This window comes from Lupinus angustifolius, chromosome LG08 (genome assembly GCF_001865875.1).
Source record: "Lupinus angustifolius cultivar Tanjil chromosome LG08, LupAngTanjil_v1.0, whole genome shotgun sequence".
Classification (NCBI taxonomy): domain Eukaryota; kingdom Viridiplantae; phylum Streptophyta; class Magnoliopsida; order Fabales; family Fabaceae; genus Lupinus; species Lupinus angustifolius.
In genome coordinates, this window is record NC_032016.1 from 21468540 (window position 1) to 21519406 (window position 50867).

General features: G+C 33.7%; 5 protein-coding genes across 10 annotated transcripts; 1 reads left to right on the top strand and 4 right to left on the bottom strand.

The window, feature by feature from the left end:
- LOC109355139 (autophagy-related protein 18f-like) lies at nucleotides 915-7569 on the bottom strand. Of its 4 annotated transcripts, none has more exons than XM_019598109.1 (8): nucleotides 6649-7569; nucleotides 4745-5209; nucleotides 3680-4111; nucleotides 3094-3327; nucleotides 2163-2984; nucleotides 1901-2070; nucleotides 1311-1679; nucleotides 915-1112 (listed from the first exon to the last, which is right to left on the bottom strand). In XM_019598109.1, exons 1-7 carry the CDS (start codon nucleotides 6979-6981, stop codon nucleotides 1313-1315), a joined length of 2823 nt encoding a protein of 940 aa, XP_019453654.1. In that variant the 5' UTR covers nucleotides 6982-7569; the 3' UTR covers nucleotides 915-1112; nucleotides 1311-1312. The 4 variants fall into 4 exon arrangements, with proteins under 4 accessions (XP_019453654.1, XP_019453653.1, XP_019453655.1 ...); XM_019598108.1 differs by having other exon boundaries at nucleotides 915-1276; nucleotides 1310-1679; nucleotides 6649-7568; XM_019598110.1 differs by lacking the exon at nucleotides 915-1112 and having other exon boundaries at nucleotides 1583-1691; nucleotides 1846-2070.
- Nucleotides 12515-22565, top strand: LOC109355138. Of its 3 annotated transcripts, XM_019598105.1 has the most exons (20): nucleotides 12515-12819; nucleotides 12908-12996; nucleotides 13157-13269; nucleotides 13390-13444; nucleotides 13899-13987; nucleotides 14257-14323; nucleotides 14411-14473; nucleotides 14670-14840; nucleotides 14945-15038; nucleotides 15137-15216; nucleotides 15342-15417; nucleotides 15519-15562; nucleotides 16467-16534; nucleotides 16935-17020; nucleotides 18210-18367; nucleotides 18468-19800; nucleotides 19910-20196; nucleotides 21371-21577; nucleotides 21657-21813; nucleotides 22026-22565. In XM_019598105.1, the coding sequence occupies exons 1-20, from the start codon at nucleotides 12708-12710 to the stop codon at nucleotides 22322-22324; spliced, it is 3648 nt and encodes a 1215-aa protein (XP_019453650.1). In that variant the 5' UTR covers nucleotides 12515-12707; the 3' UTR covers nucleotides 22325-22565. The 3 variants fall into 3 exon arrangements, with proteins under 3 accessions (XP_019453650.1, XP_019453651.1, XP_019453652.1); XM_019598106.1 differs by lacking the exons at nucleotides 12515-12819; nucleotides 12908-12996; nucleotides 13157-13269 and having other exon boundaries at nucleotides 13888-13987; XM_019598107.1 differs by lacking the exons at nucleotides 12515-12819; nucleotides 12908-12996; nucleotides 13157-13269; nucleotides 13390-13444; nucleotides 13899-13987 and having other exon boundaries at nucleotides 14411-14454.
- LOC109355141 (pentatricopeptide repeat-containing protein At4g04790, mitochondrial-like) lies at nucleotides 23185-36943 on the bottom strand. The gene is made up of 16 exons (XM_019598112.1): nucleotides 36627-36943; nucleotides 36179-36229; nucleotides 35211-35837; nucleotides 34505-34684; nucleotides 33854-33918; nucleotides 32214-32321; nucleotides 30480-30593; nucleotides 29270-29365; nucleotides 29062-29160; nucleotides 27739-27858; nucleotides 25780-25884; nucleotides 24869-25033; nucleotides 24664-24794; nucleotides 24492-24570; nucleotides 23697-23914; nucleotides 23185-23612 (listed from the first exon to the last, which is right to left on the bottom strand). The coding sequence occupies exons 1-16, from the start codon at nucleotides 36766-36768 to the stop codon at nucleotides 23423-23425; spliced, it is 2490 nt and encodes an 829-aa protein (XP_019453657.1). The 5' UTR covers nucleotides 36769-36943; the 3' UTR covers nucleotides 23185-23422.
- On the bottom strand, nucleotides 37893-43474 carry LOC109353788 (putative multidrug resistance protein). Its single transcript, XM_019596150.1, has 7 exons — nucleotides 43295-43474; nucleotides 43043-43097; nucleotides 42733-42920; nucleotides 42086-42543; nucleotides 41318-41858; nucleotides 38835-40813; nucleotides 37893-38265 (listed from the first exon to the last, which is right to left on the bottom strand). Exons 1-7 carry the CDS (start codon nucleotides 43472-43474, stop codon nucleotides 37893-37895), a joined length of 3774 nt encoding a protein of 1257 aa, XP_019451695.1.
- On the bottom strand, nucleotides 45489-47878 carry LOC109353332 (trafficking protein particle complex subunit 3-like). Its single transcript, XM_019595561.1, has 5 exons — nucleotides 47748-47878; nucleotides 47566-47663; nucleotides 47274-47373; nucleotides 46152-46334; nucleotides 45489-45783 (listed from the first exon to the last, which is right to left on the bottom strand). The coding sequence occupies exons 1-5, from the start codon at nucleotides 47802-47804 to the stop codon at nucleotides 45661-45663; spliced, it is 561 nt and encodes a 186-aa protein (XP_019451106.1). The 5' UTR covers nucleotides 47805-47878; the 3' UTR covers nucleotides 45489-45660.

Sequence of the window (50867 nt, forward strand, 5' to 3'; positions counted from 1 at the left end):
TATTGTTGATTCAATTGGTTTTTGAGGGAAGACTTACTAGTCTGCTCAGTCAAAAATATTTACCTTGGTATTATTTGCTCAATAAGCATGCCAATATTGGCACCTTAGTGGTAGTGCATCTTAAAGCCACTTGCAATGTAACTAGCTTACAGACTTCATTTTTCGGTCGGGTCCCAGTTTTATTGCTCAAAATATATACTAGACAAATATTTGGCCTGTTTTTCACTAACTAATTATCACATATTCAGAAACCTTGATATTGGGTTAAATAGGATAAAAGATAATTGTGTTGGTTCCGCATTGAAATATTCTAAAACCACTTTTAAATACTTAAATGTAATTTGAAGTTTCTCAACTTGTTTTAAAACTTTATAACAGTCAATTTTGCATCGAAGATATGGTTTGACCCGAAGGTAATGTAGCATAATTAAATTTATATTATGTTGAATTTTTTCCACCAAGTTTTTCCACAAACTTGACTTTGCAATAAAATATTTAGACATAAACCACTTCATTCTAAACTCAATTTTAACTAAAACTAATTTTAAATCAGATTACTTTTATACCCACAATATTTACGTGTTAAAAGTATTTTAAATTATTGGATTTATAAATTACTGTGACAAACCTCAAGGCAATGAGTGCAATTTCCCCTATAATTTAAAAGTTAATTTTTCTTGACCAATCAAAAGTACCACTATGGGACAACATATCCCCACATGATAGATGAATGAAAATTTCCCATAAAACAATTGCTATTTGGACAACAATCTTTGCAGATAGATACCTTATCTGAATTTAGCTGACCTAAGCCTTCAATTTAAAGTACATGCACAAATGTGCAACAAAAAGTTCCCTAAATGTTTGTCTATTTTCATGGTGTGTATAATATACTTAGGTGAGTATAAATCCGGGCAAAGTGGTTCTATTATTTACACATTATTACAACTAATAATTCATATACATTTGTCTGTTATTTACAAGGTTAACATAAAAGGAGTACTAACATAGTATCCATAGCCCCTGACATCCGAAGCTTCTCTGCCTCTTCAACCATTATATTAGCACTGTTAATAAAGCCTTCATGCTAAATGAATGAATAGTTCCATACCTTTATGAAAAGGAACAAAATTAAAATGCAAATATTAACAACCATAGCTTGAGCAGAAAATAGTAAATGCAATTATGAACAATCATATCTCAACTATAAATGTATAATTGTTCAGAAAATTAGATTTAGTAAGACAATTAGATTCTCTCAATATACTTACCATATGATAGTATCTAAGTCAGAAATTAAAATATTTTACCTTTAATCAGATTCATCTCCTTTTTCTTCAAAGGGATTCTTCATTTTCAGGCTTTCATTGTCACTATTTACAAACATGAGTTGAGCCTCCATGTTTAAGTGCTCTATTTTATTATCTACAATCTCATGAATAGTCTTTGGTTTAAGGGTGTCATTGTTATTCACAAAGCCCTTTGTTTCTGCTAGAATCAAATGATCATCCCACTCATTTCCTTCAAACCCACTTTTAAATTCATCAATAGCACCATTAGATGTAATCATATACTCAGGAGATCCAAAAATACTACTTGGTGAAGAGCTGCCCCTTTCGAACAATCCAGAACTTTGATGCAACATTTGCTCATCTAACTTGTTATCCACGGCAGGAGTCCTGTGAGAGAGCCATGAAAGTATATGAACTAAAGGGTAAATGCAGGAATATAAAGGTAGACCAATAACCAAAGAAATTTCTTCATCAAAAAATATGAAAACCATCAATTTTGGTATTCTCAGCCATTGAAAATTTTGGTACAACAATAAGTGCAAAAACCAATAACTATATTTAGACCAATCTAATAACTAATCAATAAATTACTTAACTAGTCATCAAACCTTGTATGCTGAAATTTTGGGGTCTGTATATAGTCAAAAATTGGAACCAAGTCTTTTGGTCTAGCTTCAATCATGCGAGTTGGAATCCTTTCAATCTCAGTTTCCCCTCCTGAAGCAGCTTCCTTATTCATCATCATGATAGCCTCTTTACCCATTGAATGAAAATATATCTGGTTGGCAAATAATCGTGTATTTAAATGCCAAAGCGAGGGGTATGATAATAAACATTAAAAGCACAATTCCCAGTTTTTAGATAATATACCTCGGCCTTCGCCCACAATGGAGTACCAGCTTCATGCATTTGCAGTTCCGCTTCTGAAATATACAAATTATGCTTTACCTTAGGACGGGAATTCACTTTCAGGACATTCTTGATTTTAGGGGTAGTGATATTATCACCCTTCTCTTCCTCTGGATATATTTTATTGCAGTCAGAAATTCCATTCTCTCCATATATGTCAATATTATCTGCTTGCTGTCTCCAACTATTTCTCTTACTTATATTCCATTTCTGGACAGCATCAACTATTACTCTTGGATCAGTTTGTGGAGCCGCTTCATAAGCAGGTGCTAATCCAGAAACTACAACTGAATCTAGACCATTAAAGGTCTGTAAATGCAGAGCATATTGTATCATAGAACCACTGGGTGAAAACACCAACAGGTAATACTTTTCCATGGAATGGTTTCCTTCAACATACAAGGCACTGCTACCTTTGAAATTATGGAAAGACGAAGCAACAGCCCCAGAAAGAGAACTCATCCTACCTGTCGCAGCTGCAGCAGCACCAGTTACAGTGCCTCTCCAGCCATTAGATCCACTCCTAATTCTGCTTACAACAGAAAGTGTGATCGGAGGGCCACCAGCACAGAGGCTTTGCTGTTTATAAGTTTGTACGGGGCAGTGAACTGCTTGATTAGTCATAACACCCGATCCACCATTGTTTGCAGTAAAACTATCATCATATGGCTGGATATTTACAGGTCCTCCTTGAGGATTTATAGCAAATAGATGATTAGTGCCCCTTGAGGAACTAATCATTATCCACTTGCTGTCAACACTAAAACTGATATCTTGTATAACCTTAAACATCAATAAAGATTTAAAAGTTTCAGTTGCCCACAGATGCATTTCGGGAGAAAATAACAATTGTATTAAACAAAAGGAAGAGAGGACAGGAAGATGAACTCACCGCATTAGTAAAACCGCGTTGCAGCCTGTAGAGATGAACATGAGAAGGGCTAGCATCAGATGCTGACAAAATATCACATCCAGGCATTATCTTAAAAACATTAATGTTATGCCCCTGAACAGAAGCAGTCACTAATATGGTGCCACTAGGATCAAAGCACAAGGCTGAAATAGGACTCTTGTGGGCCCTGAACTGGGAAACAATGTTTTTACTGATTATATCTTTTACAATGACCTGAAAAAGCAAACAATGACAACTTATTCTACATAACAGTATAACATAAGGGTAACAACATTGTTGTATTGTAGAAATGGAGTAACTGCAAAACTGTAATAGACTGCTATGTCATTATCCCGAAAGAATGAAATAAGTTTGAAAGTAGATTTAAGCCAATAAAGTGAGAAAACAGTGAATACAGTTTCAGGAAGAGCAAAATAATAAGTTCCATGTCAAAACAGCCAAGTTAAACCTAAGATAGAGAGGATGCTATTTTATCTACTTGAGCCAGAAGATAATTAAGCAACAGATACACAGTTCCAGTTACAAGCAAAAAACAAAATTACTAAATCAGGAAGAAAATATTTACCATTCCAATATCATCCACATCAGGTGAATGGCCATTACTGACCCCATTACTCCTCGAGGCAGAATTTACATGTTGTAAATAATCATTGCTGTCAGGGAGAAGCTCCGAGCAGTATCTAGAAAGTTTCTTATACCCCATATCACCGAGGGTAACAATCCTGCAAGCAAGATGCTTACTAGACTCTTTAGCATAGTGTGCAACCAAGCTCCCATTTGAAGAAAAACCAGGAAAGCTTGCAGAAGGTGTCAAATGTTGTGGGCTGACACGCCCAGAAGTGGAAACTGCAACTGGGCTGCCACTATAAGCCAGCCATCTAGGACCTACTGCAAGTGGTCCATAGCCAATGCCTCCAAAACTAGGACAACTCAAGACTATAGGATTGGTACATAAAATATATCCCCTCTCTAATGTTGTGGCATCAAAACAGTGTATCTGAAAAACAAAGACTCCATTAAACATTCAACGAAATCAATGGAATTTTGGTTCCAGTAAAGTTGGCAAAGTTCTATGGCAGTACTGTTCTGTTTTTGCGGTCCTTCGGTGTATTTGGTTGGAAAGGACCAATAGAATTTTCAATGGTTCCTTTTCAGTTTTCACCTCTGGATTATGTTTGGGATAGGGTTAACTTTTTGGCTTCGCTCTGGTGTAAATCTCATGGGGTTTTTAGTGGGATTAAAATGGTAGATATGCAGAGAGATTGGCATGCTTTGTTGCATGTCCCTTTTGAATAGTTTCTAGTTGTTTCTTTTTGTGTTTGGGAGGATTTCTTATCCTCTTGTAACTTTCTCCCTTCTTTTCAAATGATGTTTCTTTTCTTTTTCTTAAGGGTTGCTCAGTGCATGAGACTCTCACCTATTGGGGTTTGGAGAGGGTAGATGTATGTAATCTTGCCCTCACAAGCGGAGAGTTTGTTTCCAGGATTTGAACTCATGACCTCCAAGTCACAAGGAAAACAACCTTACCATGGCACCGAGACTCACCCTCTAATAATATTTATTTTCTCATAAAAAAACAACAAAAACAAATACAAAAGAAGAAGCTTGAGACAGATATGACAAAATATACCTGAGTGGTTTGAGAAACAGCAACTATTCGAGAACTGCATCTTACAGAATAGACAGCCGATCTAAACTTTAGTACATGAACATATGATTGGGTCCTCATAGAATAAAAGTGAACAGTAGTTGGTAGATAGTTTCCATTTACTTGTTCTTGGTAGTTTGCTGTACCCCCATTAGAAGGGGGAGTCACACCATCTTGAACATTGCCTCCTCCAGCAAAGAAACCATCTGTACAAACTACCAACAATGGGCGCCTGCCTGCAAACTTGTCTTCAGGTCTCTTTGATACAATTGGACTCGGTACCATTTGCATAAAAGAAACAGGACCATCCTGTCTGGAAACTAGGTCACGGACATTATTTGAGTCATCAAAATCCCAAACTTGGAAGCCAAACCGATATCCTAGAAGAAGGACTTGCCTAACGACTCCTCCTTCACCCTCTAATTTGTCAAACCCAGCCCATATAACCTATACACATTTAAAAGTAATTGAAATGGGTCATCTAAATCCTAACGCCAAAATTGAAAAGGTAAAAATAGAACAATCAATTATTCATTCGGGAGGAAGGAAACAACAAAAAATGACAGACGTCAAATAAATATCAAACCAAGAAGAATGAGGAATGCATAAATCCATAGGCATGAAAAGGTAGAGAAAAAATCATAAATAACATATATCTCCTAAGCCAATATCCATGTCAATAAGGAAAAAAAGACCAAATAAACATCCTTCACAGAATAATGTGCAAGACTAAATTGCCCAATATTTCCCAAAAGATAAAGTTATTTTGTCGAAATAACCAATAACATAGGAGTATTATAATTACCACATATAAAGACTCTCAGAGTCCAGCTTTGTTCAGACTCTAGAAACAGTTACATCAAACAGAAACATCTAGATTTGCAAAGCTCTCTCTCTCTTCTGGTTCTGTCTCTCTCTCTCTCTTTCTCTCAATAAAAAAGTATGCGAATCTCAACAAACAGAAACATCTAAAACTTCCCATAACGAACAATTGAAGACATGTGGCACAGAGATTACCGAGCTATTAATTAGGAACAGAAATGAACAACAGCCAAATTGTTCATATATAAATCATCAACACACATGTAAATATACAATGTGCAACAATACGCATTGCGCTACTTTCTTAAATACAGCCTGTGTCCAAATTTTTGCTTCAAAAATACTCGGTTCACATAGGACCATTGTGGGATAAAAAATGCATCAGTACTCAAGAACTTCACAAACTAGCATCATCAAACCCTAAAAAGTACACTCTGCAGGCCTACATGGGTAGATGATGATATCCCCGTCCCATAAGAAATTGAACATATATATTACCATTTTCATACAAGAAAATGTGCACCATACTTCCATAAATGGAAATTTGCATGCAACAAATTCAAGCATTTAATACCAATCACTAAAATAACTGAAAACCAATAATGGTCATCATACCTCAAATACAGATATGGATTCTATGAATTGCGAACAGTACACACTACTGAGAAAATCAAGAGAATGATTCTCGTATATCCATGACTAGTTATCCGTGTGCCTGTATTTTAAAATATCAAAATATGTAGTTTTTCCATATTAACTCCACATTTTACACTCAAAATTACGCCTTACACATGACATGAAAACCTTGATCATGGATGCATGAAATAACACAGAAACAACAAGTACACTTGAACTTGATTTGAATAAACTACTCTCTCAGCTACTCAGCTTAGCAGAAACCTAAACTAATAAGTGTGGCATAGAATCAAATTTCACCTCATCAATGAAAACAAACAGTTAATCTAACTTGTCTTAAATGAACAACCTACAGACATTACAAGTTGATTAAAATGAGCCAAATTTAGAAACCAATTTAGCACTCATACTATGATAGTCATCAATACCTGATTATGGTCAGCATCACCATCCCTATCCACAATGGCTGATGCAACCGAGGCAGCGGAGGCTGCTGCGGACCGAGCAACAGTGGAGGCACCAGAGGAAACCACCTTCAGGTAGTTGGAGAAAGCGCGGAAGGAGCCAGGAAGAAATCTGTTATTGTTGCTGTTGGCTCTGACACCATTACCAACACCTCCATGGAGGTGTTGCTGTTTATGGCCATCATTGTTGTTACTCATCCCAAGAATCAAAGAGATGAAAACAACAGCTACCCACAACAACAACAATAAAGGGTTCAACACCGAATATTCAAATACACAATCTTTGAATTCAAACATCACCTTCTAAGACACAAGCAACAACAACCCCTAAACAAAGCAATAACTCCCACAATTCTTCTCACACCTTATGTTACAAGTGTCTTCATCCCCTTTAATTTGATGAAAGCTTCCAAATTTCAACTACCCAAAACAAAATCCGCCTAAAATATTCAATCACTTTGCTTTTCTTGCTGAGAAACAAATACCCAAAAGATGGAACAACATAACGGAGAATCCGGGGAAAAAGTTCCAATTTTTTTCTTTCTGTTGATTGAATTTGAAACCCACGAGAATCAAAGAAAAATTCACAAGTGAAGTTTTAGATTAACAAATATTAACCTTACTAATAATGATTACAAATGAAATACCAATAATAATGAATAGTAATTGAATAAATTACAGAAAAAATAACGAACTTTTTCGTTTGGAATTTTGTAAATAAAGAGAGAATCTGGTTATTTAAGAATAAATTGTGTGGTGACAAAATTGATGATGAAGAAAAGAGTTTAGGGTTTTGGAACGGAAAACCACCGGAAAACAGGGAGAAAAGTGAGGAGTGAGATATAAAACAAAAAAAAAACGAAGGTAGAGAGAGAAAGAACAGGATAATGATGAAGCCTTAGAAGTGAGTGAAATTAATTATTCTATATTCTTTTTTTAAAAGAATATTCTATCTATATCATAAGTTTGAATATTTAAGATGATTTTAATTATCATCTTGGTATGGATAAACATGCACTTCCAAAAGAATTATCCAATAATGTGAAACAATATTCTTAATAGTACCAACAAAACCTACATGGTTATTCCTAAAGTTATATTTATGAGAATATATTGGGATGAAAGATAAATGCAAAATTGTGAAAGAAAATCTGATCATTTATGAACTCTCTTGTGCACATTTTCAATGATTTGACTAATGTTAGAGAAAATATGTTGTGGTGACAGTGGATGATTAGTGTTCTTAATTAATTGGGTTGGACTACTATTCATACAAAATATTAAGGTGCTCTGCTACACTATTTATTTTGATGATGCAATTGTCAAGTTTGTTTGTGTTCATTTATCATTCAGTCTGAAAATGCCACAATTTTCATTGTGTTATTAAATATAGACAATTTAAGTATCCTGATGATATCAAATATAAAGATTATGTAAAATTATCTTAACACTATACTTATTAATATATATGAGGCTGATTATTAGTATGACTGCAAAAAACAATTACTTGAGGTATTACTTTATGACTTTGCATTGTTAATTTACAAAGCAAGAAATTAATGTATGACTTATGTCGATACTCAGTAGGTAACATTAGTACACAATCACTGGAATACGCTATCAAAATTGCATGGGTTTGTCACCATTTCCCATATTTTCTTCCTTTTTAAGGAATGAAATGTGCAACTCGTAGAAGGATGAAATTGCCATAGTCACCATTTCCCATATTTTCTCCCCACGCATTAGCCTTGAGAACCCTAAATTATTTTTATATATAAAAGTCATTTTATCTAAGTGAAAGTATGTTATTGTTATTTCGTGTTTTTGATTATTATTGTATGCATAAATCTGCATAATATTTTTTATTGTGTTGATTATTATTATTTTATGTTAGCAAGCATTCATTATATAATTTAAATAAAAATCTCACATTAATTAAACGTTGGTCAAATGATATAAGATTTACTATATCTTTTAAGTATTGAACTAGACCAAAAGTCAATTGTTTGATTTATGGAAGCGGAACTTATTAAGAGTGTCAATTATGTACCTCAAAATGAATTAGTTTCTTACTCATGTAATATAGAAATATCATTAATCATACGGAAATAATAATCCTAAATTAGGTGAGCAAAGTATGAAAATGTTTATTGTTCGTGAGAAAGTTGATCTCAAACAAGTCTATTAGACTTGATCCAAAAGAAACTACATATTGTAATCTCACAATTTATATGAGATCTCTAAAATATGTTGTAGTATATAATTAAATTCTTTTGATATATAATGAATACTCATTTTATTTTATTTTGTCATCACAATTTACTTTGGGACATTATCTTTGACATTAAAATATGATAAAATGTTTTATAATTATGGGTCCGATTCTTTACCTAAGCGGGGCCTAAAAGATGTTAACACCGACATTGTTGGTCACTTTATTTTTTATTTAATCTTTTTGTAAATTTATTTAATTGCATTTTAAATTTTTTATCAACTTAATTTTACAGCAATGACATTTTAAAACTTTCAATAACTTTTCTATGTCAAATTTCTTTTGGATTAAAATTGGTGGTACACATGTCTTTGGATTATGGCTATGTTGGACCAGACTGCGACCGGAAAGTTCAATTTTTATGATACTGTTTGATTATATTTTTTATTTGAAAATTAAAGCTAATAAGTTTAGAGTTTAAAAGTGTTACCTAAAGAATTGTGAATGCTATCGGCTAAGCTAGAATGGAGGGAGGATATGAGAGAAAGATAAAATGAACTATTGTTGTACATTCAGATGAGTAATAGTCTATCTTATCCTATTTTTTGTTTATATATTTTTATTTAATTATGTATAAATTAATAATAGTAATGTATTATCTTTATTTCAGTAGAGACATAATAGAAAAAAGAAACAAAGGTTATAGATAGAGAAAGATAAAAAGAAAAAATGGTATGTGACTAACATAAAATTGTTTCCCATTCTCTTATACATTATCATTGCTTGCATCCAGTGTTTATATATATGTTGTGTTCTAGAAGGATGATCGCTCCCAAAAAGGAGTCTATTGATTCTCTCTCAATTGGTTGGACCGTAGGTATGATAATTTACTTCACGAGCGAGGTCTCTGGTTCAAGTTCAGGATGACCCAGTTGTGTCAAAGAAAGAGTAACAATTTTATACATTGTCATTACATTATCTACTAGCTAATAAGTTTAGAGTTCAAAAGTGTTACCTAAAGAATTGTGAATGTTACCGGCTAAGCTAGAATGAAGGGAGGATATGAGAGAAAGATAAAATGAATTATTGTTGATGAGTAATAGTATCTTATCCTATTTTTTTGTTTATATATTTTTATTTAATTATGTATAAATTAATAATAGTAATTGTATTATCTTTAAAAGAAAAAGATGTATGTACTGACAGTATACAAGATTTATATATTGTTATTGTATTATTCACCATTGATGTTAATTATTGTTGACTTTTCAAAAAAGTAATCCAAATGAAGGGGGATGATAGTGTGTATGTACATAAATATTTAATTATCAATGTATAGATTTTACACTATATCTTTAATTCATTAGAGACATAATAGAAAAAAGAAATAAAGATTATACTTGTAGAGAAACTAAAATTTTCTCTTCTTTGGTTTTATAGATAAAGAAAGATGAGAAGAAAAAATGGTATGTGAAACATAAAATTGTTTCCCATTTTCTTATTATATATATATATTGTATTCTGGAAGGATGAATCACTACAAAAAAGAAATCTATTGATTCTCTCTCAATTAGTTGGACCGTAGGTGTGATAATTTACTTCACGAGCGAGGTCTTTGGTTCAAGTCTAGGATGACCCAGTTTTATACATTATCATTACATCATCTACCGTCTATGTTTAATTATCATTGACTATTGAAGTAATACAAATAAATGATATATAATATATTAACTATATATTAATATTAATAATTTTTTTAAATAATTATGGAGATCACTTGATTATTATCTGTATGACCTGCATTGAATATAAAAATCAAAGTTACTCAAATGATTAAATTGTAAAAGACACATAATTTGTAGTCAAGTTTTAAATATTGAGAGACACTATATGTCTTGTTTCTCGTTTTATTAATTTTAAAAGTATTGAGATAAACTTACTTAATTATTGAAGTATTAAATTATTTGATCTATAGTTCAAAAAATTAGATGCCGAAATTTTATTTTGAAAGTTGTAGAATGGGGTGATGAAAAAGTGAGGGTTACTAGTTTTATTTCAATATAATTTTTGGAGGGGTGCAAAAATTAATTCCATGATTTAAAAATACAAAAACTTCGTGTGGCCCAATTACATTACCCGACTTATGGCTAAGAAGCCCAAATGTTAGAATCATCAAACTAGCATGCATACATTAAGATATGACAGGATAATTGTTAGTATCTCGCTCAAATCCTTGTATCCTTTTTTAGTAGAACGTGACCTTTGTCCTTGACAGATGCAATGATAATAAATCTATGAAAGTTTAAAATGAACATTACATTCAAATAACTCTCAATAGGAGTGAGGAGTGAGCATGACCCGGTCCTACCCGCTCACGATATGGCCCAATCATGATCGGTTCCAAATTGAATCGGGTTTGAGGGTTTAGGGTCAGGTTCGAGTTCAAAAAATAGACCCGATCAATATTTAGGGCGGATAGAGACCAAACATGATCCGATCCGTCCCGTCCCAGAGTCACTTGCTCATTATGTTTGTATGTGTTTCTACTCAAATATGTATAGAGTAATGATACCATTTTGGTCGAACGTATTATTTATTCTTTAATTTTTCATAATATATACATGATTAATAATATATATACATATATCAAACTTCATATAATAATAAATAATATTGAGAAGTCTTTATCTAAAATGAGTATGATTATATTTAATTGGGTCTAGGGTCGGGTCGGGTTTAAAGGCTGACTCGGTCGCTATTTAAGGTTGGGTTAGCTTCAGGTCTAGGGCCGGGTCCGAATCCAAAAAAGTGACCCAACTAATATTTAGGACCGGTAAGAACAAACCTTAACCCGTCATAACCCAGCTTATGCTCACCCCTAGAACTCTCCCCAATATAATAATGACCATTTAAAAAATTTCAAATCTACTTAAGGGTCATTTTCGTAAATAAATATCCCAATTTATTAAAATTTCATATATTTTCATAATGAATTTTCCACTATAAACACTATTATAATAAATAGATAAAAAAAATTGGACCAAAAGTTAATAATATACAGAATAATACATTGAAAAATGAAAAAAAAAAATAGAGTGTGTATTTCATCTTCCTCACACACGTGTGTTGAAAATAATTATTAATCAACAAGATGTTAGTCTCTGGTTGATTTAGTGAGGTAAGATTTTACTAAATTTTAAAAAAAATAGGTTAATTGTTTAATTTTTGTGAATAACACTTATTGAAAAGACAATTATACCCTAAAAGAGATTAGTTCATTACCTATTGGGTAATAAATATTCCCAATAGTACAAAAATTATTCAATAGATAATAATATATCAAAACATGAAGACAAAATTGAAAGAAAAGTAAAAGTGACTAATAAATTAGGTGTGAAAAATCCTTAATTAAATAAGGATTGATTTTAAAAATAATAATATAACTTAAATTGATTCTATAAAAGTATATAGAATAATATAAAAAAGTAAGATTCCATTTGTAAAAAACATGTTACATTGCAGGTAAATAAAATTGGAAGGGAGGGAATACATAATAATAATACCAGCAATCATTTGTTTAAGATTTGTATAATATGTAAGTAAATTAAATGATTTACCAATATGGATCCAAATGACAGTAAACTTAGATTCTGTTGAAATCTCAAATTCTACTCTCATAAATGAAACAAATTCTCTTAAGCATGATCTCAAGCTTTGATCTGATCAATAACAAAAAAACTTGTCTGATCTGATATACATAAATATAAATTGTGAGTAACTGTGATTGTTGTTTTTGGTTTTGGATCTAGAAATGGAATCGATTTTAGCAAGAGCTCTTGAGTACACACTCAAATATTGGCTCAAATCTTTCTCCAGAGATCAATTCAAGTTGCAGGGTCGCACCGCTCATCTCTCCAATTTAGGTCTTCAATTCAATTCAATCCATTTTTTATTATTATTGTTATTATTATTATTTTGGTTGGATTCATAGTTCATTCTTTTTGTGTTCAGATATTAATGGTGATGTATTGCATTCTAGTCTTGGTTTTCCACCTGCCCTTAATGTCTCTACTGCTAAAGTTGCCAAATTGGAGATTATGGTTTCTCACTCTTCTCATTCTTGTTCATAATTCATTTCTGCATTTACATGTCTATCTCTTTTTTGATGAGGAATATATTGTTTTATTATTGTAATTTATATATATTTTTTGTTTTTGAATCTGTTTTTGTGGTTTTTGGTTGATTCCATTGTGATTCTAGTTGCCATCATCAGTGAGCAATGTACAAATAGAGCCGATTATTGTGAAAATTGATAGACTTGATTTGGTTCTTGAAGAGAATTCTGATTTTGATCCTGCTGATTCTCCAACCAGGTTCTAAAGTTACTCTTTTTCCCTCATGATTATGTCTGAGGAATTATGTTGTAGAGTGATGCTTTTCATGTTTAGATATTAAGGTAATTTTCTTCCTCGTACTTGGACTGTTATATGCAGTTCGACTCCATCCAGTGCCTCCGCGAAGGGTAGCGGCTATGGTTTTGCTGATAAGGTTTGCCACTATCACTTTAAAACTAATTTGATTATGTAAAATTTCATATTCATATTCTACCAACTGTGCAATGCTTAGTAATATTCCACAACGGAAAGCATGGGAAGAAAAACAAAACTCGTATTTGTAAGACAGGTTGGGGATTTGAACTACTCACTCCACAGGATTTGTGATCTGTCATCTTTTCCCTTTTGAAGTTGTTGCCAGCGATTGTAGCAAGAATTTTAGGTGACATAAAAATAATGATGTAGACAGAGATGATTTGCTGACTTTAGAGAGAGGTCATTATCTCTTCAAAGATAAGGGTTGGTAAATCGTAGCAAATAGCCAGACACTAATCACTTGTTGATATATATAAAGAGGGATTTGCTCACATCGGTGTAACTGAATAGTAGAACATGTAAATATTTAATGTGAATGTTTCTTGTTGCTACTGACTGCAGTCAACCATCAGATTGCAGATGGAATGACTATACAAATTCATACAGTTAATCTATTACTTGAAACTCGAGGGAGTGGTCGTGGCCAAGGGGGAGCAACATGGTAAGTTATTCTTGCTGGTGTTGAGTTGGTTATGCTCTACAACCACTGTCAAGTGTTATGAAATTGATATTAGTATCTTGTTCTTTGCTGGGGTTGATGCAGCCTTTAAACTGCGTTTCCTGTAAAGGAGTTCCGGGTATAGTGGGTGGTTCTGATGGGTAGTTTTAAGAATTAATCTGATCAATTATACTTTTTTGTTTGACTCAAACCATGCAATAAGTTTTCCATAAATTATTTATAAGCATCCCTGTTCCCTTCTCTGGTTGTAGGGCACCACCTATGGCATCTATCACCATACGCAACCTTTTGCTGTATACCACAAATGAAAGCTGGCAGGTAATCATGTCAAGACTGATGCTTACAATAACTTTATGAACACTTCTTTAGTATAAAACTTATTGAAGATTTTCTTCTTCTTATCAGGTTGTAAATCTTAAGGAGGCGCGGGAATTTTCCACTAATATGAAGTATATATATGTCTTCAAAGTACTATACTACCTTTCAATTTTGTTATTCTCTGTTGTGTGTGTGTGAGTGTGTGTGTGAGAGAGAGAGAGACCAATACCGGGAGGGTTTGCTTGTCTTTCAGAAAATGTTTTCTGCTATATTTCTTGATATTGAAGCTGCTATGTTGGATATATTTGTATTGCATATAGTAATTCCAATTTTTCTGTCTCTTCAGAAACTGGAATGGGAATATTTGTCTATTGATCTTTTGCCTCATCCTGACATGTTCACGGATGCTACTTTAGGCCGTTCTCAAGAAGGAGGAAACCTGAGAGATGATGATGGTGCAAAACGAGTATTCTTTGGAGGAGAGCGGTTTATAGAAGGAATATCGGGAGAAGCATATGTAATTAATACATTTCCTCCAATTAATTTTAGAATATTCAGTTTTCTTCTAGAATTTTATGTTTCTTGGCTCATGAAATATTGATTAAACGTTATATTTACCAGATCACGATTCAGAGAACTGAATTAAATAGTCCACTTGGGCTTGAGGTTCAGTTACATGTCACGGAAGCTGTTTGCCCTGCATTAAGTGAACCAGGTTAGCAAAAGGACATGTTTACTTGCCTCTTGTGTCCATATTGAATTTATATAAATGGCTCGAATGTGACTTGAGGTTGTTTTAACATATATGAGCAGGACTACGAGCACTTCTCCGCTTTATGACAGGATTATATGTCTGTCTAAACAGGGGAGATGTAAATTCCAAGGCTCAGCAGGTTTCATATTGCCTTAACTTTTCCCTCCTTTGACCAAACCATTTTTCAGCAGTTTGTTATGGAAAAAACTCCAGTATCTTCCTAGCTTTTCTGACTTGTCTCTGTATTTGAATTAACCATGACAGCGATCGACTGAATCTGCTGGGCGTTCTCTTGTCTCAATTATCGTGGACCATATATTTCTGTGCATTAAAGATTCTGGTATGTCTTTAGACATGGTTTTTTATATAGGTAATAGAGCTAATAGTTTTAGGCATATACATAGCATGCAAAATGATTCAACAATTGTCATTAACATGCAGAATTCCAGCTTGAGCTTTTAATGCAGTCCCTCTTTTTTTCTCGGGTAATTTTCCTTGATAATATATCCTCATTTACTTCCTTCTTCATGCACTTGTACTTTCATTTGGGATACCTGTCCACATTACTTGCTTGAATTATGGGGTAGATAGGGGAAGGGGAGAGAGAGAAAAGAGTTTCTGAATAGTTTGATATTAGGTTTATATGAGTGTCCGTTTAAAGTAGAAAGTACTGACACTAATTTATACTAAGAATTAGGTCTAGCACTAGTGCACTGATACTAGTACAAGCTCAAAGGTCACTAATAAAGTAAGACTCCTAACACTAATCGAACACATAAAAAAATTAGGAATAACTACTGAGATTAATTCCTCAATTAGACATCTACTTGCATATGATTCTGAATATATTTGAACATATTTTGTAGATATTCTAACATTACTCTTCAATATTGGTGCTACCTAAGTTTGACATTAGTTGGTAGAAATATAAATGACTATACCTTAACCAATCATTAGAACTTAGTATAGAACCTTATATTTGACATTAGAACAGCAGTTGTTCTGCTTAATGTATGTGTGTGCACACATGTGTGTAAGGCACAATTGATATAAACCATTTACAAATGAGAGAAAAAAAAAATTCCACATGTTTCATCTATGTGGTGCATGTGAGTTTGACATAATAAGTTTAATTCCTTAATTTGCAGATAAATATTTAGAAAAAAAACCTTATAGATTGAAAGCTCCTTCTACCTATTTTCACCATGGATGGTTCATGCTATGGATGTGTATATTCTTCATTTTCTGTTTCAATATGCTAAATGGCATTTACAAATATGAACATCCTGTCCTCTCTTCATTGTCACGTTGCCATGTTTGTAGCCCCCTGGGCCATTTTATTATGTTTCCAGTGGGAAAGAATTACTGTTTGATAAATTGCATTTTCAGGCCAGTCTCTGTGAAGGAGATGATGACAGCAACTTGACCAAGATTGCAATTGCAGGACTATTTTTGAGGTTTGTCTTTTCTTTCTTTGCCTGAATAAAAACTACTGAAAGGACTAAGTGACCGGTCTGTGTTACTCATGTTTTTGGGTGTCTGTGCCACATCTGTGCCGATGACTTAAGTTGAGTGGGAAACAAAGAACCAACTAATCTGAAAATATTGATTGATGTGAGTTACCTATCTATACCCGTTACTTTTGTAGTATGTATCATCAATTGACTTTTAAGCAGTTAATTCAATCTGAAAGAGGGGAAAGGAAAAGAAAGAGACTCTAACATTCTTAAGGAAAAGCAGTATGCCCTACTTGATTAATTTGGTAGCTCTTGATTGTTGTAATCATGCAATCACTTTCAAACTTTATTGTAGTGATTATTATAGCTCAACTAAATTGTTATGTTTCTTGAAATGCAGGGATACCTTTTCACGCCCTCCATGTACCTTAGTGCAACCATCAATGCAATCTGTCACAGGAGATGCTTTCCAAGTGCCAAAATTTGGTATTAAGCTATGATTTTATTTTTGATCCACTTATAAGTGTACTTTCTTTATAGTGTCATCCACCTGCATGATGTAACTTAGTTAAACAAGTTTGACTATGACAATAAGTCACAAGGTAAACAAGTTATGATGACCACCCCTAAAACTGCATCACCGTGGTGTGACAAGGTGATGTGTTTACATCATTGAGCTGATGTGTATGTTTGAAAAACAACCATAACCAAAGATTAAAACGCAAATTATCTCATGACAATATTTTAACATTGTTGAAACTATAGGGTTGATAATATTGTGAATGGCGATTTGATGGTATTCTGATTATGTTGTGATACAAAAGACATAATATTAAGCTCTATTTATACTAATACTATACTCCTAATTAAATAAGGAAAAATCATAAAAGATAAAATAAAGTAATCTCAATCTTGAGAGATTTTCTAAGATACTATGAGTAAATCTAGATATAATAATTATAATATGAGACATTCTCTATATCTAAGTATCATCTAGATATTCTCTACAATACAATTTAAGATATTCTAAGATAATTTCTAAATTCTAATAAACATAATGGAGTCCAAATCGAAAATGCCAGAAAACAGCATGTAATAAAATGTACATCAAACCAAATGCAAACCAAGAGTCCAAGTGAGACCCACAATAAATATGGGGCTGTGAATAAGAGCACGGGAACTTTGGGCTTCTGGACTGTAAGACTAGGTTGTAGTGAGTTTAGATGGTTTTAATAGACTTAAATTTCCCTTTAAATTTCTCTTTACTTGAGGGTACATAGCAATAAGTCTTAGTCCCACTTTAGCATTTTAACTGAGAGTAGATAAGTAAATTGGCCAAAAGTGCACGATACAGCCATGCCATCAGCATTAGAACCACATCTCAAATCCACTTTGCTTTGGTCCATCTGGGGAGGCGGGGCTGTTTTCTGCCCTGCCTCAGCCTCTAGGTAGCTGCATCAGCTATTTTTGACACCACTCACCTATTACATTTTAAGTAACTCTTTTAGTGATGTGACAACCCATGATTGTATGATAAATTAAAAGGATTTTGCACAAAGACTGGATTAAATGTTAAACTCCTCAAGATATTAGGATGTATTCTTCAAGAGAATACATGACTTTAATGCCTATGTTGTTTGTTTAATTAATTTTTTACAATCTTTTCTTTGGGCAGCTAGAAGCTTTTGCCCCCCAATATATCCTCTTGGGGAACAGCAGTGGCAATTAATTGAGGGAACTCCTCTAATTTGCCTCCATTCCCTTCAGATCATGCCTTCTCCACTTCCACCATCCTTTGCTTCTCAAACAGTTATCGACTGTCAGCCTCTTATGGTAGCGATATGCTAGTTCTTTCATTAAACGGCCTGATAGGGCATTTTTTTTGTTTATTTTTGCCAATTATGTTATTTGATGATACTTCTTTATTTTCCAGATTCATCTCCAGGAAGAATCCTGCCTGAGGATATCTTCTTTCTTAGCTGATGGTATTGTTATAAATCCTCGTGACATTTTACCAGATTCTTCAGTAAAATCTTTTAGTTTCTCTCTCAAGGGTCTGGATTTGACAATTCCTTTGGATAAGGCCCAGTTGGATATTTCTAAAAGCAACATGGACAATACAGTCCAGACATCCTTTGCTGGTGCAAGGCTTCATATTGAAAACTTTTCCTTTTTGGATTCACCCTCTTCGAAACTAAGAATATTGAACCTGGAGAAGGATCCTGCTTGCTTCTGTCTGTGGGAAGATCAACCGGTTGATGCTAGCCAGAAGAAGTGGTCTGCCAGAGCATCCCAGCTTACTCTATCTCTTGAAGCATGTACTGGCACACTTGGGCGTCAGAGTTCCCTTGGATGGACTGCAGGATTGTGGAGATGTGTTGATCTAAAAGATACTTGCGTTGAAGTTGCAATGGTAACTGCTGATGGTAGTCCATTGTTAAAGGTTCCTCCTCCAGGGGGTATTGTAAGGGTTGGTGTTGCTTGTGAACAGTATCTATCCAACACATCTGTTGAACAGTTATTTTTTGTCTTGGATCTCTATTCTTATTTTGGTAGAGTTAGTGAGAAAATAATAATAGCAGGAAAAACGAAACAATTGAAGGATGTTAGGAACAAATCTTTTAGTGGAAACCTGATGGACAAGGTTCCTAGTGACACTTCTGTAAGTTTAGCAGTAAAAAACCTCCAACTTCGATTTCTTGAATCTTCCCCAGCCAGTGTCGAGGGAGCGCCTCTAGTACAGTTTGTTGGTGACGATCTGTTCATTAGTGCCACTCATAGAACCCTTGGTGGTGCTGTTGTCGTTTCATCTTCTATACACTGGGAGAGCATTCAGATTGATTGTGTGGATGCTGAGGGGCACTTGGCATGTGAAAATACCCCCTTGGGTTCTGGAGAAAATGTTCCCTCCTTGAATGGTGATGGATACCCACAACTGAGAGCTGTTTTCTGGGTGAATAAGAAGAACCATATATTGAATGGCAATGCTCATCCAGTCCCTTTTCTGGACGTAACCACGGTTCATGTCATACCATTTTGTGAACTAGATATGGAGTCACATAGTTTGGATGTCTCAGCTTCTATATCTGGTGTTCGTCTTGGTGGGGGGATGAACTATGCCGAAGCTCTCCTGCACCGATTTGGAATACTTGGGCCTGACGGTGGTCCCGGGAAGGATCTTTGTAAAGGGTTGGAAAACTTGAAAAGCGGACCATTGGCTAAACTTTTTAAGACAACACCTCTCATTGCTGATAGACCAGAAGATGGTATGGAATAGTCTGTAGCTGTGTATTTGCTTGATACGTGATAATTTTGTGTTCATGTTCCTTGTGTAATTATTTCTTTGTAGTTTTCTTACTTACTTTTTTACACCAGTTGGAAGTATGACAGAAGGGAAAGAAACCGGTTTTCCACACTTGAAGAAGCCAGATAATGTGGATGTAACTATAGAATTGAGAGACTGGTTATTTGCTCTTGAAGGTGCGCAAGAGATGGCTGAAAGTTGGTGGTTCTCCAGCCATGAAGATGTAAGAAGAGAAGAGAGGTTTTGGCACACAACTTTCCATAGTTTACAATTAAATGCAAAAAGTAGTCCAAAGAAAGTTCTAGGTGAAAAAATACAACCACGGAGAATACAACAACATGCTGTGGATCTGGTTACGGTAAACTGACACTTCTTTATGCTTTCTTGCTGTTTTCACTAATGAAATTAGATTTATTGATTAACACTAGAAAATAAGGAGAAAATGCCAACCAACTTAGCCTTAGTCCTAGTAGGTGGAGTTGGCTACATGGATCGAATCATCCCATAACAATCTATAAAAAACAATGTCCATTGACAAAGCATTGACCTCTAAATCTCTCCTAATTGTTTTGCCTATTATTTTTCTTCGCCTCCCTCTACCTCTAGAAATTGAACTAACCTCCATTTGATATACTCGCTTTAATGGATTTCTAATGTTGAGGATCCAAACCACCTAAGGTGTGATTCTACCATCTTTTCTATAATATGAACTACCCAAACTTTCTCCCTAAAGTATTCATTCCTAATCCTATTTTGTTTAGTGTATCCACTCATCTAACATAACATTCTCATCTCTGCTACATTGAATTTATTTTCTTATTGATATTTTACTACACAACATCCAATCACATTGCAATTCTTATAGTTGTGCGATAAAATAAGGAGAAAATCAATAAAACTTATTTAAAGAATAGTTTGGTATTGTACCAGAGGTAGTACATGTTGGAGATATTTTTAGTTGGTTAATTTTATTTTTCATTTTGTTATCTACAATATGATTACTTGATCTGTCAAGCGTGTATCTGGTAACCTATCAAACTAATCTATGTATTGCAATTTTTTCCTAATCAGTCAAAAACTACTAAAATTAGACCAATATGGTGAGAAGATATTCTTATTTTCCCAGTTCTTTTTAATTTAATTATTTCATTTCTTCTTTTTCTATCCTTCTATCACACATAGTCTAACTGGGTGAAAAATTTCATTCTTACATCATATGATTACTCCAGTGTATATTTGTAAACCTGACAAACTAATTTGCAAATTGCAACCTATGGCCTCTGTGGGGCTATACATGTTTATTTTGTGTTGTTGAAGTTATAATATGGAAGGCTTTTAAACTTGAATTAATTGTACAACCATAATGAACAAAATACATTAAGTGTACACTTACGCTGTAAATATATTAAACATTTGCTAAAACACAGATAGTTGTTGATTGATTTTATCTGTATATCTTGTCATTTCTGTGTCTTACTTGTTATCAAGACTTGTCCTGCCATACCCCTTGTGTATTGAGCCCACACTTGCAGGTTGGAGTTCAAGGGCTGCAGATCTTGAAGCCCCATACCCAAAAAGACGTTACTTCATCAATGTTAAATGAAACTGGGGTTAAAGAATTTTCCGACACAGTTGGAGGAATTGATCTTGAAGTGGGGTTGATAGTATCCGAGGATAACGTTGATGTTGAAATGGCTAACTGGGAAGTGGAAAACTTAAAATTTGCCATTAAGCAACCGGTAATCAGAATTTCATATTTAAAGATTGTGGTCACTGTCTCTTTATAGGAAGGTTGTGTAATGAGATTTTACTGTGCAGATTGAGGCTGTTGCAACCAAGGATGAGGTTCAACATCTTACTTTTCTATGCAAGTCTGAAGTTGATTCTGTAGGCCGGATAACAGCTGGAATTCTACGGCTGCTTAAGCTAGAAGGTTCTGTTGGCCAGTCTGTAATGGATCAGCTAGGTAACCTAGGTATGCTGTCAAATCTTCTTATATATCCAATGCTTTCCATTAGAAACAATTAATAAGTTCTAGGTTTATAAATTAAAGAAGGAAATTACAGTTCACTGTAATTAACTCTACAACCTAGGTCTGTTGTCAAATTTTCTTATGCAACATATTAATTATCTTCGTAGTTCATTCCGTCTATCATCTTTCTTTAATAATGGTATGGTGAGTTGCAGGAAGCGGTGGCATTGACAAGATTTTTACTCCTGAGAAGCTCAGAAGCGAAAGTAGTGTCCATAGTGGAGGACTTTCTCCCTTTTCAAACCTGATAAATGGAAGCCCACACAAAAGTTTGGAACCAACATTAACTTTGCTTGAGGAAGAAGTTGTGGATTCACAGGCTAAGGTTAAATCTTTAATCACTGATATTGGTACTTCTGAGTCTTCTATTCAGCACCTTACTGCTGTCAAACAACTCAATGAAAAGATTGAGTCAATGCAGAGTTTATTGATGCAGTTAAGGAACCAACTTTAAGTCCTTTTTGTCATTTTTTGTGTAATTAGAATTAAAGATTTTTGTTCACATAGGTTATAATTCTTTTTGTATATGGCATAAAAGCTTATATGTTGAGTGTTGTAGAAGTGAGGGAAGGTTAAGCCTCATTGTTGGTATAACAAAATTTTGTACCCTTTAAGCATTGTTTTATGAGAGAAAAAAGTGCATATGTATTTTTAGTCCAATATCATCTATCTATTCCATAACCTTTTGGTGTTGATTTCTTTTTTAATTCAATGCTTAGATAATATTTGATAAGAATTAGTAGTTCATAATTTGGCCGTTTGGGAACTTGCTGCATGAACTTGGTGCAATGAATTTGGATATACTAAGGTAATCAAAACATTAATTGGAGCAAGGAAGATTATTTATTAATCCCAAAAAAATGATAAAATTTTGAAAATCAAATAAAAGAACATGTTTTTATGGTTTGTCTAGCAAATCAATCATTAAATTGATAATTTAATGCATTTTTCATTGATTATTTAATCACATACTATAATATGTAAATTTCAAATATTTTTATCTATGATCATGATTTTAATCTGAGTCAATTTTCCATGGACAATGAAATGACTAGTTATTTCTTAATAATTTGATGATTCTTTAATACTTCATCTATTTCTTATATTTTGATGTTTGAGGTGCATATAAATTATTAAAAAGTTTTTTTTATGTGTGCCCTAAAGCACATTTTAAGAATCATACAACATGTAAGTCCACATTCTAAATTGATACATTATATAATTCAATAATTCATGTGTATTAATGAAATCAATTTTCAATTTCACTTGCCCATTATAAGTTTATTAAAATATACTAGAAGATTACAACAAAAGAAACCAAAACTAGTGTTTAGCTAGGTTAAGGGCTCTGACTCTAGAGCAAGTGAAACCTGGCCAGGGGCAGGACCAACCTTAAAATGAACTAAAACCAACTTCAATGAGGGCCATTGTAAATTATGACTAAATAAACATAACATGGATATAATGTCAAATGCACCACCCTTTCCAAAGCACATTTCTTGAGCTACAAAAAATTAGTTGGGCAAGTCTCTCCAACCAATGGAACTTGTATTCAAGTCTCCCTCTTTTCTTTCTTTGTCTTCCCTTTCTTTATCTTTGTTTCTACAGAGTTAGGATCTTCATGGTACTTATCTTGACATGCTTTGATCATACAACAAACATCGGTGTCATTTTTCGGAATTTTCTTGAGCATAATGTTAGCAGATCTATGATCTCCTGAAGCCAAAAGTGCATGATACATCCTACAACCATAGAAACAATTAATGGCCACAACTATGAGGCAGAGAAATACCATAGGAAACTCAAATAGCCTTACAACAACTTACCTCAAGTAACTTAATACATTGTAAGGATATCCAGCAACCTCATATTCTCTCCAAATCAAGCGAGCATTATTCAAATCTCCAGCATTGGCACAACTGGTTAGAAGAAAATCAAGACATTGCCGTGAAGGCACAAGGCTGAGTTCATCCTTGATTGCCCAAAGCAAGTCCAAGCCAATCTGTAAATGTGTGGACTGCGACTCGGCGATTAAGGAAAATACCTATACATAATGAACAAATTTCTTAGAGATCAATGCTTTATTGATAAACATGATTTATGATAGAGCATAATGACATCGTTCAACCCATGTAGCCGACCCCACCTAGTGTGATAAAGACTTAGTTGTTGCTATTGTTGTATAATGAACAAATTTGATATCAACAAGAGATTTGCCAGTGATAGCAAAAATCATGTTGAGGAGTCGGACACCGTCTAAATTTAGACAATCCCCCGTTTAACAAATTCCTGATCCATAACTGTTGAATTGGAGAATTTCAGGTAGAGAATAAGGAAAAAATAAATTTGACTCAATAATGAGTTTGATATTTATACCGTGATACAAAAGGCAAATGCAACAGTCCCATCTATACTAAATAGTTTACTTCTAATTTTAAGCAAATTAAGAAACAGATTAGGAAATGTGAATAAGAAATAAATCCAAAGGGATAATCTTGAACAATAACAAACAGCAGCCTGAAATAGCTTCAATCTTGCACAAACTATTAATAACCCAATATACCTTTTCTTACAATATTGAAAGCAAGTTTATATAGACTCAGTCAGGAACCAAAACTCACCGCGTCAAAGAGAGCTTCCATTACTAATTCATCACTTTCGAACATACTCTTGAGTTGCTTGAACAATTTAATAGCACCACTAACTCAAATACAATGAAGTACGGACATGAGCAAATGGAAGAATACAACTTCGATACAAACAAATTCAATATAGGAGAGATAAAAATCAAACCTTAAATTCTTGTTCTGAACACAATACATGATAATTCTGAAGCAACCTTCAACCCAATAGTTTCGATCACTCAATTCATTAAGTAGCACAAGCAAACCATCCAACTCTCCTTCAAATTGAGTGATTTCGTCCTAAGAATTTCCAATAATTAGTTATAAGAATGAAGGTAAAACATATACAGATTACTATTAATATAAAACCTTACAATGAGATTCATAATAGCTTTTGGATCCAAGTTGTGTCCAGCATTCTTAATCTCCTCATACACAAGAAGTGCCTCAGACAATTTCCCATGTGTTGCAAGAGCTGAGACAAGGACACTCTTGATTTCATTTAAAATCTTAACTGATATCTTTGGGTCTGCAACGATCTGCAATATTAAACAAAAGCTTTACACGACGATGTTCTGAATTTTACAAAGTATATTCAAAAGAATTCAGTAAGATATTACCGTAAACGAGAAAACATACTAAAGAAGAAAAGGAAAATGAATAAAAGAATAGCAAATTTGCACATTAAGGAAAAATTAATTTTAATGTTAGCTGTTTTTTTAGCATTCATGTATAAATTAAATTATGGGTGTATAACCTGCCCTAGCTCATGTCATGTTCACACTTCATAATACAACAGTTGAAGGTCTGAAGAGGAACAATTTCTTTGGCAAATAAAAATAGTTTTTTTTATGAATAAGTAAAGTAGTATTCCTGAGAATGGAGGCCATGGACAGCAGTTATTATCAAGAATCAAACAGAAAGAAAGAATATTTACAATAAGGAGGAGAAAGCTTTGTTGTACTGCTTACTTCAGTTGGCATTATAAAACTACAATAGAATATTACATCAGGCTAAATTAGCAGAGCTCACCTGAAGTCTACTAGTTCAAAAATTAACTAACTAACATCTATTTGGTGTGATAAAAATAAGCTAAGCTTATAACCAAGGTTAATAATTGTCTAAACATGGCAGTCTTCAATCTACATAACTACATGCACCTAATTATCAATATACAAGTTGAATCAGCAAGTAATTTAATGATAGTACAATGCACTTATGCTATATCCCTTCGGATGCAAGTAAATGTACTGCTAGTCAGCAGCCTTGCTGCCAGCACACATACCTGTTTTGCCTTCTCCAATTCGCCACAAGCTGCGTATGAATTAACAAGGGCCATATAAATATGCTTTGTCGGTTTGATTTCAGATTGCTTCATCTCTTCATAATACTACAAAAACATTCTGCTTAGTATCTAAAAAAATTGATATTTGAAATCTTAAGCTTTAAGAATTTCTGTTAATAGCAAACATGAGCTAAATCAGTTCATCACACCATATTATTTCAGCTACTAATATATGTGCACCAAATGATCAATTAAGGTTATTCATCTTGTTTATATATGTGGGCATCAATGGCTGAATGTTAAAAATGAAGATTGGATTCCTATAAAAAATCATATGTTTATATATAAGATAATAAGGTGCAGAAGTTCACTGATTTTAGCCCTTTCATTAGATCACAATATGGACATACACCATCACATACAAACTTGACCTACAGTCCTGTATGTGTACACATGCACGTTATAAGGAACTATTGCAAAATACTTGGTGAAACTGAAACCAGTTCTAGGCTATGAAACCTCGAAGGAGAATCCCTGGTTAAAACTTAAAAATGGTGCCTTTGACTGCGAAAGCTCATCACTGTATAACCTTGTTAGTTTCAAACATAAATAAAAGACAGCACCACAATCAAGGATGGAACTCTGTTGTACTTGTGGGGGCAGCCGCGCCCCAAGCCAACAAACTTTCCGAAATATTTGATTCAATATATTGTGAAACATTTGATTCGACTATCTGCACCCCAAATTTAAGATCTGGTTCTGCCTCTAACCACAATGTTAATAACTTAATATAAATGGACAAGGAGTTAATCACATTGTAGCTAAAGAAAAATACGTTAAACATGATAAACTGAAGTACTTAGCGAAGCTCAGAAACAGAAATATGGTACAAAAGTTCAAAAACGACCAGATTTTCCATCATGCTTTCTTTCTAGAGGTGGGCTATGGTTGAGTACTACTTTTTTTTCACAAAGCTAATACTCTTGAAGACCGTATCAACTATGGTTAGTAAAAGCGCGCTCCAAAGCGTTGAATCGTACGATTCAACGCTTTTCATGGTGGAAACCGTGTTGAAATGGGCAGAAAAGCGAACCAGAGGCGGAGCGACGTGTTGGAGCGTAGAATCGCAGAATCGCTGTACTTTTTCGAGTTGAGGAAGAAGACAGCCGTTTCAAATGCCTTCTGCAGTTTCAGGTTTGTTTTGACCCGGTTCTGCCCCAAACCCAATTTTAACCAATTTTGACCTAATTTTAAGCCCAACTTGTTTTTTAAAAAAAAAAAAAAAACCTAACCCTTTCATCTTCATCCACCAATTTCATAAACCTTTCATCTCAAAAACTTTGCATTTTATCAAAAAAATTCATTTACCCATTTCTATAAAAATCATGTGCACTATTTCTTCATCCATTCATCTCTTCTCAAATCACACAACAACAACAACAACAATAGGGCTGTGCTTTTTCACCCAAAATCTTTTTGTTTCTTCCCCAAAAACATTACTCCTTTCCAACCCACTCTTTTCTATCTTTTCCCTCTGTTTTTTTAAGTGGAGCTACGCTTCGTGTTACGCTCTACCGCTTCTACGATCCTACCCCCCTACCCGCTCCAACGTTGACTCTACACTTTAACAACCTTGGTATCAACATTAAAATTTACGATAGCCTTTGAACAGGAATACTGGATGGGAAATTACGAAGTGGACAAAAAACAAGAGTTCATGCACAATTTAGCAATAAGTATTACTATCATACTTACTAGAATTTGGTAATTGTATGATCAAGTCATACACCCCTGTACTTAAAATGTCATACACCCCTGTACTTATAATACTAAGAGTTGCAGGAATAATATGTAATAATTACAAGGATTGCAAATCAAATCCTAGCAATAATGCGTATCAAATTCTGATTTGCAAATGTGCTATTTCTAACAACTATGCTACTATTAAACTCAACTTACCTTGATTATATCCTCTTTTGTTTCAGAGTTGCCAATTAAATAGCCAAAAGTCTGTGAATCAGGTTTTACATTGGCACTTTGCATGTGCTTGAGGACCCTCAACCCGCCACTGATGTTTTTCTACAATGTTTCAGAAAATGGTTAGAAAAAATGGCACTATTTGAAACAAATTCCAACTTTTTATTAACATGTGTTTATTATATAACAATTAATTAGGAGACAGAAGATAAGAAAAGAAAAATAACATACAAAACCCTTCTAGACAAACCAAAATTGAGGGGGAGTTACAATCTCTGTAATAGGTCATCTTGGCATTTTAAAGATTATATAAACTGTTGATTAACAGCCAAATTGATCAATAGAAACCATTAGCATGATTTGAAGTGAATAATCCAATGGAAGCCAAGGGTCAGATGACCTTGCAGAGTCCCCATACATTCAAGGTGATAATGTCGACAAGTATCAACTAAATTGAACAATGGGCATGAACATACCAACAGCTACCAGCCAAGGTTTAGATGCAATCACCTAGACTATCTTTTTGTAATTTGCATCATGTTATTATAGAACCCATTCTTTCAAGTAGGAGGGTATATGAATTAAAATTAATTATATTCAATCAACTCTATGAAGATCTCAACTATCACTGCCTAAATAAATACAGCTAAATTGTCAGGCCTTCTCGGTTCTTCAAACAAGGATCAGGATCTATTCCCAGGACCTCACATGACATAATTAAGAATTTGGAGCCTTCGAACGACTCTGTCCTCGCTCAATAGTGCCATTGACTTGACTTTTTTGTTTGGGGAGGCGGGGGAACAAGTGTATCATCACAATTGAAATTCATCAAAATTTTGGCTTCAAATCAAGAATAATGGCTGGAATACTCTCTGTTAACAACAATAACAACCCTAGTAGGCTAGTATAACTACTACTCAAACACCAATGAGACCAGAAGAAGAAAATAAATTCAAGTCAGATTAAAGGCCTCATAAAAGATCAAGAGGATAACCCCTTTTCAACAATAGATATATCCAAAATTTAATTAGAAATCTGGTATTAAAATGGAAGCTCAGCTCATAAAACTTAATTGTACTACTTATATGTACATGCATATCTAGTGAGTATAAGATAAATGTTCATGCAATCTACTTATGAAGCTTATTGACATGCATGTCAAGAGGCTATTTGAACTTATTTGTTGGAATTTGGAAACGAATATTGCCACATTATAATTGAAATTGAGGCAAAGCATTCAAGTATGGTAGGAGAAATAGCAATTCAGACTGAGAATAGAGGTATCCTCAAACCCAAGAATGTCACCTCTCGAAAATATCCTGCCATTATAGCATTGTACATTGCCGTCGTAGGTTTGAAATTCATTTTCTCTAAGTCATCAACCATTTTGTATGCACCTTCAAACTGCATTCGAAAAAGTAAATAAAGTATAAGTTTGCTGCAGAGATGGATCAGATAGTATATAACTTATGTAAGTGAATGTAACCACGTAAACAAAATAGGTACAACTTACATCTTTCATCCTTACGCAAAAGTGTACCAAACACCTGCATATTTCGTCATTCATATCGAAATTGTAGCGGCATATGATGGAATATATTCGATAGACCTTGATTTTTGAGTGAAGCAAGGAAGAAAAGGTAAAAAAAAACAATATCAGTATAGTGCACTGAATAATAGAGAAAGCTTCAAACAATTATCGGAAGATTGGACCAATTATCGGAAGTTTGGGAGTTAAATAATAACCACCTGCATTCTCTACATACAACAACAATAACAGCCGCCAAGCATTGTTCCACCTGCATGTTCTTGGTCTACCTTCACCTCCAGAGATTGGACCACCCTCCATCTAATCTACTCTCCTTATTGAGGCTTATAAAGGTCTTCTCAATACATGTATGAACCAGAAGACGAGATTCCACTATCTTTTCTATAATAGGTGCTACCTTAACTTTCCCTCTAATGTATAAGTTCAAAATCTTATCTTGTCTATTGTATGGAATGAGAATCATCCAACACAACATTGTCATTTCAGGTACATTGAGTAATATTTCTTATTGACATTTTACTTCTCAACATTTAGTCTCATACAACTTCACATGCCTTTTTTATGCGATACACTTGTCCCTTAAACATGAGCAATACTTTTATATCACAGCTAACACCAGTAGCATTCCACTAGTTCATCCTATGGTTTACATTTCCCTCTAAAACCACGAGATTGATGGTATAGTATGGCCTCCAATTTTTACCTCTTAGCAAAGATTAGTGTGCCTCATGCTAAACTTATGCTCTACATACGCCATCTTACTTCTACCCAAGAAAGTTATGTGCTTCTATAAATTTTCTCTACATATCTAGCTTTCCATGTATTTTCTTTCTCGATTCTCTGACTAGCATTGCATCATTAAATTAAATTTCAGCACAATGTACTAACAACTATACTCTTCCTCCCTACGTCCAAGGTGACTTTTATGGAAGAGGGGCACATAAGGAATAAAATAATTTTGAAAATTTATCCTAACAGTTTACTTTAAGGTTAGAGCATTCTTTTTATTTTTTGGTAAAAAGTTAGACAGTTGTTTGGTACAACCCAAAACTGATTGCTTCAAGTTCAATAGTTTAAGGGCAAAATTCATGATATGTTATGAGAAGAGACAAATGCATTATTATAACAAAGAAGAAACAGGGTAGCTGTTGTATGGATTTGGAAAATGACATACCAAACTATATTCATATGTTTCCGTACAAATTTGTAATATGGACTGTAAAACTGCAGTTTTAGAGGTATGGCCTGCTTCACACATTTTATCAACAATATTAAGAGCTGCTTCTGCCTGCATTGAAAATTAAACATAAAAGAATTCAATTCAAATGCAGACTCTAGTTTAGAGGTATACCCAAGCCAGAAAACTTTACTCCATAAAGTAAATGGTGAAACAAATCAAATACATTAAGATGTCTGGCATATAAATGTATAGAACACTGAAGGGAGATCAGTGAAATTTTGCACTAATCAAAACGTGCTGCAGACCGAGACGGGAGAGGTTTATATCAACCAAACACCATAATGAGCAGGGTATGCTTTTGTAGCTAGTGGGCTGGTTAAACACAATGAAGAGAAATCCAAAGAAATTTTAAAACTGCTGATAAAGTTAGGCCTATTGCCATTTAGCAAGCTAGCCTACAACAGGTTTTGAAGAAAAGGCTTCACTGAATCAAGAGTGGTGAAGAAACATACAAAAAAGAAGAAAAGATGTTTAATGACATGCAGATGCAATGCCAGATATTAGGACATGATGATTTCACTCATGAGAATCCAGGATAGAATAATATCTCTGGCCTGGGGGCTGGATTACTAATTTCTTCTCTGTCTGTTCCTGACCACTGTTTTGTTGAAGAAACATAACTTCCTGAGTGACCGAAACAAGATGTCCATTAACTTGCCTCCGGAGGAGACCTGCCACTCCAGCAATAAGAGAACCAACATAAAACATGCAATATGCATGACAGGCTCAATGAACTATTTTCTAAGTCAATGATTTAGGACCTCAACCCTCTCTAGATGGAAATAAAGGGGAAAACTCATTTGTGACATTGTGGAAAGAAGTGCATTACAAAATAGGTTTTGAACTTGGTGATAGGGAGGTCAGGCATCAGCAGACAGAGTGTGGGGTGATATCACTTGTTTTTTAATTTCTTTTCTTATAAATAGAAATCCATAGACTAGCCAGGTCTTCAAATGTCAGTGGATATGCATGCCGATCAGCAAAAGAAGCCGGTTATGGCTGTTAAGAATTACGGATTTAGGGTTAGGGAGATAGGGCTAAATGTAGTAAACTGAAAATAATATTGCTACCTGGTATGTGATACAATCATTTCTCTGATACTCTATGTATAAAAACAATAATGGTTGCTGAACATTGAAAAGGAAAACACTGTAGGTAGGTCATTTTTTGTGTGTTGAAAATGAAAGGAGGAAAGAGAAAAAATAATAAACATGGAAATGGAAATATACAAACATGGTATTGATGTCAAATATTGTTGCACAAATAATGAAGCTCTTATACTAATAACTAAGTGCTACTACTGCTAGTACAAGTCCACTAACAAGAGTAATTAAATAAGAGAAGAAATCAGAATATATATATATAAGAATCCTAATATTGCGTACTCAATTAGACGATTCCATAATATAATTTGAAGAAATTTAAAGATAATTATGGTAGGAGAAAAAAGGAATGAATAAACTTTTTGATAAAATTTACTGTGAATAATAACTAGATTATATTTCCAATTGTTCGAAGTTTGTTGTTTAGACAATGGTAAGGCAAGCAATATGAGAGGGTTCTGAAAGGGGCACTTGTCTTGTTATCAGTTTTTTTTTTCTTCTCATTGACGACATTCATGCAACCAATGGATAAATACGACACAAAAGTTTAAAAACAAGAGCATACCTTGCGTATGCCACAGCAATACGTGATGAGCATTTCATATGATGAGGTTGAAGGTAGAACTTCCAATAGTAGGTGCAAATCGTTGACATCTGAGACGATATCATCCACCTTCCACATTACCAACAACACACATAAGAAAACACAGTCATTAAAATCACTTTTTTCATGGCATACAACTATTTTGGTAAATATTATTCAAAATAACATGTACTAAACAAAAACAGTAGCCGATACTTAAAACTTTCACAAGCAATTATGCGTTTTTGTAATATATAAGGACAATGGTTTAAAACCTTATGGCCGTAAAGAAGGATTAAGTAGTTGCTGCTTAGAATAAGGCAACTAGTAATCCATAAAGATTTGGGAAATCTGCATCACAAACCATTTTGAAGAACCTGCTACTGGAATGATAGACACTAAAGTTACAAAACACTTTAAATTGTGTTAGTTTTGAAACTTCCCATTTGGTTGAGAGGAGAGAAAGAAGGGAGAGAGGAAAAAAGTGGGTGGGCCCATACAATTTCTTTCTATTCACTTATGAGGAGAAAGTGAGAAGAGAAAGAGAAACTTTACCCAGACAATGATCTATTGTCACAAATTGTGTCACAAACCATATCAATTGAAAATGTTAAATAAAATTATAATAAAATTTGTAATTTAAAATTATAACATTTATTTTTAATTAATAATAAAACAACTTTTTCCTGTCTCCTTTCTTTATTCTAGAGACATTTTTGTAATTTGAACCATAACATCATCACTCGCTTCTCATTTTCTATCCAACCAAACAAAAGAGAAAGTGAAGAAAATATTTTTTCCTATTCATTTTCTCTCATTCTTCTCTCATACCAAACATCATAAAAATCTACTATATTTCCCCTCTTTCTTTTTCTCACCTATTTCTCTCTTCTTATTTTCTCTTATCAACCAAACAAAGCCTAAAGTTGGAACACAAGGGAGAACCTGCAATTTTAGTTTACTTTTCCAGTTCATATAGTAGACAACTACACAGAAGATATCAAAGAAATAAGCATGGTGAAACTACTGAATGCAATGGCCAATTTCCACTGGGAGAGAAAGAGATTGGATAACTTTTGCTTCATGGATGTTTTTGTTCTTTTTATTTGTCCTTTACATAAGGAGGATATCTCTTCCACACTCTTTGTGACTATCCGTTGGGAAGTAAGTCATGCATCACCCACCTTACTGTCTCGAGAATGGTTTAAATACCCGTTGGGCTACTCCCTTCATTGTCAATTGATTTTGATATGAAACTTTAACGTAGTATCAAAGTCAAAACCCAACTTTTATCTATTTGTCATTGGTCCAAAAGATGTCCTTTCATAATGGGTCAAAGGTAATCCATAGTCTGGTTCGGTAGGTTTATATGGAAGGGGCATATTAGGAAGTAAGTCCCACATCACCCTCTTCACTATATCGTGAATGGTTTAAATACTTGTTGGACTACTCCTCTCATTGTTAATTGGTTTTGAGATGAAACTTTAACATTATCTTCATCTTAATATGTTTCTTCCTTTATGAAAAACATAAGCAAATAGGGTGATATAATATATTGTATAACTGAGCCTATCACATAGCATAAAGGACATTACCAGCAGCATTCATGAGAAGTTCCTCACCACTAAATTTGGAATGCTAATAGCATAACTAACAATGAACTCTGAAATATCATCTGAATTGTGATCTGCATTACATAAGAGGGCACTTGTTAAAATATTTATGGGACACTAATTTATATAGGAAGGTAATATACATAGGCCTTCAGAATGATAACAGATTTTCACCATCCACTACTACTCCAGATACATATTGGCAGAGCATTATAAGAACATAAATTGGTGCATTTGAAATCTCAACAAAACTTTGAAAATAGATATAAGACATTACCACATTCAAAACTAACTTATTCTTTTTGGCTTAAGGATAGTTTCTTGTAGCCTTAATTTATATCAGACTCTAGTCAGTGGTTAGAGTTCAGCACTGTATTGGAACTGAGCTTCTAATTCCAAATACTGAGCTTAGCATACCTTTTAGAATTAGTATTCTAATTCCAAATTACAATTCATAGAAATAATAAAAATAACTGAGTTAAACCCCCCAGAATTCAAATATTGCAATTCCACCGGATAAAACAATGGAACAAGTTTGTCTCACTTGTCCATATCTCTTCATCTCTAAGTGATTTTAAACTTCAAATGTCACTCACTAGCCACCACTGAAGGCTGAAAGTTCAAAAGACACATAGATAAGAAATAAGAAAATAATCATACCGCGCGCTCTCAAATCCAAAAGTAAATTTTCTGCAAAAGATTTCTGCTGTAGCCAGCCTAACGATTGGAATACACTTGCTATAGATTTTGAAGATGATAACTTAGTTATGTCTAGATTTTTCAACACATCCATAATCTGTGTCTTCCGGTCACTTTTACAAAGAGCCAATAAGTAACTTTCTGCGACAAGAAATGAATCCAGTTAAGTTTCTTTTGTACCACATGAAACAAATATCTCTTGCAAATGGATGTCAAGATACATAAATACACAACAAATAAAATTCACTGATTTTAAGACACTCATGCTTCGCACAATCATTTCTACTGTTAAAGAGCTAGATGCCAGGAAAGTAAGTGAAATAAAATATGTATAAATTCTGTTTTCTTACATGTTTCTAATATAGCTGAAATGTGAATTAAGATAAATTTGTTAATTGTAGAACAATGGCATAAAACATCCATATCCAATGCAGCAACACATTTAGGCCATGTCACTTAGTATTCTCACTTCATGCTAAACAACTGCACATCAAATAAAGATGAATGTGGAATGAAAGGCATCATCCTTGCCTCTCTCTACATGTAAACTAAAGCAACTCATAAATTTCTCATGTGCTATTATTGAAAACCTGCTTCAGATGTTCAAGTATTGTTGTACAATACAAATTATGACAAATTAATTCACATGAAAAATAGATTCACCAACCTCGTAAAGCAGAAGTGTCTTCACTATTTTCAACTGTAATATATTCACAGATGTCCTGAATCATTTCTTCATTGCTAACTCTTATCCACAACATCATTTCATAGTAACCTAATCGTGAAGCCGAATTGGGACTCTCGGCTTTGATAACATTAGAGAAAAGTTCGAATTCCCGAACAAAACCCATGTCATTTAAATACCGAAGAACTGGGCTATATGTTTGCTCTTCTAGTGGAAAACCACGTTCCCTCATTGATTTGAAAATGTGAAAGGCCTTCACTATTTCGTCAACAGCAACACATTCGTCATCTGTTCCCCTAGCATTTTTTATGCACACCTTTATCAATGCATTGTACTCTTTCACACCTGTTGCTCGACCCAGCTTACTAAATACATCAAGGGTAGCTCCTGTTCCTAGTTTTTGGCTGCACATGTCAGCTACTCTATCAAAACGGCCATCGCCTGAGAATTTAAAAATGCATTTATGCTTCCTCTCACGCGATGTCTCTTTCCGTTTGTGTGAAAAATCACCATCAAGCCGGTCTGTAAGCCAAGGAATATCTAATGCACTTTTCCTTTTTTCTTCACTGTCATCAGTTTCCTGAGGACCAGCACGTTCTCTTGATGGAGCTGCACATAGAAATATCACATACACGCTGATATAATCAACCATGTCAAGAAGAATAATGCTTAACACATATCATGTGGGTGGGTGAACATCACCTCACATCAGGCATAGGGGAATCAATTAGAGTGGTGATGCAGAGGTCAAGGTAAAACCAGCTTTAATCGAATAGTGGAGACAACATAGACATGAGGTGATATTTGTTTAAGTGTGTGTATGTAAGTAGCATTATTCTCCGAAAATAAGCAAAGCAAGTTAAAAAATTACAAAATAAGCCAAGGCAGCACATTTTAGTTGTCTATTATACAAGAGAGATATTCTCAGAGTAAATTTCACAAACACTTACAGTACAATATAGAAGAAAGCTGCGTAGTAGTGCTCTCGTTAGACAAATCCTCTGCAGCAAAAGTTCCAAAAAATGAGATTATTACAAACTCATATAGCTCAAAAATACAAAGATTCCCTCAATATCACAAACTACACACGTGTGTTTATTTATTTGAAGACAAAGGTGATGTTTTTTCCACTCACAAAAAAACATTAAGTCAATAAAGGTTAGTAACACAAAAATACAAAAGAATGAAGACTAGGGGAGTCATAAAAATTGAAACTTGATATGAAGAGAGTGAGTTAATTTGCAAAATAACAAAGGTGACTCGAAAAAACAAAACAAAAAAACAAAGCCCATCACCGCAATGAAGGTTAGTTAGATAAATACTAAAAAAATAAAGGCGATAATATCAATGGGTAAGGATAAAAATTGAAACTTGGTAGAAAAGAGTAGAGTGAGAAACCTTGGGGAGAAGAAGAATTGAAGTTGAGGAGAGAGAGATTGAGTTCAGAAACGAAGTCATGATTGATGGGTTTGGGAATTGAATGAGAACGGAGAATGGTGCTGAGAGTGCATAGGTTCCTTCTGGTGATGGAGGCACGCATTTAAGCTTCTCAATAATGGAATATGAATTATTGTTCTGAGTAATCTTCTTAGCCTCTGTTCTCTCTCTCTCAATGGTGTAAACTGTAAAGTCTCACAAATAATATCACAAATAACTTGTGCTTAAAGTCTCAAAGGAGAAATATTAAGAAAATAATGGTTCTGCTACCTATTTCACTTGGGGCAATTTTGTATTCTATTTTTATTTTTGGATAACCAAACTCATCCTATCAGTCCAGTTTTCTGGTATGTTTACTTCCAATAAGTATTATTTTTAGTGATTTAATTTTTTACTTTTAGTCTAATATGATATTTGAAAATTTAATAGGATTTTATCCTTTTAGATTAACCACTTTGATTGTTATTTTGTTCTAATTAGGCTAAAAATATTGAAATCCTAATCACTTAACTCATTTTCTTTTGTTAGGTTGGCAGGTTGGTTTTTTATTTCACCTCAATTATTTTTTAAATCCTGAAATTTGTTTTGTTTTATTTGACCGATAGAATATTATTTGGTGACATTATGATGTAGTGTATATGATATAAACCAGGCAGTATAATTAAACTATATTATTATTTAAAATGTTTTATTGTAAATTTTTTGTATGATGTATAAATTAAAATAAAATAAAGATAATTAAAAGTATTTGGCTCCTTCAATTGAAATTCATGTTAAGTAAAATTGACGTTTATACTCATTTATCTTTATTTGGTTTAATTCTTGAACAGATATATTCTTAATGATCTCAAAACTATAACATAGTTTTTTTAATGCTATAATTTCTTTCAATATGTTGATTGATCGGTTATTATCAAAGCTCCAAGCTCTTAGATTATTCATTGAATATCATATATTATACCAATAAATTTTATTGGGTTAATTTTACTCATTAGCTTGATTTTTTATGATTCGAGGAGATAACTTATATGCTAAAAATTCTCTTATAGCATTGTTTTACATAAATAAAACTTAAAACATAGAAGAAAAGGCAAAATCTTACTAGGTTGTAATATAGATCACAAGTTTAACCTTTCTTATAACATCATATTCAAGCAAAGCAAAATTGAAAAGAAGGAAAAGAAAACAAAAAGTCTAACATTACCATTATATTACAACATCTTCAATTTACCTAGGAGAGTTACCACCTTGAAGTTTAACAAGAGTACAATATGCACCCTCATGTCCAAGTGAAATCAATTCATTATGTGACCCTTGTTCCACAACCTTCCCATTCTTAATCACAACAATGTTATTGGACTGTTGTATAGTACATAGTTTATGTGCCACAATTATGCATGTTCTTCCAACCATCATTTTCTCTAGTGCTTCTTGGACCAACTTGTCTGATACGTTGTCAAGTGCACTTGTAGCCTCATCCAGAAGCAGAATTGTTGGGTTCTTTATTATGGCTCTAGCTAAGGCTATTCTTTGTTTCTGACCTCTTGATAGATGAACTCCTCTTTCTCCATAATATGTTTCATACCCATCTTTCATTCCACTGCCACACAAACACCAAGATAAAAGTGTTAGTGCCAAGAGAGGAAGATTTAGCTAGCACATAATTGGTTTATACTCAAATTCTTGCTCTACTTAATTTGCATCAATGTAGGTACATGAATTATTTCTGTCTCTTACTTTAATAACATTATTAATATTAAGTCGAGGTGACGAATGACATATAGTAAGAGCTTTTTTTGCTCCTGAAGCATCTAAGTATATCTCTGTCAATTAGAGAAATTGAAGAGAAAATAGCCTACTTGCTTTATATAATGCTGTTTAATGTGCATCACCTTAGGTATGTGACCTATTTCTGGCTCTCACTGCAGTAACATTTTCAATGTTACAGTTGAAGTGATCATTGATATATAGTAAGAACTTTTTCTTGCTCTTAGAACACCTAAGAATATGTTTGTCAATTAAGCTGAGCTTGTGCTAGTGCTGATTGTAATTCTGTTTTCTTTTCTTAACATTGTATTTAGCATAGGGAAGAAGAAATTCTGGCATAATAACAATAAAAAAGTGATTACCAAAGTTTCCTTTTTTCCATTTCAATTATAGTTGTCATACCTTATGAATTCATGAGCATTAGCCATAGCAGCAGCCTTTCTTATCTCGGATTCAGTTGCATTTGCTTTCCCATAGGCAATGTTTTCTCGAATGGTTCCAGCGAAAAGGATTGGCTCCTGACTTAACAATGCAATATGTGATCTCAGCATTCTCAAATTATAGGACTTGACATCTTGCTCATCTATGCACACTGTTCCCTTCAAAGGATCATAAAACCTTTCAATAAGACCAATAATAGTGGACTTACCACTACCACTGTGCCCAACTAGTGCTACTTGTCTCCCAGCCTCAACTTTAAGATACATACCCTTCAATATCATATGGTCTGGTCTAGTTGGATATGCAAAGAACACACTTATAAGCTCAACACTGCCCCTTATTTTCCTTTTCTTGTTTGCTCCCCATGAAGTATCAGGATCAATCTCAGTGTTCCTTTCGAGGATAGAAAAAACTGATCCAACTGCACTTTTTCCTTTAGATATGTCAGAAGCCATGGTTCCAGCTTCTGCAATAGTGTATGCAGTGAAGAGAAGTATTAAAAATGCTTGGAAGAGATGCTTTGGTTCTATAAGGTTATCTACCAGGAGCCTCCCACCATACCAATAAGCTAATGCTGTTGATGCAGTGTTAAAAAATTGTGAGCCGAAAAGACCAAGGCCTGAAATCCATGACTGCCTAATACTCTCCTTTTTAGGGCCTACCGATGTGGATTTGAAAAGTGCCAACATTCTTTTCTGAGAACTGAAGGCAGTTATGGTTCTGTGGTTTATAACAGCTTCACTTGCAAGTTGGCTTCCTTCACGTTGTGCTTTGCGCGATTTTTCGGCCATACTCTTCATCAAGATACTTCTTGAATAAAAGCTTCCAATGACTATTGGCTGCACTGCAATCATCACTAGGGACAGCCTCCATGTGAGGAAAAGTCCTAGAGTGTAAGCAAAGACAGATCCAGAAACAGCTTGTGCCAACAATGACATACGGTCCCCAACTAGAGAACGAACCAAGTTTGCATCGGAGGATAATCTTTCAGAAATGGCTGCACTTGTGTTATCTACACTATCAAACCACCCTACCTCAAATGTCATCAACTTTCCTAGTATTTTCTCTCTTATTCTTTTAGTCAACCTCTCTCCCATAATTGCAAAATTATAGTGTTGGAGAATGCTTGCGAAGAAGTTAAAAACACCAATTCCTAAGAAAGTGAGGGCCAAGGTTCTAGTTTTAGACTTCATCTTGGAGTTTTCAGGTTCAAAGTAAAATGATATAAGTACTCCTACATAGTATGCATGTATTGGTTGTACTGCTCCTGAACCTATTGCTGCCAAGACTCCAAACACTGCACTTCCCCATTCAGGTGCATTCATTTTCAGCAAATGCCAATGTGAAGGAGTTGGATAATTTGTTATTTTCAAGTTATCTTCAAAACAGTCATCATCATAGTCATATTGGATCGAATAAGAGTATGGTGTGCCCATGGAAAGTCCTTGGCTGAAGGGAGATAACATTGGAGTGCCTTGTGTGCTTGATTTGAAACTTACTCCTGGGCTCAGGGGAATACCACTCATCCTGTGGCTGTGATTATGGGAACTCCTCCTTCCCTCGACTTGAGTATCGGAAGTTTTAGATTCATCATTCTGAGTTGTTACTTGCTGCAACTCAACCATTTTAGCATACTCTCCACCTTGTCCACCATTCATTTCCATGAGCTCATTATGACTACCTGATTCTATCACTCTCCCTGCTTGAAGGACTGTAATAATGTCGGCTATTCGTATTGTGGATAGGCGGTGAGCAATGATGATTGTAGTCCTTCCTCTTGAAGCTTGATCAATTGCAGCCTGTACTACTCTTTCAGATTGTGCATCAAGTGCACTGGTAGCTTCATCCAGCAGGAGAACCTTTGGATCCCTCAGTAAAGCTCTTGCTATCGCAATGCGCTGCTTCTGCCCGCCAGACAATGACATTCCAAACTTCCCAACCTTGGAAAACCATAGTGGTTTACAATAAAAAGGTTTCAGTCAAAGTAGCTTAAATAGGAACCTCTTCTGACATAATGTAACAGCTGAGAAGGACTAAGTTAGTGTTTGGTCATAACAGAACATATAAATTGTATTCCATGTTTGGTGTATATAAATAGAACAGATAGGACAAGAGACTGAAAAACATAACATTTTGATTCCACCTAAAGAGGTGGATCCAATTTTGTCGTCTAATACCATCCTGTTTTGTCCGTGCACCAAACACTACATAAGTTTAGACAAAAAAAAAATCAAAATTCTTATTCTTTTAATTCTAATAAAAGGTTAAACTCTTTTGATGCACTCAGGTGAAAATGTTAGAAAGAAACATACTTGAAGCTACTTTAAAAGTTAACAACCAATAAAAAAACTATATAACCTCACTGTTTTGGTTCTTTCATACTTCCATATCTAGTTTTAATTTGTCTCCTAATTCTCTAAATAAAAGAGTTAAATTTAGCTTACTTGAGTTTCATATCCATCTGGTAAGTTGACAATGAAATCATGTGCATTTGCTGATTTAGCTGCACTTATCACACTATCCATTGAAGCCCCTTCTTTTCCAAACAATATGTTCTCTTTTATGGATGTAGCAAAAAGAACAGGCTCTTGATTCACTAGGCCAAGTTGAGATCTCCACCATTTCAATTGAAGTCTACTAATCTTGTGACCATCCAAGAGTATTTCTCCCTCAACAGGGTCATAAAACCTCTGAAGTAGTGCAACGACGGTGGATTTGCCTGAACCACTACCCCCTACAAGGCCTACTCTCTTGCCTGCAGGAATAGTGAGATTGAGTCCTTGCAACACTGGTACTTCTGGCCTAGATGGGTAACAGAAGTAGATGTCTTGAAATTCAATACCTCCTCTGACATATGATAAAGCCTTTCCAATTTTATTTTCAGAATCTATAGTTGGCACCCTATCGATCATTTCATAAAGATGAGTCACGGCAACATTTGCCTCCGTGATTGCAGATAAATTTGGAAGTGCACTTAAAATGCTCCTGAAAATTTACAAGTTAAACACATTACATTAGTATGAGTTTAATTGGTATGCACCAATGTCAAAATATTAGTAAATTTCAGTATAAACTTTTACAATGACAATGCATACTGCGTACCTTAGTTCTATTAGTATTAGCATGTATGGTATTCAAGGTGTAATGCATACTATATGTAGTTTACATATAACTATAAAACTACAATATAAATAATGAAAAAAGTTACTTACAGCCCTCCCATGAGGACATTGAAACCAGCTACAAATACATGACCACCTTTTTCTCCTTTATCAGTGATTAGCATAGTTCCAACCCAAGCCTGAAAACCCCAACTTATGTAAATAACTCCAAAGCTTCCTAACATCAGCCCTTTTGCAAAGCCTTGCTTTATTCCAAATTTCATATTCTTTTGAAGTGCACTGCTAAATCTGTCTAGTGTTTGATTCTCCCCAACATAAGAATAAACAGTTCTTATTGAAGATATTGCTTGTTCTGCAATCCCACCAGCGACACCATAAGACTCGATCATTTTCATTGCGAGATCCAACATGCTCTTCCGGAATAAAAGGGCTGGAAGAATGAACATGATAGAGAGTGGTATGGATGCCAATGTAAGTCTCCATGAAAGCAAAAATGCAAAGATATGACAGAATAAGAAGGTGGACATGTAAGCCATGCAGCAAGGTATCTGCACTCATCAAAAGATATATAAGGTAATAAAGCATGCATATAACAAGATTAATATTTTCATACTTTGACACCATCAGTAAAAAATGTTGCAAATGATTACCAGAGGACCAATCATTTGTAATTTTAATATATGTGATTATTCAAATATATGTGATCATTCGAGGGAAAAACATAACTGAAGTCGAACCTTCTCACTCAAGGCAACTTGGATTGTATTAGAATCTGAAGAAATGAGTGAGACAACTTGGTAGGTTGTTGAAGAACCAACGTTCTTAGTGTCAAAGAAACCAACTTCTTGTCTTAGGACAGATTTCATGTATTCCATTCTCATTCTCCAAGCTTGTCTCTCTGCAGTTCTTTTCCAACATACTCCTTCTAAAGTAGCCAACATCATTTGACATAAACCAACAAAAGTAGTTAAGACTTATTTTACTATTTCCAACTTGATGTATGAGTTCTGAAAGGAAGGTAACTGAGCTATGAAGTTTGAAGCTTACCAATAAAAGCAGAAATCCCAACTCCAATTGCAACAAGTAAAAGCCTCAATGCATACTGAAAAAGGAAAGTGAAGTGGAAATCTCAAAAACTGTTTAGTATTTATCTAAAAAAGCAGATTAATTTGTAGCACAATATACTTGAAAAGAAAATGGTTAATCTAGTTTAATATGCATGCCATCCTTTACATGTAACAACTTTGTGTTCTAAATTGAATGTATGCTAAAAAGTGAACAACAACAATTATAGTTCACCTTATTAACATCATGCATTGTCAAAATGCTATTCTTGTCTCCATAGGCATTGATCACATCACTAAGAATATACATCATTAGAGGGTTCTGAAGCCCATCTCCAAGGCTTCCCAAGGTTCCAAACAACATCAACAACTTGTCTATTCCATCTGCATAACGAAACATGCTATTATTTCCCATATTTTTCCCCCTTGCACCCTCCCTTTGGAAGATACCCTTTTCTTTTGCCTCAAGATTCAATAAGAATTATCACTATTTTCAGTAAAAAAAATACTTGGAAAGAGTTATATATAATTAGTCAGATTCTCTTAGTTAAGGAAAAAATCAGAAGTCAATATATGGCTCTTACTCTTGTCTTTTCAGTAACAAAGCCGGTTGTGTTACAACATGGACGAGTAGATTAGCTAGGCCAATATATTATTCAAACTTAAACATCATTTGTGTAACATGATATTGGTGTTTGTTTTTTATCATGGTTCCACTTAATTAAGATAATTTTTTACTCCTACATAAACATGAAATGTTTAAGTTGGACTTAATAGATCAATCATATTCCAGAACCAAAAGAAAAAAATCAACAATATTGGATAAAATTACACTCATCTACTCCAATAAAGTTTTACTTAATCATATTGGGTATCCTTATTTATAAGAGTTGGGTCGAATATAGTTAAATGAGAAAAGTTACCGTACTTTTTTTCTTCAATTTTTTTTATATATAAATCATTAAATACTTGGACACCAAGGGAGAATCATGTAAACAAATTCAAGTTGGGCAGATACAGAAGGGCAGAGAGAAAGTTTTCCAACATGATATTTATGCAACTAAGTTTTTCAATACTTTTGTTTATTTAAGTTTTTCAATACTTTTGTTTATTTATATGTCAAGTGAATCACCTACCTTTGCTTCATTTTAAAATTAATTGTATTTTTTTTTCACGGTAATAAATGATTTTTTTGCGTTATAATTGTTTTTTACTATAACAAATTGTAGGGTCGAATCCGAAATATTGATTAGACAGAAAGAATTTGTTCTTAGTTGATTAGACAGTAAAATAAATCCTTTGGGTCACTGTTAGCTTGTCTTCTTGTAGTTCTGGATACCTGCAAAGAATTATTCTCTTGTCATTATCGAGGGCAAGATTTGTAGCTAATTGGTATTTATTCAAATAGTGTTGCCAACTTAATAGGCCAATAATTTCATATTTCTAAGTCATGATTATTGGTAGTATTATCCTGCCTTTACATTTCTACGTAGGGCCGGAGTCACACAAGAGTTCCAAACTAGACAAATTTATAGTGATTATCGTCTTCATTCATATTTTTTTGAGAAGGAAAAGTAATACATGTTTTTTAATTTTAAATCAAGAGTTATATAATATTTTTATAAATAAATAAGCATCTTACTAACTCTCAAATACCCTAATAGACAATAACTTTAACCTTTTTATATGACATAACTTTCTAACTTTGCTAAGAGATGCTAACCTTTGAACTATGGAAAAAGGATATTGACTTGGTGATTTTAGTTTATTTATTTTGATATGGAATGTGTATTTTTTTATTGAGGTTTGGAATGTGTCTTCTTCAGTTTGAGGTTACAAGTTCCCTGCTTATTGCCTTATAACTTCATACTAAGAGAAACGCACCTAGACTTTCCATTATTAGCCATAGGCTCGGATATATACTAAAGAGGAAATTGGTTCTTGTTCCTCTTCTATTTAGTGGAAAACTAAAACGAGACCACCTTATTTTAAGGGAAAGACACTCTTGGCACAACGAGTACGTTCTCAGCAGTTGTGTTAATTGTTATTGGCTTATATAACTTCTCTGTTTATTGCAAGATTCGAAGAATATTTTTTCATATAAATTTCACTGGATCATTTTACTACAACATTCTAGTATTTATCCATTGATACCCTTGTGGGAAATTGGATAAGAAAATGAAAAATAAAAAGGAAGGAGTAATGCTTCCTCAACAAACCATTGAAAATGAGTAATGACACTCTCATGCTTACATCTATATTTTTTCCCTTGAAAACTACAATTACATCTCTCAGTGTGAGACAGTTGCAACGTTAAGCATAGCAAAATCATATGCCAGTGATTTGAAATCTTAAGCAGGGACTAAAATATTAGGCTACCACGAAAAGGACAATGATATAAAACTTCACAAATCAGTTTGAATTATGAATAGATCACAGTTTTCTGTCAGTGTCAGATAGTATCATAATAATGATCAAAGATTTTCTGTTGTAGTTAAAGGTTCATCAAAATACACAAAGCACTAGGCAGACAGATGATAATCTAATACTTGGGAAAATATGAATTAACAAAAAAACGTATACAGCATTGCAAAACTAACATCACTCATCATCCTTGTATGGATATTCTTCTGGAACTTGCTTGAGAAGTTTTACCTGCAACTCAAACGCATCATCACCCCGAAGCACATCACGGATCCAAGTGATCTCGGTTTTCATTGACACCTGAAGGTGGAATTGTGGAAGTATAGGAATCATGATGATAACGACAAGAATGAATCATATGGTAGTAGAATAGTAGAAAATACATTAAGCTTCACCATGACGCCCAATTCCCCACGATATCACAGGAAACATAACATAAACCCTTTCCATTTATGGATATACCAGACAAAAAACATTTCAGTAATCTATTTCATATGAGTCAAAATACTCAAATGCTTTCAGAAGCCCTCTGCTACAATCAGAATATTATATTTTCTTAGCATCCCAAACGTTGGAAGTGAAAACAAAAAAGTGACATTGATAAATAGAACTTCTATTAAGGAGTACTGTCAAATGAGGTAAGGTAACAATTCGGAACAGAAACTTACCATCTCTAAGGCTCCTCTAATGACTCCACTTAGGATGTTACAATAGTAAAGACCTTGACAGTTGTCAGGAAGCTCAACAAAGTCTACCAAAGGATTATCCTCCAAAATAATACTACAACATGTCCCATCAGCATCCCAATTGGCCACAGATGCAGTAACACCAAGGAACATTTTAAAACCAACCTGTATAGTACCGGGGGGAAACATGTAAAATCACCAATATGGTTGGTAAAAATATAAAGTTGCCTTCTCCTTGAAATATGATTTAGTAGTAATACAGTTAATTAACAAAAAACAAGAAATCGTGATCACACAACCAAGAAGGAATTTATTCACTGTATTGCATGACCCACTCCCCTGAACGTTATACCAATCAAGATGTGCAGCAGTCACCCAACTGTTATGCACTGAAACTAAACATAAATAGCCCAAACCAAGCAAATCACGTGACCAAGGCCATGGAATTCTGCCTGAACAGATTGCCAAGGAACTCCACATAACAACTGGCAAAAGTGAGTTAATATCGATTAAATAGTCGGTGATGAAAAAACCCAGTTGAAAAAGTGATTTGATATTAAAAGTCAATCAGCATTCTTAATGAAACCAAAAGTTTGGTCAAGTTGACAAGGAAGGGAATATACACAGAAAGGAAACTGTCATATATCAAGTATTCAAGTGCTTTCATAGATCTGTTAAGATAAAAATTTACAACTTAGCGAATAATGTTATAAGGAAATATGTGAATGAGAACTATTACAAAAATTAATTATAACCTTTTTACTAAGCCTCAAATTTTGAATAGGTTGATTGATAAACTAATCACATATAGATCAAGTAGCAAGTTTCGCTATGCTTGCAGGCTACATGTTTTCCTACTTAAGAATCCAACTTACTTAAATGTTAAATCAATAACAATAGACTACAGCAAAAACAACTCAAAGCTATGTCCAAATCTTTAACAGTGGAAATCTCCACCGTGAGTAAAAAGAAAACTAATACAGCCATGATCACATTGAGCAGCCAAAATATCAAAATAAAATAAATCAAAATGAAAGAATAACTAATAAAGCAAATTAAGTGGACAATTTCAGTCAATTTCTTGCCTAACATGTAAACCAATACCTTTGCAATTACATCAGTTGTCTCTCTGAAATCAACGCATCTTGATACATTAGATTTAGCTAAAAACTCATCAATCAAACGGATTCCAATATTATAACCCCTGAAAAAACCAACCAAACAGTAAAACTTAAATTGATGAATATAGTTTACTTAAATATGAACATACATTGAATCGGTGAACTAAAATCCCCTAATTATTCATAACAGATCAAATTTAACGACATCGAGTAAGAATTCTACAACTTGAAATTAATAACAGAACTCGAAAAAATGAAGAGATTATAAAATTTACATTTGATCAAGCTGCTTGTTAACCTCATCAACTTCTTCCAAATCGGTGAGCAATTGACGCACGATCGCACCATACGTCAAAGTAAACAGTTCCGCGTTCTGCACAATTCAACTATGAAGTGAATAACGATTCCATGAACACACAAAAATGAAATAGAGAATGAAGAGAAGTTGTTTGGTTACCACGCGTTCGACGTTTGCGAATATTGCATCTCCAGATCGAGGAGCAACGGGAGCCATTGACGGAGTTCACTGAACTTTCGCTGAGATCGATCGAAGTAGAGGGGGAGATGCGGTTTGGGTTCTTCATTCAAGGCCTAGCTAAGCCCACAAGGCCCATATAGATAGTCTGAATTTTTTTACACTAGCTTCTTTACTCATTCCCCTGTTAAATTGAGCATGATACTTTCCATTAATAGGAAATAAGTAAAAAATAATATAGTAATTCATTTTTATTTTCCTTTTATTATAATAAAATGATAATTTTATTCTTAAAAATATAAGGAAAAAAACAAGTACTTACATTTCCAATCATAGGAAAGAATTCTTATTAGGTAAAATTACTCATGGAAATATACTTCCCTAATGTATTTATACTATGAAAATATACTTTCATAAAAATAAAAAGTAAACTTAGTAAAATAGGAGGGTGTTGAAACTTGAAAGTCTTCACCTTATGTTGAATCATGAGTTGACTTTACCAGTAATAAGCCATGGGTAACCTTCTATCATTTTTTTCTTATATTTGTTGTGCATTGTATCTCTTATCTAGTAAGAAAATTTGGAGAATTTGGACAATAGAATTTAGGCATGAATATATGGTATTGTTGGATCAGACTGCGACCGGGAAGCCTCCAACCACGTCTTGAACCAAAACCTTAAGGCATTAGTTTCATGGGCATTTCCTTCTTATAAACTCTTTTACTCCTCCTTGCATATCCAATGTGGGACTTCACACTTGAATAAACCCAACAAGTATGATATTTTTTGGTCCGACCTATACTTGTCATAAAAAGGTATATCTGATATTTTATATATGAAATCAGTTTTTTACTCGAATAAACCTAGTCTTCTTTTACCTGATCGAGATCTGGATATAAAACAAGTCAGACAATTTATTTTGATAGTTTTATCTCATAAAAAATTAGGTTTTATCTCTATTCATAAAGCTTTTATAATACACACAATAGGATCCAATTCCTATGTCATGCTCAAATAACACAACCATCTACCAATGTGGTAAGTGCTCTTCCTTTTATTTCCATCTATGTTTAGGTATCAATTATTATACGTGTTCCATGGTTAATTAATGAATCACCTTTCTGGGGTGTATAATCCTGTTAGTTTTGTGCTTTTAAGATCTTGAATTATCTTCAATTTTCCTTGAAATTGTGGGAAGTCGTCTGGTTTTATATAAAGTTTTAAATTGTTTTATCACTGCTAAATTTGCATAATTTAATTTTATTATTTTTGGTGCAACTCGAAATGTAAGTCATGATTAATGACAATGCTTTTGAATGTTGATTTTGTATTTTCTTAGTTGTCATAGTAATTCAAGTACCATGTTGATTAATAAGGACTGGACGTGTCTATGTATTGGTAAAGTGACTCTACATTATCAATAGGATGGTTTCAAGTTGTACATATTTGATTTTTTTAAGCAAGATCTTGGGTTCAAATTTTGTGGATGAAAAAAATGTTCGCTGAAAAAGTTAACCTCACATATTTATGAATATTCTCAGTTTGAACATGATTGCTCCTAGTATGATGATAACTATATATTAGGAATGCGGCTTAACCCCTACAAGTCTAAGTGAAACTGTAATAGTGTTATACATGTAAGTTATATTTTAGGTCTTTGACCCTTTGTAATTAGATTTTTTTTTTTTGTGTGTAGAAAATGATTTTTTTCCATAATGTAACACAATGCTATTATTTATTTATTGATACATTTTTATAAGTTGCTTTATAAAGAATGATGAAGTATTTCATAATAATCTACCAACTTGTTAATTATTTATTTATAAAAATATTATTTAACCTTTTTAATTGAAAATTATACTTCCCTTTTTCACCCAAAATTAACTTCCAAATATATATACTCCTAACATCGCTGTTAGCTTCCTATCTTATCCAATCTCAATGTTGTATTCTTTCTATAAACTAGCATAAAAATTCTTCTAACCATCATGAATCTCTTGAAGTTAGAAACATTTTTTTATTACTAATAATATTCTCACATTTTTTTTTGTAATGAACTAAATCTATTTTGGGGTGTGTAGTATGGTTATTTCTTCTAACAAGTATTCTTCCTAAAAATCGAATCTTTGATATTTTAATTATCCCAATTCCTGAGAATCCAACAAGACTTTGTATTATTAGACTAACATCTTATTGATAAGTTATAATCGTTTTATGTGAGGAGAAAATTAATAGTGTCATGTATGTTATATAGTTATGATGATTCTTAAGTAAATTTATTTGGAGGATATAATATTAGTCGATTGGCATAATTAAAAACAAAAGCCAAAATTTAAATTTCGATGAAACATTATATAACAAAATAAAGAGGAGATGCCAATATTGTTTTCTATGTTTTATAAATATCAAATATTGTCAATAAGAGTACATAACGTCTTATTATTACAGGAAAAGAAGCAACAAAAACTCAAAAAGTCTAAGCTTCCAAAGCATCATCTACTAATTTTATTCTCAGTAAACTTAATTATTTGATTGGTAATTATTGGTAAATGTTTTTAAGAGAGAACCCAATTTCCTCATGTATGTATCAGAAAAAAGAATCGAACTTAGTTTCCTCCTTCGACCCTTTTTTATACCTCTGTATAACATTCGAGTCAAAATTATTGTAAATTTTCATAGCCACGTCATCATAGCTTTCACCCCTCACTTTGTTACTCGTCCCATCAAACTCAAATCGTTTTCCACCTGAGACATCATCATAATAAATAAATAACTAGGTGAAGGATTAGAATCTCACAGGGTGCTCTGAACTATATATATATATAGCATATATAAACACAAAAACTTTAAAACATACATAAATAATTGAGATTTAAAATGCTTTAATAACATATGATTACTAATGTCATATAAATATATTTTAATAATTATTTATACAAAATGTTTTTCTCACCTTTCACCTTTTCTTTAAGGAAACGTATGAGCCTGCTTTTTGTGGCCTCATCGGCCTCCTCGTCTATCTCCAGAATGAAAAACTGAAACAAATGAACGATATTTTAGGATGTATCATTTTGAACTCACTATGATGCTTTATTATATATA

Excerpts from the sequence above, each read along its gene's own strand:
- LOC109355139 (XM_019598109.1), bottom strand. The coding sequence starts at position 6,981 with ATGTTTGAATTCAAAGATTGTGTATTTGAATATTCGGTGTTGAACCCT. Across the intron at positions 3,328-3,679 it reads ATGTGGATGATATTGGAATG|GTCATTGTAAAAGATATAAT; the intron begins GTAAATATTTTC and ends TTGCTTTTTCAG. Across the intron at positions 2,985-3,093 it reads AACGCGGTTTTACTAATGCG|GTTATACAAGATATCAGTTT; the intron begins GTGAGTTCATCT and ends TTGATGTTTAAG.
- LOC109353332 (XM_019595561.1), bottom strand. The coding sequence starts at position 47,804 with ATGGCTCCCGTTGCTCCTCGATCTGGAGATGCAATATTCGCAAACGTC. Across the intron at positions 47,374-47,565 it reads AACAAGCAGCTTGATCAAAT|GGGTTATAATATTGGAATCC; the intron begins GTAAATTTTATA and ends TGGTTTTTTCAG. Across the intron at positions 45,784-46,151 it reads TTAGAGGAGCCTTAGAGATG|GTGTCAATGAAAACCGAGAT; the intron begins GTAAGTTTCTGT and ends TTCCACCTTCAG.
- LOC109353788 (XM_019596150.1), bottom strand. The coding sequence starts at position 43,474 with ATGGGAAATAATAGCATGTTTCGTTATGCAGATGGAATAGACAAGTTG. Across the intron at positions 42,544-42,732 it reads AAGTTGCCTTGAGTGAGAAG|ATACCTTGCTGCATGGCTTA; the intron begins GTTCGACTTCAG and ends TGATGAGTGCAG. Across the intron at positions 38,266-38,834 it reads AATGCTCATGAATTCATAAG|TGGAATGAAAGATGGGTATG; the intron begins GTATGACAACTA and ends TTTGTGTGGCAG.
- LOC109355141 (XM_019598112.1), bottom strand. The coding sequence starts at position 36,768 with ATGCGTGCCTCCATCACCAGAAGGAACCTATGCACTCTCAGCACCATT. Across the intron at positions 27,859-29,061 it reads TGGCAGGATATTTTCGAGAG|AAAAACATCAGTGGCGGGTT; the intron begins GTGACATTCTTG and ends GAAACATTGTAG. Across the intron at positions 25,885-27,738 it reads CAAAAGAGGATATAATCAAG|TATTATGAAGAGATGAAGCA; the intron begins GTAAGTTGAGTT and ends ATGTTTTTGTAG.
- LOC109355138 (XM_019598105.1), top strand. The coding sequence starts at position 12,708 with ATGGAATCGATTTTAGCAAGAGCTCTTGAGTACACACTCAAATATTGG. Across the intron at positions 14,474-14,669 it reads AGTATATATATGTCTTCAAA|AAACTGGAATGGGAATATTT; the intron begins GTACTATACTAC and ends CTGTCTCTTCAG. Across the intron at positions 14,841-14,944 it reads GAATATCGGGAGAAGCATAT|ATCACGATTCAGAGAACTGA; the intron begins GTAATTAATACA and ends TATATTTACCAG.